The sequence below is a fragment of the Scyliorhinus torazame genome, chromosome 1 (assembly GCF_047496885.1).
Source record: "Scyliorhinus torazame isolate Kashiwa2021f chromosome 1, sScyTor2.1, whole genome shotgun sequence".
In the NCBI taxonomy this organism is placed as follows: domain Eukaryota; kingdom Metazoa; phylum Chordata; class Chondrichthyes; order Carcharhiniformes; family Scyliorhinidae; genus Scyliorhinus; species Scyliorhinus torazame.
This window is the reverse complement of record NC_092707.1, coordinates 364,054,568-364,126,656: the sequence shown is the minus strand read 5'-3', so window position 1 is coordinate 364,126,656 and position 72,089 is coordinate 364,054,568.

Sequence of the window (72,089 nt, the reverse complement as noted above, 5' to 3'; positions counted from 1 at the left end):
GGCTCGCCAGCTGATTTGCCGGTCGAGCAGCACTTAAGTTGCACTTGCTCAGCCAACCCCAGCCAGCTCGCAACAATGGCGCCGAGGAGACCAGCCCCAAGATTCGGGGATGCTGACCTGGGAGGCTTCAGGGCGCTATGGAGGCCAAAAGGGATGTCCTGTCCCCCCAAGGGTGAGCCACAGGGCAGCCAGAGCTGACTGAGATGAGATGGCGGCAGCTGTGAATGCTGGGAGTGTGACCAGTGCAGGAAGAAGGTCAATGACCTACAGCGGGCAGCACGAGTGAGTAGACACCAACGTTACCCCCCCCCCCCCACCCCCCACCCAGACCTCTCTCTCCGCTCCCACCATGGGACATCCACCCCCTCTCCCCCTTCCACCCCCCCGAACCCCTCTTTCACCCCCCCCCCCCCCAACCACTGTGAACCTGGCTAACGATAGTGTCTCCTCAGGAAAGGCTCTCCTACAATCGGCGGGAGAGGGCCCAGACTGGCAACGGGGTGCCGGACATTAGAATCCTCACCTCCTTTGAGGAGCGGGCCCTGTAGGTGACTGTTCTGGCCGAGGACAGGACTGTCACCGACGTGGAGGCTGGCGGATGCTGCAGAGGTGAGGAACCACCAGGCTCCACCCTGTCAAATATGAGTACTGATTGTCTTATTGACCCATTCCTCCCACTGACCACATGTCCACTCTCCCGCAGGTCCTCCAGCCGACGGAGCTGGCCCATCCCTGGCGGCACTCTCTCCTCACTCCAAGGAGAACACCTCAGAAGAGAGCTCCGAGGATGCAATTGTTATAGTCGTGTCACAGCTGTCATCCCCACCCTCCACCAGCGCAGACACACACACCTCGGTGGAAGATGTTAGCGGTGAGGCTTCCGGGGCACAATCTGGTGAGCACCACACTGCTGACGATGAACATCAGGTGGAGGCAGGAACGCCCAGGCGAGACAACAGTTGGAGGTCTGCTGGATCCCTGCACCCAGCTGGGTCCCAGCCTGATTCTGAGCCTGTGCTACAGAGGTACTCAGGGCTGATGGAGACAATAGGGTGCAGCCGGGACATTCAGCCACACAGCCAGAGGCCTCAGCAGTCAGTGGGGGTTATAGCTGGTTGTTGGGATGACAGGGAGGGACAAGGGCTGCCCCTGGAATGGGAACATATGATCCAGGGTTGGCATGGTGGTGCCGCGAACTCTTCCGCCAGGTTCACCTTTTCCAAAAGGAGTACTAATCGGCGCCAACTAGAGCACTCGCAGGGGAGGCCGCTGAATGACGGGACGTAGCTGAATACGGGATCATTCTCGTTAATTGTATGGAAATGGAGCTTAAGTGGTGATAATTGGTTTCTCGCCACGCTACGGCGAGATCCTGATTAAGCCTACAGGAGCGGGCTGGTTGCATCGCAAACGGTTTAGCGCCTGGCGTGGTTCTCCTTTTTGTCCTTTCCCACTATTCACCGACCTCATTACACTTGAGCGAGAGCGCAACGATTCCGGAGAATAGTGCCCTGTGGTTGGATTTGGCAAAGTTTCAGGCTCAGACTGAAAGCTGGAGTGTAACAGACCAGGGGCGGGATTCACCGATCTCCAACGGCAAAATTGCGATTGGCGAGAAACCATTTTTATGTCAAAATCCGGGGTGGTGTCGTTTTTCCATTGCTCCGCCCCCACAAAAACAGCATACTCGAGGAGTACGCCACAAGCTGTCGGGAGCGCCTCAGGACGTCACCTGAGGCCCTCCCCCGATGCACCACCCCTGATGGGCAGACTTCCCGACTGGGTGGGACACACGTCCTCTCTCTTTTCGTAAACCTGGCGTGGCGGGTGCGGACGGTGTCCAGCGGCGCCAAAGTCAGTGGAAGGGGGGGGGGGAGTGCCATTCTGCTGATGGGGGGGCTTCCGCGGGAGCTGGGCGGGCTAGTGGGGGGTGCTCCGACGGTGACAAGGGAGGTTACAGGGAGGCAGTTTTTGCCAGGCCAAGTCTGCGGGCAGCCGGTGCCATATTGTACATCGCAACAGCTGCAAGACGCCGCTGTGCGCATGCGCGACAACGGACCCGGCCATTCTTCGTACGCATCGGCAGATAAAGCCAGGGCGTGGCTCGGCTACTAGCCCCTCACCAGTCCCGGAATTGGTGAGAGTTCGGCGCCGATTTTGCCGTTGTAAAACGCCCGCGAATTCTCCATTTGAGCCGTCATTTAGCCGTTGAAACGAGGAATCCAGCCCGTTTTCCCACCAAATATTGAGACTCTTAGAGAAAAACAAATGAGTGGGCGTGATTACACTGTCACTCTTGACAGGGCAGGGCCTCCGCGAGTTGGCAACTGGCTCCACAGAGATGGGGATGCCATCCTTAAAAGGCACCCTGATCAGCACTGCAGACTAATGACCCCTAACCCCCATCACGGAGGTATCAGGGGCTGTCCCCTGACAATCCTCACTGGCATTTCATCGCACCCTCCCGACAATCCTTGCCAGCACTACCCCGACCCTCCTCAGTGACCGCTCTCCCCCCACCACATATAAATGCAACCTGCCCGCCCCAATTTGGCTCCCACTTGGGCCTGCTCTGGTACTGCCTCCGGCACAGGTTGGCACAGTGCAAACATGGAAGTACCAGCCTGGCAGCACCAACTTAATACTGCGACCCATGCCAGGGGTAGTGCCAAGACACTGCCCGGGCATGTCCCTCTACCACCTCATGTTTAACCTGTGCGACCCAGAGTGATCCCCTCCACTGCGTCTCAACTGGCCAAACATGTTGTAAACCTCGGCAAGGTATAAATATTTAGTGAGGGGGAGGATCATATGGTGGGGCACTTGTTAAGATTGAAATACATGGAAATCTATTAAAATGAGGTTCATGTGTGTTGTGTCTTTGTACTTCACGAAGTAACTCACCAAACACTTTGACTTGTCCAAACCAGAATCTTTTATTGGGTCTTGTGTTGTAAGATAGCAATTTAATACAAAGCACATTATCATGGAGTCTGCTAAATACTCCTCTGGAACTTGCACCTAACACTGACCATTTACATGTATGTCTTAGTACCCTCTCAAATTTCTTCTGAAGATGGCCGGATGTGACTCCCTGAATATTGGAGTCACAGGTCTCATGACCTTAATCTAGAGGCCGCATGGGGTGTCTGTACCGCCACCTGCTGGCTGGAGGTCGTACACCTTTCAACTATGATACAGCCCATAGGCATATCACTACAACGTGCTTTGAGGGCATGAACCGTGTGACATAGCCAGCGAGGGACGGAGAAAATCGGGAAACGCAATCTCTCTGGCGAGAACTGCATTTCCCAATTCTCGCGGGGTTTTCCGCATGCGCCGCCAATCCCGCTCAGAATCGCCCCCTATGTCTTGAGACTAACATGTCAGCTGATGCCAATATTTTCAGTACCCCACCATGCTCCCACCTCCATTCTTGTCAGTGAGGGTGGGTTGGAGGTAGGCAGGGGTGGCGAATATACCTTGGGTGCGATCTAGCGGCCCTTATCGCTGCGGGCACAAATCCCATAATGGCCAAAGCGGGACTTGCACCAGCAAGATCTTAGTTTGAGATCTTCCCTTCAACCCACCCCCCTCCCCCCTCCACCAGTGATGTGATCAAGTTCACACCCAAAAACGGTGTGTACCTGATTTCCAATAATTTGAATAAATTTAATATACTGAACTGGCTGATGCTGTAACGCCATCCCACGATGGTGCCTTTGCCCCTGGCGGCTTCACTAAGTGCCAGAAAATCTGATCTGAAAACTCAGCTGTGTTTCTGGAGAGAAACACCTGGGTTTTCAGTCCGAGCCTGAAAATTCTGGGAAAATTCCTCCCCTTCCCTTTACTTACTCTGGTCAGCTCAAGCTCTGCCTTGTCTATATTTGAACTATTTTGTCCATATTCTTACTCACACTAAGTCCTATTCACACATCACTCCTGCACTTGTTGGCCTCCAGCTGAATAATGCCTGGATTACAGATTTCCTACCCTTGTTTCCAAACCCACCAATGAGCTTGCTCCTCCTGATTTTTGTCATCTCCTCCAGCCCCACAACCGTCCAGGAAATCTGCTCTCCTCCAACTTTGACCTCTTAACCCTCGCTGATTTTAATAGCTGCATATAGGTGGCTGTACCTTTAGCTTCAAGGCCCCAAAGCTTGGAATTCCCATTGCAAAACCTTTGCATTTTTTCCTCCTTTAATTTGTTCCTTAAAAGTTACCTTTTTGATTCAGCTTTTGGCCATTTGCCCTAAAAACGTCTTGTGTGGCCTGGTGTGAAGTATTTACTTTATGATTTGTCCAGTCTCTTCGGGGGCGTAGGTTCAGATCCCTTTGAAATGAAAATGAAAATGAAAAATGAAAATCGCTTATTGTCACAAGTAGGCTTCAATGAAGTTACTGTGAAAAGCCCCTAGTCGCCACATTCTGGCGCCTGTTCGGGGAGGCTGGTACGGGAATTGAACCGTGCTGCTGGCCTGCTTGGTCTGCTTTAAAAGCCAGTGATTTAGCCCAGTGTGCTAAAACCAGCCCCATGCTGCCACCATGTTATGTATTTTGTCTCATGGCCTAATCTATTAACAGGGTTTCCCTCTCCCCATGACTAACTTCTGATCAGACTCCAGTAGGTTACTTCAAAATGACTTTATTAACACGATGTACACATTTTCTTACTATCCTTTTTCAAAGTGTTGGTTCCAGTAAGGAAACCGGTGAGAATCCCACCGACACCAACGGCAGGAAAACTCACTGAATATTGAGCCTCCTTAACAGTTGTTTCCCCCACCTAAAGAATGTTGTGCTCGTGGCTTGCCTCTGATTCGCTCACCCCAGGAAAGCTTAGGCTGAGATTTTCCGGCCATTCAGCCGGTGGGATCTTCCGCTCCTGCCGACTGCAGACCCCAGCAGTGCATTCCGGCATGAGGGATGCATTCAAAGGGAAACCCCATGACAACAGCGGAACCAGAAAGTCCCGCCTCTGGCCAATGGCTGGCCACCCCTCGCCGCCTCACAGCGCCAGGGACCCGGGTTCAATTCCGACCTTAGATGACTGTGTGGAGTTTGTACATTCTCCCTGTGTCTGCATTGGTTTCCTCCGGGTGTTCCAGTTTCCTCCCACAGTTCAAAGATGTACAGGTTTGGTGGATTGCCCATGCTAAATTGCCCTTAGAGTCCAAAAGATTAGGTGGGGTTACTGGGTTACGAGATAGGGTGGGGCATGTGGCTAGATAAGGTGCTTTTTCAGAGAGTCGGTGCAGACTTGATGGGCCAAATGGCCTCCTTCTGTACTGTAGGTATTCTATGATTCTATGACACCCTGCACCTGGGGCATACCTGCTGTGAGGCAAAGCCCATGGCCCTGGTGTCCTGGCTCGCCTAGTCCCGGTCCAAGTTGATGCACATGTGGACCCTCAGAAATAGTGCAATACGATCTCCCTTGTGCACTTGTGTGCCCCAAACTGGGATATGTCACAGTCATCCGTGCAGCCCTGAAATGAGCCACTGGCATTGAAGTTCAAACTTTCAGGGCCACAGGCAATGGATGACCTCCCAGTCCATTTGGTGCCAACTCTTGCATCGCCTGGCACAGGTGGTCCACTGTCCCACACTGGACCTCTGACATCTGGAGGTAGTTTGATGTCGGAATACCCATGATTGGTAGTGTCTCCACCATCTGTGGCCTTGTTCCTGGAAGAGCAATGGGGTCCATCTCGCCCTCCTCTGCAGGCCGCTGTTCCTGGCCGTGTGGTCGATTGCAATCAAAAGAATTGCCAAGTTGACTGGCTCTGTGATTCTCCAGAATCATAAACTGAAAGGAAGAGAACATCAAAGTGAGCATTGAGGAGTCCTGACAGTGCTCTAAACCTCAGCCCTCTCAGGATCTGGGACACCCGCCCATGTGCACTCCCCTCTGTGAGCGCCTTTCCACTGAACCTCACTGTGTCACACAATAACCACAGTTGTCCCTCTCAACTCCATATGATTGAAGAGCTTCCACCCTTGAGAGTCTCAGTGGTCCGTGTGCTTCCCCAAGGGTGAGGATGAGGAAAGTTGAGTGCATTACATGTTCTAACCTCAAGGGGGAACAAGACACTGTTCCCGTCATCCCTTGCATGGTGTGACTGATATGAGACGTCACCATAATATATTGGGGGCCACATCTGTGTCACCTCTCTGTTATGAGCCTTGGAGGTCAATGCTTGGTGCCATGCTTCCAAAGGGATACAAATTTGGTTGCCAAACATTGGCACACTCATGCATTGCAATGCTGACTTAATTGGCACAATTGACTCAACAAGGAAGGGTCAGGGAGCTAATTAGGTAACTGGTTTCCCCTTGTGGCAGACATGGCACATCTGATTTGTGTGAAGACTGCAATTAGCATGTGAACTTCATCCTCAGAGGGCACCCTCATTCCCCCAGCTCACATGGGCTGCAGAAGAAACGAACAGCCAGCCACCCAGGCACTAATTCCTGACAGCCTGGCTTCCATAACCAGAGGCCTTGAACTTCCATACATCTCATGTCCTCTGGCTTCGCAATGCTGCCTGAAGCTGCAAAACACCACTTGTCAGTGTCCCCCACTCTGCCCAGGCAGCCTGACCTCTCGTGGTTCCCCTACCCAGGGACCTCGCAGTCACCCCTCCAGTACTGACCCAATGGATTCACCTGCGTTCCAGCTGCCACTCCAGAGAGCGATCCCTCAGCAAATATATCGCCACAAACCCAGCGAAGAGGACACAGCAAGTGCTCCCTACAAGCCAGACCATTTTAAACCTGGGGCGGGATTCTCCACTCCCGCGCCGAAGTGCCCACGCCGTTGTGAACACCGTCGAGGCCCCTATCCCGACCGATTCAGGTCCCGACAATGGGCTAGGATCGGGGCTGCGTCACCTACACCTTGTCGCCGCGTAAAGGAGGCGCCGCATAGATGACGCGGCCGGCGCCGCATAACATGCGTGGTTGCCGTCCTCTCTGAGTCCGCCCCGCAAGAAGATGGCGGACGGATCTTGCGGGGCTGCGGAAGGAAGGAGGTCCTCCTTCAGAGAGGACGGCCCGACGATCGGAGGGCACCGATCGCGGGCCATGCCACATTTGAGGTACCCCCCGGTGCAGGATCCCCCCTCCCCCCCCGCAGGCCGCCCCCCCAGCTGTTCCCGACGGCAGCGACCAGGTGTCTATATAGACTTCAGTAAGGCCTTTGACAAGGTCCCTCATGGTAGACTAGTACAAAAGGTGACGTCACACGGGATCAGGGGTGAACTGGCAAGGTGGATACAGAACTGGCTAGGCCATAGAAGGCAGAGGGTAGCAATGGAGGGATGCTTTTCTAATTGGAGGGCTGTGACCAGTGGTGTTCCACAGGGATCAGTGCTGGGACCTTTGCTCTTTGTAGTATATATAAATGATTTGGAGGAAAATGTAACTGGTCTGATTAGTAAGTTTGCAGACGACACAAAGGTTGGTGGAATTGCGGATAGCGATGAGGACTGTCTGAGGATACAGCAGGATTTAGATTGTCTGGAGACTTGGGCGGAGAGATGGCAGATGGAGTTTAATCCGGACAAATGTGAGGTAATGCATTTTGGAAGGTCTAATGCAGGTAGGGAATATACAGTGAATGGTAGAACCCTCAAGAGTATTGAAAGTCAAAGAGATCTAGGAGTACAGGTCCACAGGTCATTGAAAGGGGCAACACAGGTGGAGAAGGTAGTCAAGAAGGCATACGGCATGCTTGCCTTCATTGGCCGGGGCATTGAGTATAAGAATTGGCAAGTCATGTTGCAGCTGTATAGAACCTTAGTTAGGCCACACTTGGAGTATAGTGTTCAATTCTGGTCGCCACACTACCAGAAGGATGTGGAGGCTTTAGAGAGGGTGCAGAAGAGATTTACCAGAATGTTGCCTGGTATGGAGGGCATAAGCTATGAGGAGCGGTTGAATAAACTCGGTTTGTTCTCACTGGAACGAAGGAGGTTGAGGGGCGACCTGATAGAGGTCTACAAAATTATGAGGGGCATAGACAGAGTGGATAGTCAGAGGCTTTTCCCCAGGGTAGAGGGGTCAATTACTAGGGGGCATAGGTTTAAGGTGAGAGGGGCAAGGTTTAGAGTAGATGTACGAGGCAAGTTTTTTACGCAGAGGGTAGTGGGTACCTGGAACTCGCTACCGGAGGAGGTAGTGGAAGCAGGGGCGATAGGGACATTTAAGGGGCATCTTGACAAATATATGAATAGGATGGGAATAGAAGGATACGGACCCAGGAAGTGTAGAAGATTGTAGTTTAGTCGGGCAATATGGTCGGCACGGGCTTGGAGGGCCGAAGGGCCTGTTCCTGTGCTGTACATTTCTTTGTTCTTTGTTTGTTTGTGGACGGCGCCGGGGGGAACCCGCCGTTTTGGCCTGGCCGCTCGGCCCATCCGGGCCTGAGAATAACGGGGGTGCCGGAGAATCGTCATTTTGGGTGTCTCCGGCGATTCTCCGGCCTGCGGCCCGCGGAACTCGACGGGCCATTCCCGCTGCTTGGGAGAATCGCGGAAGGGCGTCGGACCGGCGTCCCGGGAAATTTTGGCGGCCCAGGCGATTCTCCCAACCGGCACGGGAGTGGAGAATCTCGCCCCTGGAGTCTCAGGACATGAAGCCGTTTGCATTTGTCCTTTATTTCCTTTTGGTTTGTATTTTTCTATGCTGGTTAAGCTTTGAAATGCAAAACTATTTTTTTTTCAGTATCAATTTTCACTTTCTGGAAACAAAATGGCTGTGCACACCTTTGACAACGCATGCAAACTAAACGCAAGAAACAACTCTGTCTCCAAGATGGTGTCCTGAGCCTCTGAACGCATGCACTTGTTTATTATGAAAGAGACAGCGCTGTAACAGAAACTGGACTGACAAAGGCAGTATCATTTGGTAAAATATTCCCTGTCAATACATGACGTATTTTTAACTCAGGCAGGTTTTTAGTCACCGGAGTTCATATCATAAGAATCTTTTATGATCCTTTCATGATCAAGTACCCTTAACTGCATCCTTAACTGGGAAATTTGGCCAGTTGGATAATGAACTGGCTAACGGCTAGAAGTCAGAGAGTGGTGGTGGATGGCAAATATTCAGCCTGGATCCCAGTTACCAGTGGGGTACCGCAGGGATCAGTTCTGGGTCCTCTGCTGTTTGTGATTTTCATTAATGACTTGGATGAGGGAGTTGAAGGGTGGGTCAGTAAATCTGCAGACAATACGAAGATTGGTGGAGTTGTGGATAGTAAGGAGGGCTGTTGTTGGCTGCAAAGAGACATAGATAGGATGCAGAGCTGGGCTGAAAAGTGGCAGATGGAGTTTAACCCTGAAAATTGTGAGGTTGTCCATTTTGGAAGGACAAATATGAATGCGGAATACAGGGTTAACAGTAGGGTTCTTGGCAATGTGGAGGAGCAGAGAGATCTTGGGTTCTATGTTCATAGATCTTTGAAAGTTGCCACTCAAGTGGATAGAGCTGTGTAGAAGGCCTATGGTGTGCTAGCGTTCATTAGCAGAGGGATTGAATTTAAGAGCCGTGAGGTGATGATGCAGCTGTACAAAACCTTGGCAAGGCCACATTTGGACTACTGTGTGCAGTTCTGGTTGCCTCATTTTAGGAAGGATGTGGAAGCTTTGGAAAAGGTGCAAAGGAGATTTACCAGGATGTTGCCTGGAATGGAGAGTAGGTCTTACGAGGAAAGGTTGAGGGTGCTAGGCCTTTTCTCATTAGAACGGCGAAGGATGAGGGGAGACTTAATAGAGGTTTATGAGATGATCAGGGGAATAGATAGAGTAAACAGTCAGAGCCTTTCTCCCTGGGTAGAACAAACCATTACAAGGGGACATAAATTTAAGGTGGATGGTGGAAGATATAGGGGGATGTCAGATGTAGGTTCTTTACCCAGAAAGTAGCGGGGGCATGGAATGCATTGCCTATGGAAGTAGTTGAGTGGGAAACATTACGGACCTTCAAGCGGCTATTGGATAGGTACATGGATTACGGTAGAATGATGGGGTGTAGATTAATTTGTTCTTAATCTGGGACAAAAGTTCGGCACAACATCGTAGGCCGAAGGGCCTGTTCTGTGCGGTATTTTCTATGTTCTATCTCTGCCCCACTATTGAAGAAAGTAGGTGGATAACCTGAAAATGAAGATGGATCTCTGGGAGAACTCTGAGGCTGGAAGATGGACCTCCTGAGAATTAAGGGAAATCTCCAGGAACTTTCTGCAGGCCACGCTTACCAGAAGTGTTTCGCCCACTGCTGCCGCCGAGAATCGGGCACGGCATTCCATTAGCGGGATGTGATGAGTTTCTTACCGGACTCCAGCAGGTTATCCCAATCCGCCACGGTGGCACCAGCCAAAGATCTCACGGGGCAGCAGGGTGGCACAGTGGTTAGCACTGCTGTCTCAAAGCACCAGGGACATGGGTTTGATTCCGACCGGGACTGACTATGGAGTTTGCACATTCTTCCCAGGTCTGTGTGGGTTTCCTCCAGATGTTCTGGTTCCCCCCCGCAGTCCAAAGATGCGCAGGTTAGGTGGGGTTACAGGGATAGGGCAGGGGATTGGGCCAAGGTATTTCAGACGGTCGGTGCAGACTCGATGGGTGGAATGTCTTCCTTCTGCAATGTCGGGATTCTATGGGACATTTATGCCACCATAAAACTGATTTTTGTGCCTCCTACTGAAATCTGCAATGCCTTTATTAGTACTACAACACTACCTTGGCAAGATTAATCTGGCCCATGGTGAGGTGTTGCAGCCAGTAGCTAGGCTCACTTAGCCCCCTACTAGACTCCCTGTACACACATGACTATGTGGCAAAATTTGGCTCCAACTCCATCTCCAAGTTTGCTGGTGACACGACCGTAGTGGGTCGGATCTTGAACAACGATGAGTCAGAATACAGGAGAGAGATAGAGAACCTAGTGGAGTGGTGTAACGACAACAATCTCTCCGTCAATGCCAGCAAAACTAAAGAGCTGGTCATTGACTTCAGGAAGCAAAGTATCGCACACCCCCTGTCTGCATCAATGGAACCGAGGTGGAGATGGTTAGCAGCTTCAAATTCCTAGGTCTGCACATCACCAACAATCTGTCCTGGTCCACCCATGTTGATGCTACGACCAAGAAAGCACAACAGCACCGAGACTTCCTCAGGAAACTAAGGGAATTTGGCATGTCCATAGAACATACATAGAACATACAGTGCAGAAGGAGGCCATTTGGCCTATCAAGTCTGCACCAACCCACTTAAGCCCTCACTTCCACCCTATCCCCATAACCCAATAACCCCTCCTAACCTTTTTGGACACTAAGGGCAATTTAGCATGGCCAATCCACCTAACCTGCATGTCTTTGAACTGTGGGAGGAAACCGGAGCACCCAGAGGAAACCCACGCAGACACGAGGAGAACTCCGCACAGACAGTGACCCAGCAGGGAATCGAACCTGGGACCCTGGCACTGTGAAGCCACAGTGTTAGCCACTTGTGCTACCGTGCTGCCCAAATTGACTCTTACCAACTTTTACAGATGCACCATAGAAAGCATCCTATCTGGCTGCATCATTTCTTCCATCGGGCAAGAGATACAAAAGTCTGAGAACATGCACTAACAGTTTCAAAAACAGCTTCTTCCCTGCTGTTACCAGACTCCTAAACGACCCTCTTATGGACTGATCTCTTCACACACCTTCTCTACTGGGTAGTACTACACTCCTGTATGCGTCACCCAATGCCTGTGTCTATGTATTTACACAATTTTTTTTCATATATGGAAGGATCGGTCTGGACTGTACGGAGAACAATACTTTTCACTGTACCCCGGTACACGTGACAATAAACAAATCCAACCCAATCCAAAACTCAGTCATTTGTGGTCACCCACTGCTCCATGGCCACCTGAAGTATCCTCAATGAAAGTTCAGTAACCTTTGGCCTCTTAGGTTGGAGGCACTGTGGAGACACTTTGCACTTTGTAGGAGCAGTAGGATAGTTTATGGGACTGTCACATCCACCGGATGTTTCCAATACTTAAGGTCAGAATTTTGCTGGCACATTGTGGACCTCATCATCGGAGCCAGATACGTCACGGAAAATGCTGGCGTTAGTGGAACCACAGGAGCTGTTTTATCAATGGCAGCCAATTAAGAGGCCATCACCAGGACTGCCACTTAGGGTTGGACAGCAGCCTTTCCCCTCAAAACTGTTGGCCCAATCAGCACCTTTGCAGGTAAGTTAACACTCCTACTTCTGTGTCAGGACCACACAGGCAGGCCCCGGAATTGGAGGGGTCCCTACTTCAATGGTGGCAACATTGGGGGAACGGTGTTATTATAATGGTATAGACACCAATCGCTCTTAAGGGATTGGGTCAACACATTGTTCACTCACCTATTAAGACTATGCTCATTAGAAAAGTTACACCTAGGCATAAAACTTGAAGACCTCAGAGCTGTGCATGTGTGCTCTACACAAAACGAAAGTAAAACTAAGACCAGATCATAAACACACTCCCCTTCTCACGATGCCGTGCTGATACATTTGTGAGGCATGTTACAACAGAGGGCGGCCATTGCTGCCAGTGCATCCCTCTCTGGGACATGGAGTGGCCAGAAATGAAAATCTCCTCGGGAAGCCCCTTGGAGGCCACCTCCATTTTCCTGGCAGTCTCCTGACCCAACACTGTAAAATGCTGACAGGCTCATAAAATGAATATTGAGTAGCCTGTGAACTGGATTAATTGGCCACTGACATCTGCTGCTCGTCCCGCCTTTGGGAATATCTTGTGACAGCGTGAAGTCATCGGGGCATCCTTCCTGGTGCCTTCTGCCGCCATTTTGACAGCTCTCCCATCTCCTATCATGTCTCCCGAGGGCTGGTAAAATCCTGGCCTTAAATTAAAATCTGCATCTGCAAACCTTCTCTATTTCATGACAATTTCTCCAATTTTCGCATCCTATTCCCTAGGTGGGCCTTCCAGCCCCTTGCCTATTTGCATGTCTGTAAAATATCTTTCCATTGTCTCACATCTTAGTTTCCTGCTTCCCATCGTGCAGGTCATTTTACCCCAAACTCCTCGCTGTGATCTGTATTAGTTTATTTTTTGATTCTGTGCTTGATTATCTTTAACTTTTAGTTCTGATGAAGGGACCTCCTAAAAACATTAATCTGCACTTTCGGTTCTTTAGAGTCCCCGCATTTGCTGATTGTTCTTTTTTATTTATTCTCACCTTTCCACTGGGTCTTGTGACCCCTGAGGTGACACGTTTTTATGAAGACTGAAAGGATTAATTTTTGCAAAGGCCAAGTGGGGAGTGCGGGCTGGTAGAGGTGGTGGGTGATGAATGGAGGGATAATTATAAACCATTGGCTGCACGCCGTGTATGGACCGTAAAACCAAACGCTTTGGGGAAAATGCCTCTCACAGGTTTTGTTTCACAAAAGCAGTTCCATAATGATTTTCTGAATTTGGTTTCCTGCATTCAAGCTGAGGAGAGACTCAATTCTAACCCTCAGTGGCAGGGATCTCTGTTGTGAAAAAAGGCACGGTAATATTGAATGGGCTTTTAACACATTCAGGCCAGGATTGGTGCACAGTTGAAATAGCTGCACACCAATTTATCACCCTTTTCCGTCTCAGTTCTGCTCCGCTGGCCTAAATTATTCAGGCAGCGTAACGATAAACACAAAATACTGTGGAGGCCGGAAATCCGAAATAAAAACAGGAAACTCTGGAAAAACTCAGCAGGTTCAACAGCATCCGAGGAGAGAGAAACAGTTAACCTTTCGAGTCCGGCTGATTCTTCTTCAGAGCTGATTCAGGCAGCAACCTTATTCATTCATGATAATTGAAGGGGTCCTCTGATGTCCAGAGGATCCTGATGGCATTTAACAGTTTACTGAATGTGCAACTGCTGTGGGCGCCCCACTCAGAAAAGAGTGGGGATGAAGAAGTCCCCCCCCCCCCCCCCACCCCAAGTTAAGTCCTTTAGCAAACTATATTCAACTTCGACAAATGCAATGTTACTCATATGAGCAGGTTTAATGTAATGCTCATAACCACCCAACAAGGAATGGAACTGAAGCCAGTGGAGAAAGAAAACATGGGGCAGGTTTTCCCCAAAAACTGGCAAAGTATCAATTTTGGCAAAACCCTGGTGACGCGATCCAGACCTCAGTTTTTAGTGACCTGGAAGCAGCCAGTCCCAGACCTTAGTCGATAGTGACCACTCACACACATCTCAGAACAGAACTGGCCCAGGCCTATGCCCTCACCCACTTAGACTTGCCATGACTCACCCACCTGGTTCTTCCCTCCTTTATACTCTGGGGGTTCTGACAGGAGGGTTATATGCTCGCTCATCCCAAATGGCCTGGGTCAACTGGACAGTTATGTCCACCTTGGGGCTAATGGATCCTGACTGGCAGGCTTTGGGGTCCTGGCAGAGAAGAGATCCCAGTTCCTCTTGATCCAATGCAACCAAGCTTTAAATCCTGAACCATGAGGATTCTTCCCATTCCTTGACTTTGAGACTGGGTAGCTGACTCTGGTAAGAGTTGAGATAATGCTGGGAAATCTCAGCAGCTCTGGCAGCATCTGTAGGGAGAGAAAAGAGCTAACGTTTTGAGTCCGATGACTCTTTGTCAAAGCTAACAGACAAAGTGGGAAATATTTATACTGTGGAGTGAGAATCATTTCAGATTCCAGCATCCGCAGTAATTTGCTTTTATCTGGTAAGAGTTAACTCTTGACGGCCAATTAGTGTGACGAGCGTGAGCAAGCAGAGGCAAGGGTGCACAAAGGCAAGGGGGCTGGTGTTGCCCTCATCGCCACCCGCTTTGTGGAGGAGGACTAGCTCACTGTCCAACAGTGCACCCCTCCTCACTACCCACCATTTCCATCTTGAAAGAGACCCTAGGTTCTGCACATTCCTCACTCGAAATTTAGCTTGGCGCTGCTGAACAGCCTCTTGGCTCTGTGAGTTTGACCTGCCCAAAGTCAGGCAGCTGCTTCTACCTGTAAATGAGATTCTGGGCAGGATTCTCCATCCTGCTGCGCCTGTTTTCTCCCGACAGCCGTCCAATGGGGTTTTCCATTGTGCGCACCCCTAGGCCGCCGGGAAATCCACTGCAGGCGAAGCGGAGGATCCCGCCGATGGAGACTCCAGCCCTCAGTCTTTAGAACTGGTTCAGGCCTCCCTCTCATGGATACAGCAAAATTGTTGGCCCCACCCCCAGGCTTCCCACTCATAAATTGAAATCCCACTCTACGTACTTAACATATATTGTGAAGTGATCTTATAGAAGATTTGTGTAAAAAGGTTCATCCGCAATATCGTCACTGGCGAGGCCAGCATTTGTCGCCCATCCCTAATTGCCCTTGAGTAGGTGGTGTGTGGTTTGGAGAGGAACTTGCAAGTGGTGGTGTTCCCATGCATCTCCTGCCCTTGTCTTTCTAGGTGGTAGGGGTTTGGAAGGTGCTGTAGAAGGAGCCTTGGTGAGTTGCTGCAGTGTATCTTGTAGATGATACACATTGCTGCCACTGTGCGTTGATGGTGGAGGAAATTAGTGCTGAAAGTGCTGGATGGGGTGCTGATCAAATGGGCAGCTTTGTACTGGATGGTGTCAAGCTTTATGTTGTTGGAGCTGTACTCAACCAGGCAAGTGGATAGTATTCCATCACACTCATGACTCATGCCTTGTAGATGGTGGACAGGCTTTGGGGAATCAGATGCTGAGTTACTTCTGATCTGCTCTTGTAGCCATAATATTTATATGGTTATCCTGTTAATCTTCTGTCAATGCAAACCCCAAGATGGGGGTAGTGGGGGATTCAGTGATTAATGCCATTGAATGTCAAGAGGGAATGGTTAGATTCTCTCTTTTTGGAGATGTTATTGCCTGGCACTTGTGCGGTGTGAAGGTTACTTGCCACTTATCAGCTCAAGCCTGGATATTGTCAATGTCTTGCTGCATATGGGCATAGACTGATGCAGTAACTGAGGAATTGTGAATGGTGTTGAACATTGTGTAATCAGGACGATTAAGTTAAGTGGAACACTGCAGGTTGAGTCACTTGCCATGGCTTTAAACTAGTAAAAAGATTTAGGATTGATATTTAGGATTGATATTAGGAAATTGTTTTCCAAACCAAAAGTGATCAACATGGGGAATAAACTTCTCAGACAGAAGCATGAGGTTTAAACCCAGAATCGTTTGAGAAATAATTAGTGCCACAATATGGTGGCGGGGGGGCTAGTTAGTTCACTTGGCTGTTTGGCCAGCATGTGGTGGATCAGATGAACACCAATAACCTGCCGATCCCCAGTCTGGCTGAGATAAACTTTGGGCCTGGCTCCATGACCTCCTCCTTCAGATGCCATGCCTTAAGAGGGCATTGGTGACCATGGGCTTCCATTGGCTTGGTCCAAGGCATTTGCCATTGCCTTCTGCAGTATGGCTGACCAGGAAACTTTCCTGCTCGTACCACCTGCCACCAGGTATATTAAAAGGATTTACAAACTGATAATCAACATATTTGGCCACGATACGAGCTTACCTTCCTTGGCCATCAAATGCTGAAGTGGGAACTGAACCCAGAGTTTCTTTCCAAGAGATAGGGTCAGTACCACTGCACCACAAGACCGCCCTCTTCCTTGCCTTACCTGTAGAATTATCATTTCAGCACTTAACTGTCAATTGGCAAATAATCACCGAGGTTCTGCCTTCAGACATTGAACTGAAGAGAATATAAAGGTTAGGGAGACATTAGGATCTCACCAGATGTGTGAACTAAGTTGGATTCAATTTGTTTCCTGTATTTGTTAAATATATGTTCCTACTTTCATAGGTTACTTTAAAATATGAATATAGGTTTATCGTATCTGTACCATTTAATATTTTATACACTTTGGGAGGCATATCCTCGCTGCCTCTAGTTGAGAATTGTTTTATTTCCTGTTTGCCCACCCAACAACCCGACCTACCTGGAGATGGAAGAAAGGAAAATCCACGTGGAGGCCCGACTGGGCCTACTTCAAGATCTGACCCCCTGAGCGCCCAGGTAGGGAACAGACCACGGGACCCAGCCCAACCTGCCTCAAGAAGCCCCTGCCCACGATCCAGGACCCTCAAAATGGCAGAGACCCCGTGCGAGGACCCGAACGCGCTGCAAGGTATTCCCGCTCCCGCAGAATGCCGGGACCCATCCGGATCGCAAACATGCCCCACTAGCAATCCCTCTACCTCAACCAGCGCCCGGGACCCTGCCAGACGCAACCCTAGATACGTAAACAGCGTCCTGGTCCCCGCCAGCGCCCTGGACCCCGCCAGACGCAACCATGGTGGATAAGATTGGGGGAGGGGGGAATTTAAATGTGTATTGAGAAAGAAAGAAATGGTAAAAGACAGTGAAAATGAAATGAAAACAAATGGGTCGAGGTGGGGTAGAGCTGATCATCCGAAGTTGTTGAATGCGATGTTCAGGCCGGAAGGCTGTAGCGTGTTTGCGCAACGCAAACTGGAGGAACAACATCTCATCTTCCGGTTAGGCACGCTAAAGCCTTCCGGTCTCAACATCGAATTCAACAACTTCAGATGAATAGCTCTACCCCACCTCGACCCATTTGTTTTCATTTCATTTTAACTGTCTTTTACTATTGCTTTCTTTCTTAATATATATTTAATTTCCCCTCCCCCAATCTTATCCACCTTTCCTTCACCTTTCTCCTCTTTGCTTCCCCCTTCCCTTCCCCCCACATCTACAGTTCATCCTTTGATGTTAGTTTCCCTGCTGTTTGACCTTTCACATCTTTTGTCCTCTCTGGGGACTGCCATTCGCACTCTTTCCCCTTGGTTTCTGTGGCCATTAACACCCCATTTCCTGGGTTTCTGTGGCTATGACTCATCTTTCATTCTCACTCCACAGTATAAATATTTCCCACTTTCTCTGTCTGCTAGCTTTGACAAAGAGTTATCAGACTCAAAACGTTAGGTCTTTTCTCTCCCTACAGATGTTGTCAGTCTTGCTGAGATTTTCCAGCATTTTCTCTTTCGTATGAAGACTAAGACCAACTTGAAAACGAAGCAATGAGGGTGAAGTGAATCTAAAAGCAGTGATGTGGAGATGCCGGCGTTGGACTGGGGTGAGCACAGTAAGAAGTTTTACAACACCAGGTTAAAGTCCAACAGGTTTGTTCCGATGTTTCTAAAAGCAGTGGTTAGCGGAGGTCAAGCTTGTGTTTTAAAAGCCTGCGGATTGTAGAAACAAGGGAAGGTCGAAGGAGCTAAATCTTCGAGCATGAGTTGGGAGAAGAGAACTGCGCAATTAATCTTAATTTCGACTGAACAAGGCTGTTGGAGGAACATCTGTGGAATAGAATATTTGATGTTCAGGAAGACCAAGAGAGAAAGGGTGAGAAATATCACTGAGAGTATTCTCATTTTTTTGTTACTGGGCATTTTAACTTTAAATCCAGGTAACGTGACTGTTTCAAACTGCTTCAGTGAGGAAATAGCTAGGTTTGAATATCTGCAATAGCTTGCAGCAACATTCAAATGTGGTGAGGTATTTTATATTCAATACGTGACTAATTCAATGTGGCAACTGACAAATGTACAGTTCTAGTGTCCTATGGGTGGTGGTAGCGACTGAGATATAGCTGAGTCAGGACAAGAGTAATGGAGAAGTGCCATTGGCTGGGGACATGTAAACAACCTTCTATTCCTTAATCCATAGCGAATATTCCTGTTAACCAGCCAGCCGGCAAAATCCCCATGAAGCACCCTCAAGCATTATTAGCAGGCAGAACAAAAGCACTGTGCATGTATGCATGAAATTTGCACATCAGCCCAGGGATATCGAGCAATTGTGTGATGGATTAAAATGAAAGGCACTCAGCATTTGATGATTTTTATAACAAATGGGAAACATAATTATTTTGTTTGAGTGTGTCCTCTGTGGTTTGCATTTTTCAAAAAACGAATGTGTCAAGGGGGCTGGATGATGTAAGTTAGGGGGTAAGTTAAAAAAATGGGTCAGTTCAGTGGGGACCAGGTCGTGCAGTAATCTTGGAGTTTGAACAGCACGGTGATTTAGCGGCAGAGCCACTTGATGTAACGCAGGTGATTATTGGACTCAGTGATGCAGTCGAGCAAGCGATGTTCTGGATAAGGAATTGAGAAGTGCAATGCATTCAGTGGTATTTGAGGAAAGACATGCCAATGTAATCAATGGCTAGCACATTGCGATTGTGTGCAATCATCGAATGCCACTGACTGTGTGTGTCGGCATTGTCACAACTACCTGGCAATCACTTCACCGGGTCTGGATCATCACTCGAGCAAATGCAGAACAGTGCCATCTGCTGATAGGATACCTGGAATGACCTAGTGCCTGACTGACAATGTCCATCAATTGCTGCCTAAAACCTAGCATCACCTTCCCGCAGGAGCACTCCAACAAAACAATGCTAACATCGAGCAAAAGTGATGGTCACCTTCTTCATCACTGTCTTTTGCAGCACTGTCTTCAAGTCAACAAATGGTGAGGATTAGCTGCTGTGCCACTTACATGTGGACATGTCAACACATTAGATTTCCTTTCATTTTATTTGTGAGCACATCTTCTCAACTTTTTTGCCTTCCGCCATGACACGGGTTGACAAATGGTGGCACGGTGGCACAATAGCTAGCGCTGCTGCCTCACAACGCCAGGGACCGGGGTTCAATTCCAGCCTTGGGTCACTGTGTGGAGTTTGTACATTCTCCCCGTGTCTGCATGGGCTTCCTCCGGGTGCTCCAGTTCCCTCCCAAAGTCCATAAATGTTCAGATTAGGTGGATTGGCCATGCTAAAATTCCCATTAGTGTCCGAAGATGTGTTTAAAAAAAAAAAGTTCTAGGATGTGGGCGCTGCTGGTTCGGCCAGCATTTATTGCTGATCCCTAGTTGTCCTTCAGAAGGTGGTGGTGAGTTGCCTTCTTGAAAGGCTGCAGTCCTTGAGGTGTAGGTACACCCACTCTGCTGTTATAAGGGGAGTTCCAGGATTTTGCCCCAGCGAAAGTGAAGGAACGACGATATATTTCCAAGTCAGGATGGTGAGTGATTTGGAGGGTGCGGTAAACACCACTGGTAACACATTGTATGTATTACGGCACTGCCCGTGTATTACAGGTACCACAGTGAATCCCAGCCTGCTGGCTCGTCCCAGCAGGTGGCCTATAAAAGTGTATGCTCTCCTGTGCTGCTCCCATTCTGGTTCCAGCTACAGGAGGCACAACATCTTGTGCAATAAAGCCTCGATTGTTTCACCATTCTCGTTTCGTGGTAATTGACGGTACATCAATTTATTGCACAAGATTTTAAAAGATGAACGTCTTAATCAAGTCTGATCGCCTGGAGCTGAGCCCTCACGCAGCCAACGCCACGTCCACCTTCGACCACTGGCTAGCCTGCTTTGAAGGCTACCTCAGAGCAGCCACTGAAGAACTCTCAGACCCACAGAAGCTCCAAGTCCTCTACTCACGGGTGAGCCCTCAAGTTTTTCCCCTCATCCGGGATGCGCCCACCTACACAGAAGCGATGACGCTACTAAAGGGACATTACATTAAGTCGGTGAATCAAGTGTACGCCAGGCACCTCCTGGCCACGAGACGACAACTCCCGGGGGCGACTCTGGACAATTTCTTGCAGGCTCTACAGATTCTTGGTAGGAACTGTGACTGCCAGGCAGTTTCGGCAGTCCAACACACCGAACTACTAATCAGAGACGCTCATGTCACGGGCATGAAGTCTACGTACGTTTGCCAGCGACTATTGGAAGGGGGGACGCTCGATCTTGCAGGGACTGTGCAGCTTGCTAATTCCCTCAAAGTGGCCTCCCGTAATCTGGAGGCCTACACCCCCGACTGCGCGGCACCCTCGTGGGCATCATGGGCCCCACCTGCTGCCGACTCAAGTACACCGCAAGCCTGCGCCGTGCGGCAGCCAGCCAACTCCAGAGGGCCCAAATGTTATTTTTGTGGCCAGAGCAAACATCCCAGACAGCGCTGCCCGGCGCGGAGCGCGACCTGCAACGGGTGTGGGAAGAAGGGCCACTTCATTTTCGTTTGCCAGGCTCGGTCGGTCGCCGCTGTTTCCAGGCCCGGCATTGCTCCACCCCCCACGTGTGATCCAGGGGCACCACCATCTTCTCCACCACAGGCCATGTGTGGCCCGTGGGCGCCAACTTCGGCGCCATTTTGGACCGCGCCTCAGGACCCCTGCTCGTCTGGCCGTTCACTGCCCGCTGATACCTCCGCCACCGCTGATCAGCCCAGGACCTCCCAACATCTTCCGCAGCTCGCCTCCATCACCCTTGATAAGTCTCGGCCCCGCAACCTTGCGACCGCTACGACGACGGTAAAGATTAACGGGCACGAGACGACCTGCCTCTTTGACTCCGGGAGCACAGAGAGTTTCATCCACCCTGCTAAGATAAGGCGCTGTTCCCTCCTGGTACTCCCCATCACCAAGAAAATCTCCCTGGCCTCCGGATCCCATTCCGTGCAAATCCAGGGGTTCTGCGTCGCGACCTTCACCATTCAGGGCGTAGGGTACAGCAACTTCAGGCTCTACGTCCTCCCCCATCTCTGCGCGGCCCTGTTACTAGGCCTTGATTTCCAATGCCACCTCCAAAGCCTTACTTTGAAATTCGGAGGACCCCTGCCCCCCTCACCGTCTTTGGCCTCACGCCTCTTAAGGTCGATCCAACTTCACTTTTTGCAAACCTCACCCCGGACTGTAAGCCTGTTGCCACTAGGAGCAGACGGTACAGTGCTCAGGACAGGACCTTCATCAGGTCGGAGGTCCAACGGCTTCTGCGGGAGGGGGTCATTGAGGCCAGCAACAGCCCCTGGAGAGCTCAAGTGGTGGTAGTGAAGACTGGGGAGAAGCACAGGATGGTCATTGACTACAGTCAGACCATCAACTGGTACAGTATTGTGTCTTCTCCACAGTAGACATGAAGTCCGCCTACCACCAGCTCCCCAACCGCCCGGGGGACTGCCAAGGCACTGCGTTCGAAGCAGATGGCCGCCTCTATCATTTCCTTAGAGTTCCCTTCGGCGTCACCAATGGGGTCTCGGTCTTCCAGCGAGAGATGGACCGAATGTACGGGCTGCGGCCACCTTCCCGTACCTGGATAATGTCACCATCTGCGGCCACGACCAGCAGGACCACGACGCAAATTCCTCCATACCGCCAAACTCCTTAACCTCACCTACAATAAGGAGAAATGCGTGTTCCGCACCTACCGCTTAGCCATCCTTGGCTACGTAGTGGAAAATGGAGTCCTAGGGCCCGACCCCGACCGCATGTTCCTGGTACACCCTCTCCCCCACTGCCCCAAGGCCCTGAAACAATGCCTGGGGTGTTTCTCACATTACGCCCAGTGGGTCCCTAATTATGCGGACAAGGCCTGCCCACTCATTCAGTCCACAGTTTTTCCCCTGATGGCTGAGGCCCTCCAGGCCTTCAACCACATCAAAGCAGACATCGCCAAGGCCACGATGCAGGCAGTCGGCGAGACCCTCCCCTTTCAGGTGGAGAGCGATGCATCAGACGTAGCTCTGGTCACCACCCTCAATCAGGCGGGCAGTCCCGTGGCTTTCTTTTCCCGCACCCTCCATGCCTCCTAAATTCGACACTCCTCCATCGAAAGGAGGCCCAAGCCATTGTGGAAGCTGTGCGACATTGGCGGCATTACCTGGCCGGCAGGAGATTCACTTTCCTCACTGACCAACGGTCGGTTGCTTTCATGTTTAACAATACACAGCGCGGCAAGATCAAAAACAACAAGATCTTGAGGTGGAGGATCGAGCTTTCCACCTATAACTATGAGATCTTGTATCACCTGGGGAAGCTCAATGAGCCCCCAGATGCCCTATCCCACGGTACACGTGCCAGCGCACAAGTGGACCGACTCCGGGCTCTCCACAATGACCTCTGCCACCGGGGGTCACCCGGTTCTTCCATTTTGTCAAGGTCTGCAACCTGCCCTACTCCATTGAGGAGGTCAGGACCGTAACCAGAGACTGCCAAGTCTGCGCAGTGTGTAAGCCGCGCTTCTACCGGCCAGATAGAGCGCACCTGGTGAAGGCCTCCCACCCCTTTGAGTGCCTCAGCATGGACTTCAAAGGGCCCCTCCCCTCCACCGACCGCAATGTGTACTTCCTCAACGTAATTGATGAGTACGCCCGGTTCCCATTCGCCATCCCATGCCCCGACATGACTTCTGCCACGGTCATCAAAGCCCTACACAGCATCTTCACCCTGTTCGGTTTCCCCACCTACATCCACAGCGATCGGGGATCCTCCTTCATGAGTGATGAGCTGCGTCAGTTCCTGCTCAGCAAGGGCATCGCCTCAAGCAGGACGACCAGCTACAATCCCCGGGGAAACGGGCAGGTAGAGAGGGAGAATGGGACGGTCTGAAAGGCTGTCCTGCTGGCCCTTTGGTCTAGAAATCTCCTGGTCTCCCGCTGGCAGGAGGTCCTCCCTGACGGGCTCCACTCCATCCGGTCGCTCCTATGCACCGCTACTAATGAGACCCCTCACGAATGTGTGTTTGTCTTCCCGAGGGAGTCCACCTCCGGGATGTCGCTCCCAACATGGCTGACAGTTCCTGGACCCATCCTCCTCCGGAAGCATGTGTGGAGCCATAAATCGGATCCCTTGGTTGAAAAAGTCCACCTCCTCCATGCAAACCCGCAGTACGCCTACATGGCACACCCCGACGGGCGACAGGACACAGTCTCCCTCCGGGACCTGGCACCCGCTGGGTCCCCACCCACAATCCCCCGACCTGATACCGCTCCCCCCCCCTCCCGGTTGCCTCGTTCACCCCTGCGCCACCCACCCTCCCACCAGCGAACCTCACCGCACCCTCCACCCCAGCAGATCCGTCCCCACACTGGATCCACTAAGGGGTGACGAAGGAGAGGACAACGCGCTCCCGGAGTCGCAGGTGACCACAGCGGCGCCCACACCACCACCAGGACTGAGGCGATCGCAGCGGAGGGTCAGAGTCCCGGACAGAGTTAATCTGTAATGTTTTCTTCACCCCCGCCGGACTTTTTTTAAACAGGGGGTGAATGTGGTAAACACCACTGGTAACACATTGCATGTATTACGGTACTGCCACTGTATTACAGGTACCACAGTAAATCCCAGCCTGCTGGCTCCTCCCAGCAGGCGGCGTATAAAAGTGTATGCTCTCCTGCGCTGCTCCCATTCTGGTTCCAGCTGCAGGAGGCACAACATCTTGTGCAATAAAGCTTCAATTGTTTCACCATTCTCGCCTCGTGGTATTTGACGGTACATCAGAGGGGAACCTCCAGATGGTGGGGTTCCCAGATATCTGCCGCTCTTATCCTTCTAGATGGTCGTCGTTGTGGGTTTGGGAGGTGCTGGCTAAGGAACCTTGGTGAGTTACTGCAGTGCATCTTGTAGATGGTACACACGGCTGCCACTGTTCGTTGGTGGTGGAGGGTTTGAATGTTTGTGGAAGAAGGAACAATCAAGCGGGCTGCTTTGTCCTGGATGGTGTCGAGCTTCTTGAGTATTGTTGGAACTGCACTCATCCAGGCAAGTGGAGAGTATTCCATTACACTCCTGACTTGTGCCTGGTAGATGGTGGACTGGCTTTGAGGGGGGTCAGGAGGTGAGTTACTCGCTGGAGGTTTCCTAGTCTTTGACCGCCCTGGTAGCCACAGTATTAATATGTCTAGTCCAGTCTAGTCCAGAGTTTCTGATCAATGGTAAAGCCTAGGATGTTGATTGTGGGGGATTCAGCGTTGGTAATGCCATTGAATGTCTTGGGGCGATGGTTAGATTCTCTCTTGTTGGAGATGGTCATTGCCTGGCACTTGTGTGGTGCGAATTTAACTTGCCACTTGTCAGCCCAAGCCTCGATATTGTCCAGGTCTTGCTGCATTTGGCAGCTTAGGTTCTGGGTTTATTGAGATGGGGCGGGGAAGTGGGCTTGGTTTGAGTGCTCTTTCAGAACGTAGGTGCAGACTCACTGGTCCTTCTGATTCTATGATACTTTCCTATAATACCCCGTGTTCCTTTAAATTTCACCAGTTCTCTCTGCCTGGTGTGCTCCCAGAATATTTGCAAGATTTGTACCTAAACCTAATGAAATTAATATGGAAATACAAAGACAAACAGTTCGTGGGTGAGTGTGTTACTCCGCTTTCAGCAGTTGGGTGTAATATACATGAGCATAAATCTACCTTACCATGTCCAAACAGTGTGAGGGTTTCTATAGCTGAGTCGAGTGGATTGAGAGGACATGCTAAACCTATGGTTTACCATCCACCTTTGTCTATAAGTGTTCACCTGCAGCCAAAATGAAGCTGGTGCTATTTGCAGGCGTAACCATGGTTGACTGGTCCTGACATATTTTTCAGTTTGCTTTCAACAAGAGTTATTTCCAAAACCCCTGTAGTGATCATCTCCAGTGACACTCTCCTCAGAAACCCTGCTCTGGAATGTAAAGAGTATAACTGATTCCAATATTCAACTTGACAATATTGTGCCAACTCCTTGCCAGCAGCCCCTTGCTGCAGCTGAGGCTATAAGGGAGAGAGCTCAGTAGTAAGTAATGGGTAAGGTCAGTAAGTCTTTACAACTTTTATCGTTTTGTGGTTAATAATCTGTAAGGGCTATAATTGGTAGTGACAAGAAAAGAAGAGCCATAGAGAATTGCATTTAATCTAATAGCAAGCATCTTTCAAAGGTTTAATTCAAAGGGGCAAATCATGCTCAAAGCCCTGGTTTGCTCCTCTTGCTCCATGTGGGATGCCGGGAATATTCTCAATGTCCAGGATCAGCATGTGTGCAGGAAATGTCTCCAGCTACAATCTCCTGGAAGCCCAGGTTTCAGAGCTGGAGCAGCGGCTGGGGACACTGTGGAGTATCCACAAAGTGGAGAATGTCGTGGTTAGCACATACAGAGAGGTGGTCACACCACAGGCTCAAACTCCACAGGCAGGAAGGGAATGGGTGACCACCAGGCAGAGCACGAGAGTTAGGCAGGTAGTGGCCATTCCCCTGCAAAACAGATGTACCGCTTTGGATACTATTGAGAGGAATGACCTCTCAGGGAAAGCAGCAAAAGCCAAATTCATTGCATCGCCGTTGTTTCTGCTGCAGAGGGGTGGAGCAAAACATATGCGAATGCAATAGCTATAGGGGGTTCAATTGCAAGGGGAATTGATAGGCGTTTCTGTGGCAGCAAACAAGACTCCAGGATGGTATGTTGTCTCCCTGGTGCTAGGGTCCAGGATGTCTTGGAGCGGTTGTGGTGTTGGGTGTTCTAACACACAGAAGAGCCAACACAGTTGCATATGGTACAACACTTGTTTATTTAAACTTGCTATTTACAACTTGGTCTTTGCACTCTGCACGTGGGGGGCTCCCTGCTTGTGGTGTTTCAACAGCTCTTTCATGCTTCCTTCTCCCCAGACCTACTGACCTCCAGGTGTCGTGCTCGTGCTTTTTATGTGGTTGGTGTTCTTGTCTGTGATTGGTTGTGGTGTTGTGTACTCTGATTTGCCTGTTAGTGTGTCCATCATGATGTGTGTGTTTGAATATCATGACATCCCCCCTTTTTACAAAGATATGTGCCTACGTGGTAATAAATATGATCGTGACGTGAGTGCATCTAAGAGTGTGTGTGTGTCGTGTGCAGCATGTGTCTATGACGGAACTATGTACATGGGGCGATGTCGAGTGCGTCACATGAATCCAGTTGTACCATAACATAACAGAAATGCGAACGAGAGAAGAAGAAAAAAAATTTTGAACAGTTGTCCAGTCAGACGACATCTGGAACGATAAACAACAACAGGTTATCATGTAAAATTGTCCAACTTATTAAACATATGAACTGTATTATAAGTCCATTCTAATGGGTTTGCGACGAATTCGGGTTGACCGCCTTAAGGGTGGATCAAGAACCACCGGCTGCTGTGCAGGCATGGCCATGGGTGGCGATGGAAAGGGCGTGATGTGCGGCAGCTCCACAAAGTCATCCTCGGAAGCCTGTTGAGGATCTGGCGTGTTGTGTGGCTGTGAACGTGGAAGTCGGCGAAGGGCGCGCCGATTGCGGCGACGCACGGAACCATCCGGCATGCGAACCAGGAACGAGCGGGGAGCCACTTGTCGGAGGACTTCGGCCGGTGCTGACCAGCCACCATACGGTTGATGGACGCGTACTTTGTCTCCGGAGGACAGGGGGGGCAGGTCCGTCGCTCGTGTGTCGTACCGACCTTTCTGGCGATCACGCTGCAGTTGCATGTCCCGAAGAACCGCCTCATGGTCTGTTGTCGGTGCCAGGACGGAAGGTACCGTCGTCCTGAGGGAGCGACCCATTAGTAGCTGCGCTGGCGAGAGGCCCGTGGATAACGGGGCCGATCGATAGGCCAGCAAGGCAAGGTTAAAGTCCGATCCGGCATCAGCCGCCTTGCACAGGAGCCGCTTTGCGATGTGGACACCCTTTTCAGCCTTCCCGTTCGATTGTGGATGCAGAGGGCTGGATGTCACATGAGTGAAACCATATGCTGCGGCAAAGGACGACCATTCACGGCTGGCAAAACAAGGTCCATTGTCTGACATGACAGTCCTTGGAATGCCATGGCGAGCAAACGTTTCCTTGCAGGCCCCAATGACTGCGGACGACGTCAGATCATGGAGAGGCATGACTTCCGGGTAGTTTGAGAAGTAGTCTATAATAACAATGTAATCTCTGCCGAGCGCGTGAAATAGGTCAACACCCACCTTCGCCCAGGGGGACGTCACCATCTCGTGTGGTAGAAGTGTTTCCGGAGGTTGCGCCGGCTGAAACCTCTGACAGGTTGTGCAGTTGAGCACCATGTTGGCTATGTCTTCATTAATACCCGGCCAATATACCGCCGCCCGGGCCCTTCGTCTGCATTTTTCGACACCCAAGTGGCCTTCGTGTAGTTGACGAAGAATCATCTGGCGCACACTGTGTGGAATGACGATCCTATGCGATTTCATAAGGACCCCGTCTATATTGGTGAGATCATCTCGCACATTGTAAAACTGGGGGCACTGCCCTTTTAGCCACCCTTCCGTCATGTGGCGCATCACTCGCTGCAGCAGAGGGTCAGTCGCCGTCTCTGCGCGTATGTGGGCCAGACAAGGATCATCAGCTGGCATATTTGCTGCTGTCAGAGTCACGTGTGCCTCAATTTGACGCACGAACCCCTCCGCATCTGGTGGTGTGCTCACTGCTCGGGAAAGAGTGTCCGCCACTATGAGTTCCTTCCCCGGAGTGTAGATCAGTTCAAAATCGTACCTCCTGAGTTTGAGTAAGATGCGCTGGAGGCGAGGAGTCATGTCGTTCAGGTCTTTGTTAATGATGTTGACCAGGGGGCGGTGGTCAGTTTCGACCGTGAATCGTGGCAGGCCATACACATAGTCGTGGAACTTGTCCAGTCCAGTTAACAAGCCCAGGCATTCTTTTTCGATTTGCGCGTAGCGCTGTTCGGTAGGGGTCATGGCTCGTGAGGCATACGCAACCGGGGCCCATGATGACGTGCTGTCTTTTTGCAGGAGTACCGCTCCAATACCAGATTGGCTGGCGTCTGTTGAGATCTTTGTAGGGCGAGTCGCGTCAAAGAAGGCCAGCACTGGTGCCGTGACCAGTTTGTGCTTGAGCTCCTCCCATTCCTGCTGATGCGACTGGTGCCAGTTGAATTCCGTCGATTTTTTTACGAGATGGCGCATGTTTGTTGTATGAGAAGCCAGGTTGGGAATGAACTTCCCAAGGAAGTTGACCATGCCCAGGAATCTTAAGACAGCCTTCTTGTCAGCCGGTCGTGGCATGGCTGTGATGGCGCTAACCTTGTCTGCATCGGGACGGACCCCGGACCTTGAGATGTGGTCCCCGAGGAATTTCAGCTCCGTCTGGCCGAAAGCACACTTCGCACGGTTGAGACGCAGGCCATTTTGCCGTATGCGGGTGAAGACACGTCGAAGACGATGCATGTGTTCCTGCGGAGTGGTGGACCAAATGATGATATCGTCCACATATACACGTACCCCTTCGATGCCTTCCATCATCTGCTCCATAATGCGGTGGAATACTTCAGATGCCGAAATGATGCCGAATGGCATCCGGTTGTAGCAGAATCTGCCAAAAGGGGTGTTGAATGTGCATAGTCTTCGGCTGGCCGGGTCCAGTTGGATCTGCCAGAATCCTTTGGACGCATCCAATTTAGTGAATATGTTGGCTCGCGCCATCTCGCTGGTGAGGTCTTCTCGTTTTGGGATGGGATAGTGTTCCCGCATGATGTTGTTGTTCAGATCTTTTGGATCTATACATATACGGAGCTCGCCAGAGGGCTTCTTTACACAGACCATGGAGCTGACCCATGGCGTGGGCTCCGTGACCTTGGATAGGACCCCTTGGTCCTGAAGAATCTGCAGTTGTGCCTTGAGGCGGTCTTTGAGAGGCGCAGGAACCCTGCGAGGTGCGTGAACGACAGGGATGGCGTCCGGTCTGAGTCGAATCTTGTACGTGTGTGGCAATGTCCCCATGCCTTCAAAAACCTCCTGGTTGTGAGCGAGGAGGGAATGGAGATTCGCGTGGAACTCAGCATCCGGGAAGTCGGATATCTCATCTGGAGAGAGAGACATGATGCGCTGTACCAGGTGAAGGACCTTACACGCTTGTGCGCCCAGTAACGAGTCCTTTGATGAGCCCACAACTTCGAAGGGGAGTGTGGCCGTGTACCTCTTGTGAGTCACCTGTAGCTGGCAAGATCCTACGGACGGGATAACGTTCCCGTTATAGTCAACCATCTTAAGCCGGGATGGTGTGATGAGTGGTTTGACCTTCATGGCCTGGACTGCAGAGTAAGCAATCAGGTTGGCGGATGCGCCGGTGTCCAGACGGAAGGCGACGCGCGATCGGTTGACCGTCAGGGTGGCACACCACTCATCGTCTGGATTGATGGCATTGACCTTATTGACATCAATGACGGCAACTCTGAAGTCATCCTGGTCATCTGCATCACTTAACTGGAAGTCTTGATGCGTGGGCTGGACGGTCCTGACTCGTGTGCGAGGTTGTCGAGGATGCGCCGGATCCATGGGTTGAGCCGCACGACAGCGGGCTGCGTAGTGGCCTATCATGGCACATCTGTTGCACTGTTGGTATTTTGCAGGACATTGCCCTTTTAAGTGTAGACCTCCACACTTGCTGCACGTCATGACGTCACGGCGTTCGTTGCGCCACTGCGCATGCGCAGTGCGATCTTGCGGTGGGCGCGCCTGCGCAGTGCGTCCCTCGTTGTGGCCGTTATTCTTGGCGCGCACCTGCGCGGGAGACCGCGAAAAGCGCGGGAAGCGGCCGCTGTCGTCCGGGCCGTGGGGCGGGAAGAAATCGACGGCCTGGATGCGTTCAACGTCGTGGGCGGCCTGGCTTGCCGATTCGACGGCTGGGGACCCCCTCCGTGCCAACTCGGACGCCTGAAATCGGGCAAAACGGCAGGTCGCATTTTCATGGAGGACACAGGCTTCCACAGCAGACGCTAAGGTGAGGCTCTTTATTTTAAGAAGCTGCTGGCGTAGGCCACTGGAGGCAACGCCAAAAACAATCTGGTCCCTGATCATGGACTCTGTGGTGGTGCCGTAACCGCAGGACTGCGCTAGAATCCGGAGGTGCGTCAAAAAGGGTTGAAAAAGCTCCTCCTTACCTTGCAGGCGTTGCTGAAAGATGTATCTTTCGAAAGTTTCGTTTACTTCAGTTTGAAAGTGCTGGTCCATTTTGAGGATGACCGTGTCATATTTGGCCTGGTTTTCGCCTTCCTCGAACACCAGTGAATTAAAGACATCATTTGGGTGGGGGCCTGCGTAGAAGAGGAGCATTGCAATCTTCGAATCATCCGAGACATTCTGTTTTTCGGTGGCACGGATGTACAGGTCAAATCGCTGCCTGTAGAGCTTCCAGTTGGTGCCTAGGTTCCCCGTGACTTGCATCGGCTGCGGTTTGCCGGTGTGGTCCATGTCCAGAATGGCAGGTTGGTAGGCAGGTATCGATCCACTCCTGTACCATGTGGTGTTGGGTGTTCTAACACACAGAAGAGCCAACACAGTTGCATATGGTACAACACTTGTTTATTTAAACTTGCTATTTACAACTTGGTCTTTGCACTCTGCACGTGGGGGGCTCCCTGCTTGTGGTGTTTCAACAGCTCTTTCATGCTTCCTTCTCCCCAGACCTACTGACCTCCAGGTGTCGTGCTCGTGCTTTTTATGTGGTTGGTGTTCTTGTCTGTGATTGGTTGTGGTGTTGTGTACTCTGATTTGCCTGTTAGTGTGTCCATCATGATGTGTGTGTTTGAATATCATGACAGCGGTTACAGGACATTCTGGCGGGGGAGGGTGAACACCCAGTGGTCGTGGTAGGCATTGGTACCAACGACAGAGGTGAAAAAAGGGATGAGGTCCTAAAAGCAGAATATAGGGAGTTAGGGAGAAAGTTGAGAAGTCAGACCTCAAAGGTAGTTATCTCAGAATTACTACCAGTGCCATGTTCTAGTCAGAGCAGAAATAGTCAGATAAATACGTGGCTGAAGAGATGGTGTGAGGGGGAGGGTTTCAGATTCCGGGGCATTGTGACCGGTTCTGGGGGAGGTATTAGCTGGACGGGTTACACCTGGGCAGGACCAGGACTGATGTCCCAGGGGTGTATTTGCTAGAGTGGGTGGGAGGGTTGAAACTAAAATGGCAGGGAGATGGGGGCCTATGCAAGGAGTCAGAGGAGGAGGAACAAGGACAAAAAGAAAAGACAGAAAGGGGAATAAGAAAAGTGACAGGCAGGTAAACCAAGAACCAGATTCAAACAAGGGCACAGAAAAATATTGGGAGCAAGACTAGTAACGTTAAAAAGACAAGATTAAAGGATGTGTGCCTTAATGTGTGGAGCATTCGCAATAAAGCGGATGAACTAATCGCGCAAATAGACAGAAACGGGTATGATACAATTGGGACTACAGAGACGTGGCTGCAGGGTGACTGGGGATGGGAATTGAACATCCAGGGGTATTCAATATTAGGAAGGTCAGACAAAAAGGAAAAGGCGGTGGAGTGACATTGCTGGTTAAAGAGGAAATGAACGCAATAGTGAGGAAGGATTTTGGCTATGACAATATGGAATCTGTATGGGTAGAGCCCCAATAGTGGGGCAAAAACATTAGTGGACGTCGTATATAGACCCCCAAACTGCAGTGGTGATGTTGGTAATGGCATTAAAGAGGACATTAGAGACACATGCGATAAAGGAACATCTGCAATTATGGGTGATTTTATTCTGCATATAGATTGGGTAAATCAAATTAGCCACAATACCGTAGAGGAAGAATTCCTGGAGTGTATACGGGATGGTTTTCAGGATCAATACATTGAGAAATCAACTAAAGAGCGGGACATTCTAGACTGGGTACTGTGCAATGAGAATGGAATTATTGGCAATCTAGTTGCGCAAAACCCCTTGAGGATGATCGACCAAAATATGATAAGAATTTTTTATCAAGGTGGCGAGGGAAGTGGTTGATTCTGAGACTAGGGGCGGGATTCTCCGCGAACCGGCGGGGGGGGCCCCTCCGGCGCCGAGACGTGGCGTGAACCACTCCGGCATAGGGCCACCCCGAAGGTGCGGAATCCTTCCCACCTTCTGGGACTAGGCCGGCACGGAAGGGCTTGACGCCACGCCAACCAGCGCCGAAGGGCCTCCGCCGGCCGGCGCGAGTTGGCGCATGTGCAGGAGCACCAGCGTGTGCTGGCAGCATGCGCAGGGGGGTTCTTCTCCGCACCGGTCATGGCGGAGGTTCACAGTGGCTGGTGCGGAGGGAAAGAGTGCCCCCACGGCACAGGCCCGCCCGCGGATCGGTGGGCCCCGATCGCGGGCCAGGCCACCGTGGGGGCACCCCCCAGGGCCAGATACCCCTCCCCGAGGACTCTGCAGGCTGCCCGTGGAGCCAGGTCCTGCCAGTAAGGACCTGTTGTGATTCACGCCAGCCGGTCCCGCCGAAAACGGGCGGCCCCGCGGGCCAGAGAATCGCCAGCGACCGCCTACTGGCACGGCGCGATTCCTGCCCCCGCCAAAACCCCGGCGCCGGAGAATTCGGCAGCCGGCGGGGGGTTGGAGAATCCTGCCCTAGGTTCCTGAATCTTGGGCGAAATTCTCCCGAAACGGCTCGATGTCCCCCGACTGGCGCCCAAAACGGTGCCAATCAGACGGGCATCGCGCCGCCCCAAAGGTGCGGAATGCTCCGCATCTTTGGGGGCCGAGCCCCAACATTGAGAGGCTAGGCCGACGCCGGAGGAATTTCCGCCCCGCCAGCTGGCGGAAACGGCCTTTGTTGCCCCGCCAGCTGGCGCGGAAATGACATCTCGGGGCGGTGCATGCGCGGGAGCGTCAGCGGCCGCTGACAGTTTCCCGCGCATGCGCAGTGGAGGGAGTCTCTTCCGCCTCCGCCATGGTGGAGACCGTGGCGGAGGCGGAAGGGAAAGAGTGCCCCCACGGTACAGGCCCGCCCGCGGATCGGTGGGCCCCGATCGCGGGCCAGGCCACCGTGGGGGCACCCCACGGGGCCAGATCGCCCCGCGCACCCCCCCCACGACCCCGGAGCCCGCCCACGCCGCCTTGTCCCGCCGTTGAAAAGGTGGTTTAATCCACGCCGGTGGGACAGCCAATTTATCAGCGGGACTTCGGCCCATCCGGGCCGGAGAATCCAGCGGGGGGGGGCCCGCCAACCGGCGCGGCCCAATTCCCGCCCCCGCTGGGGGGTCGGAGAATGACGCCCCTTAATAGAGGAAACTACAATGGTATGAGGCGTAAGTTGGCTTTGATCGATTGGGGAACGTTACTTAATGGGATAGGCAATAGCAAACATTCAAAGAGCGCAATGGCGAACTGCAACAATTCTTTAATCCTGCCTGGAACAAAAATAAAATGGAAAAGGTGGTCAATCCCTGGCTTACAGGGGAAATTAGAGATAGTACTTGATCCAAGGAAGAAGCATACAAATTCGCTAAGAAAAACAATGGGATTCACCGCCGGCGTGGTAACTGTGGTGTTTTATGACGCCAAAATCGGCACCATGCCGAATAAAACTCCCAGCTCCCACGATATAAATGACTGCAGCGGTCGCACCTTAGAACATGGCGCCGGCCGTGCGATGACCCGACCTATCAAATAGTTCCCCCCATGCCTCGCGGAAGCCACCCCCTGGCCAGCAGCAAGGATCCCGGCCGAATGTGGCGGCGCTGGACACAGTGCGCTGTCGCCATGCCGGGTTCCTGGCCGCTGAGACCACATGTCCCCTGCACGGTCGGGAACTCGGCCCATCGGGCGTGGAGCATCAGGGGAGGGACTTCAGGTGACGCACCAACGCCGTTCCAACAGCATGCGCCACACGACACGATGACGCCATTTCGAAGGGGGCAGAGAATAGAAAACTGGCATCAAACCGGCACCGCCCCCGATTTGGGCGTCAAAAGGGGTTCTCTGCCCGATCGCCGATTATGATATCAGCGTCAGGGAATGGTGAATCCCACCTCATAGATCTGAGGATTCGGAGCAGTTTGGAATTCAGCAAAGAACCAAGGGATTGATTAAGAAAGAGAAAATAGAGTACAGGAGTAAGCTTGCAGGGAACATAAAAACTGACTGTAAAAGTTTCTATAGGTACGTGAAGAGAAAAAGATTGGTGAAGACAAATGTAGGTCCCTTACAGTCAGAAACAGATGAATGTATAATAGGGGACAAAGACATTTCTGAGCAACTAAACACACACTTTGGTTCTGTCTTCACAAATGAGGACACAAATCAGATACCAGAAATGTTGGGGATCCAGGGTTTAGTGTGAGGGAAGAACTGAAGGAGATCTATATTAGTAATGAAATGGTGATGGGGAAATTGACGGGACTGAAGGCTGATAAATCCTCAGGGCCTGATAATCTACATCTAAGAATACTTAAGGAAGTGGCTCTATAAATAGTAGACACATTAGTGGTCTTCTTCCAGGATAAAATAGACTCAGGAACAGTTCCTGCAGATTGGAGGGTAGATAACGTAACTCTACTATTTAAAAAGGGAGATCAAGAGAAAACAGGGATTTATAGCCTGACGTCAGCAGTGGGGAAAATTCTAGAATTCATTATCAAAGATTTGATAGCAGAGCACTTAGGAAATAGTAGCAGTACTGGACAGAGTCAGCATGGATTTATGAAGGGGAAATCATGCTTGACAAATCTACTGGAATTCTTCGAGGATGTAACTAGTAGAGTTGACAAGGGGGAGCCAGTGGATATGGTATATTTGGACATTCAGAAGGCTTTTGACAAAGTCCCGCATAAGAGATTGCTGTGTAAAATGAAAGCTCATGGAATTGGGGATAGTGTATTGAGATAGAAAGAAAACTGGTTGGCAGACAGGAAACAAACAGTGAACATACAATGAATGGGTCTTTTTCAGATTGGCATGCAGTGGCTATTGGGGTACTGCAGGAATCGGTACTAGGATCCCAGCTATTCACAATATATATTAATGATTTAGATGAGGGAACAAAATGTAATATTTCCAAATTTGCAGATGACACCAAGTTGGGTGGGAGGGTGAGCTGTGAGGAGGATGCAGAGATCCTTCAGTGTGATTTGGACAAGTTGAGTGGCAAATAAATGGCAGATGCAGTATAATATGGAGAAATGCGAGGTTATCCACTTTGGTAGCAGCAAATTAGAAGGCAGCCTATTATCTGAATGGCCATAAATTAGGGGAGGGGAATGTGCAACAAGACCTGGGTGACCTTGTACAACAGTCACTGAAGGTAAGCAGGCAGATGCAGCATGTGGTAAAGAAGGCAAATGCTATGTTGGCCTTCATAGCAAGAGGATTCGACTCTAGGAGCAGGGATGTCTTGCTGCAATTATGCAGGGCCTTGATGAGGCCACACCTGGAATATTGTGAGCAGTTTTGGTCTCCTTATCTGAGGAAGGATGTTCTTTCTGTAGAGGGAGTGCAGCGAAGGTTTACCAGACTGATTCCTGGGATGGCGGGACTGACCTATGAGATTGAATCGGTTAGGATTGTATTCGCTGGCATCCAAAAGAATGAGGGCGGATCTCATAGAAATCTATAAAATTCTAACAGGACTAGACACGGTAGATTTTGGAAGGATGTTCCTGATGGTGGGTGAGGCACGATCAATTTGACTGGAAACGAAGTTGAATCCAAACTGAGGCATTATTAGTATCAGATGTGTGGCCTCCCACAGCAGCTGGCGAAATGGCTGCGAGCTGGAGGCCACGCATATTTATAACCCACCTCCTGGGCGGAGCTAGCATGCAGGGGCCACAGGTGAACCTGTAGTGCAGGTTCTACCGTACAACCTCTAATATCAGAACACAGTGGTTTACCACATTCACCCCCTGTTAAAATTGAGTCCGGCGGGGGTGGTGGATAACTATATACAATTAGAAATTTTAATATTTACAGAGCAGTAAAAAAATGTCTCTGGTCATCCGGCGGGCCGGTCAGATGTTCAGCCGGTCCGGTGCTTTAATGGTTCTTTGAGATCGACGAGGCGGTGACGGCGATGTTGGCGCTGTCATGGTTGAAGTTGACTCCGGGAGCGTGCCAAAATCCTCTTCATCAACGGGGGTGGGCAGGGGGAGGACGAACAGTCCTAGGGGGGGTGATGGGGGCGGCGGGGGAGGAGAGGTTGGCGCCGGGGGCAACGGGGGGTGGTGCGGGTGTGGAACCTGCTGGTGCCACGAACGCCACGTAGGCGTACTGGGGGTTTGCGTGGAGCAGGTGCATCCTCTCCACCAACGGATCAGCCTTGTGGAGCCACACATGTTTACGGAGAAGCATGGTTCCCGGAGTTGTAAGCTACGTTGGGAGCGATACCCCAGATGTGGACTTCCTGGGGAAGGCAAAAAGACGTTCATGTGGTGTACTGTTAGTGGCAGTGCAGAGTAATGAGCGAATGGAATGTAGTACAGCAGGGAGGTCCTCTTGCCAGAGGCATGGAGGGTGTGGGAAAAGAATGCCATGGGCCTGCCTGCCTGGTTGATTATCATAGAATTTACAGTGCAGAAGGAGGCCATTCGGCCCATCGAGTCTGCACCGGCTCTTGGAAAGAGCACCCTACCCAAGGTCAACACCTACACCCTATCCCTATAACCCAGTAACCCCACCCAACACTAAGGGCAATTTTTGGACACTAAGGGCAACTTATCATGGCCAATCCACCTAAACTGCACATCTTTGGACTGTGGGAGGAAACCGGAGCACCCGGAGGAAACCCACGCACACACGGGGAGGATGTGCAGACTCAGCACAGACAGTGACCCAAGCCGGAATCGAACCTGGGACCCTGGAGCTGTGAAGCAATTGTGCTATCCACAATGCTACCGTGCTGCCGCGTTGAGGGTGGCTGCAAGGGTGACGTCCGATGCGTCGCTTTCTACTTGGAAAGGAAGTGTTTAGTCTACGATCAATTTGACTGGAGACGAAGTTGAATCCAAACTGAGGCTTTATTAGTATCAGATGTGTGGCCTCCCACAGCAGCTGGTGAAATGGCTGCGAGCTGGAGGCCATGCATATTTATAACCCGCCTCCTGGGCGGAGCTAGCATGCAGGGGCCACAGGTGAACCTGTAGTGCAGGTTCTACCATACAACCTCTAATATCAGAACACAGTGGTTTACCACAGTGGGTGTGTCCAGAATTGGGAGTCACAGTCTGAGTATACAAGGTAGACCATTTAGGACAGAGATGAGGAGAAATTTCCTCACCCAGAGAATGGTCGGCCTGTGACATTTGTTGCCACAGGAAATAGTTGAGGCCAAAACATTGCATGTTTTCAAGAAGCAGTTAGATGTAGCATTTAGGGTGAAGGGGATCAAAGGATATGGGGGGAAAGCGGGATTAGGCAATTGAGTAGGATGATCAGCCATGATCATAATGAATGACGGAGCAGGCCCGAAGGGCCGAATGGCCTCCTCCTGCTCCTGTTTTCTGTTTCCATGTAAGTGATGAATTTATTTTCCAGCAGCTGCTTCTGTTTTATTTCAAAAGTTGAGGTGCTTGGTGCCGAACACATTGGAGACAACAACAGGGGAACTTTGTACAAAAATAGTGTACTTTCCACATACCATGGGAAATCAGATAATCACTCATGGCTGAAAATATAAATAATATACCTTTGAGCTCCCATCCCCGCCCCTTTCCTTCCTCTGCAAATTTCCATTTTCAGCTGTCCTGTTACATGCAGCCACCCATCTAAGTCCATGCATGTTCTCACAGAATCAGACTGTAGATCAGACAGAGGCATTCTCCAGTTGCTTTCCTGGAACTCAAGGTCTGCATTTTACCCCGCTCGGGTGCGAGCCCTCTGCAGGCCCGAAAGCTTCCGCCCACGGTTGGCCCCGGGACGCAATTACATGCGTAATGAGAAGGTGGGGGGGGGGGGGGGGGGGGTGGTGGTGGAATGCGAGAAGAGGGTGGGAGCCAAGAAAAGGGCGGTGGCGGGCTAGTGCTCCTAATGGGCTCCCTCACAGCTGACAGCTGCTGCGGCGCTGTCCCGGGGAACTGCAGACCTTTACAAGTTAAATGTGATGAAATAAACCCAGCAAACTGTGTCTAGGCAGCACGTTCAAACACCTGACAGCAGAACTCAGAAAACCTCAGTCTCCAGAAGCCTTTTAAAATTTTGTTTCAGCCCTGACATTTTGTCCCACCCTGGATCGAGGATAGTAGATGGCAACGTGAAATTGTGTTCAATTGGCTCCTTCATGAGCCTCATTGCCCACCTAGACTTCCAAATCTTGCACGCGACTACCAACTGAAATGCACCCAACATCTTCTCATAGTTCTGGCCCTAGTAACTGGTTGCGCTCTGAAATGATGGAATATGAGTCTGTGTGTATGGATCCACACAAATCAAACCACTACAAATAGTTCACAAATATACAAATTAAGACCAGACGTAGTTAACTCGGCCCTTCGAGCCTGCTCCCCCATCCAATAAGATTCTGGCTGATCTCATTGTAACTTCAACTCCACATTCTCACTGACCCCAGATAAATTTTCACCTCTTTGCTTATCCAGAGTTTATTTAGCTTTGCCCTAAAAATAGTCAAAGATTCTGAGGAAGAGAGTTGCAAAGACTCTCAACCCTCTGAGAGAAAAACACTTCTCCTCATCTCTGTCCCAAATGGATGACCCCTTATTTGTAAACAGTGACCCCCTAGATCTAGATTCTTCCACAATTGCAAATATCCTCTCCTCATCCAGACTGTCAATACCCCTCAGGATCTTATATGTTTCAATCAAGTCATCTTTTTCTCTTCTAAACTCCTACTGGATAAAAGCCTAACCTGTCCAACCTTTCCTCATAAGACAACCTGCCCAATCCAGGTAATAGTTTAACAAAGCAGAAGGTTACAGAAAAATAAAACTAATAGCCCTAATACTTTATATCCCGGGCTACTAATCTGCAGTCCATAGGGCTAAAAATTCTATTTTATATTCGGCTAATCCACTTGCCGCATGAAGGTTTGGAATAGATCTGTCTCCCATTAACAATACCTTGCTTTTTTAAAAACTGGAGATCGAACAAAGGAGAAGAAAATGAATCTCAATCCAACTTTTTTATTCATTCAAGAAGTGTGAAAACCACTGGCTCGGCCAACATTTATTGCCCATCTCTAATTGCCCTTGAGAAGGTGGTGAGCCGCCTTCTTGAACCGCTGCAGTCCATGTAGTGCAGGCACACCCACTGTGCTGTTAGGGAGGAAATTCCTGGATTTTAACCCAGCGGCATTGAAGGAACGGTGATCTATTTCCAAGTTAGGATGGTGAGTGACTTGAAAGGGGAACTTCCAGGTGTTGGGGATCCCAGGTAGCTGCTGTCCTTGTCCTTCTAGATGGTAGGAGTTGTGGGTTTGGGAGGTGTTGCCAAAGAAGCTTAGGTGGGTCCCTGCAGTGCATCTTAAAATGGTACACACTGCTACTACTATGCATCGGTGGTGGAGGGAGTATTGCGTGCCATTTTAACTTGCGTTGCTCTCATGCCCACGTATCTGTCTTTGACCTGCTTCAATGTTCCAGTGATGCCCAGCCCAAGCTGGAGGGGCAGCATCTCATCCTTCGGTTGGACACATTATAGGCGTCCGGACTCAATTTTGAGTTCAGCAACTTTAAATTTTGACCTTTCTCCTCCATATTAAACTCCTTTTTAAAAAATACCCCATACATTTACTGCCTCAATGCAAACCCTCCCCTCACCCCCTCTCACAGCCGGCTATTTGTCTCTTGTTCTTAAAGTTGCTACTTTCTTTTGCAGCTCTGATGCACTAAAAGGACCACTTGAACCCCTTAACACCACTCCTAATTTTAATTTAGTGCCACACGTAACTGAATACATTCTTTTCCAATATTGGGCCAAATCTCCCGCTCTCCAGATCATCAAAGGCTGGACATACGACCAAAGATGCATGTCAGGACCCTATGGAAGTTCTGGCATGCTGACCTACGTGGGATGGCCCGGGAAGTTTGAAATTCCAACGAACAATCCCCTTTTCCTCAGGACCCTGTTCAAATGTCTCCGACTCTGCGTTAGAGTTGGACACTTGGGACATTTCCAATGTACTGACTTGAATAGTTACCCAGGAAATGTTGGACAGATTAAAACCTAGTCTAACACCTGGGTAACTTCAAAACTGACTTTGCATCAATTGTAAAGGGATAAATTGTAGATTTCTTGGCTAATAAGAAATACTGATTCATTTACCTGGCGACCCTTGACTGGGAAACAGTACCTATACAGTACCTATACTGGGAGAGATGAAGACAGAAGGTGATCAGCACACAGATGCGGAAGCTCTTTGAGGCACTATGCCAGTGGGTTAAAAAGGCCTATAATGTAGAAGGCTGTACAAATAGCTTGGAGATACTAAAGAGCTGGGTGTTTTATCAGAGGTAGCCAAACCACGTAGGGGTGCGAATTGATTGGACAGTTGAAAAGCAATTCTGGAGAGTTACACCATCAGGACTGTTGTGACCCAAGGAAGAGAGTGCTTGTATGAGTATACCTTGCTGATGATAATCACATCCATGAAACTCAGAGGTAAAAGCTGCTGCTGGATAGGAGTCCAGACCTATCCTGCATGAATAAGGAACAGTATATTGTGTAGCTCTGTAATGCCATACATGCTGAAGGGAATTCTTATGATTGTGAAAAACGTAACACTTCTGTATGGAAGGAAATTAACATATGAAAGCCTTGTGGCTGGCAGACACAAAGGAGAGAAAGTGATATTTACCTTTTTATTTGAAATAACATTTGTCTATTAAGTTATATTTAATTTATATTGACTCTGATTTGTGTTAAAGTAAAAGTTACAAAAAGTGAAATCTTCTGTTAGTAATTTCTTCACCAGGAGGCCATTCGGTATATTTGGTCTATGGTTTATGGTTTCCCCATTGGGATCATAACACTTTCATGACCTCAAGATGTTGCAAGCTGCCTTGTAGCCAATGAAGTACTTTTAAAAGTACTTAATTGTAATGTAAGGAAAGGAGATAGAATCATAGAATCCCTACAGTACAGAAGGAGGCCATTCGTGATTGAGAATATTTGATGTTCCTGGAGGGAAGCCATTGCTTTCAATTTGTCGTTGCATTGGTCAGCCTCCCAAATGTCACTTTACAGAAACTCACACTCATTCAGAACTCTGTTGCTTGAACGACATCCCGTAATAGGTATCCTCACCCACGGTCATCAACTTGTCCTTTCCTTAATCGACTGTATTCAAATTCTTCACCTTTGTTTACAAACCCATCCAATGCCTAACCCCTCCCCGTGCCTTTGTAAACTTCTCCAGATTTATGCCCAAGGGAACACCTGGCCCTGTACACCCCCAGCCCTCCACTCACTCTTTCACTGGCAGAGCATTCTGAGATTAGACCTCCTCCTGAACTCTCTCATTAAACCACTTTGTCTTTGCTACTCTCTGAATGCCTCAATAAACCTGCTGTTGACCCATGTTTTAGGCCATGCATTTAGTCACTAGGGGAGGCGATGGCACAATCATAGATCATAGATCATAGAATTTACAGTGCAGAAGGAGGCCATTCGGCCCATTGAGTCTACACCGGCCCTTGAAAAGAGCAACCTACTTAAACCCACACCTCCACGCTATCCCCGTAATCCAGTAATCCCACCTAACCTTTTTTGATACTAAAGGCAATTTAGCAGGGCCAATCCACCTAACCTGCACATTTTTGGACTGTGGGGGGAAACTGGAGCACCCGGAGGAAACCCACGCACACACGGGGAGAACGTGCAGACTCTGCACAGACAGTGACCCAAGCCGGGAATCGTACCTGGGACCCTGGAGCTGTGAAGCAACTGTGCTAACCATTGTGCTACCATGATGCCCCATATCATATTGTCACTGGGCTGGTAATCTAGAGGCCCAGGGTAATGTTCAAATCCCAACGTTGTGGCTGATGGAATTTGAATTCATTAAACATCTGGAATTAAATGCCTAATGATGACTATAAGACCATTGTCGATTGCCATAAAAACCCATTCATTAAGGGAAGGACTCTGCCATCCTCGCCTGGTCTAGCCTATATGTGAACCTAAATCCACAGCATTGTGGTTGACCCTTAAATGCCATTCTCAAATGACCTTGCAAGTCACTCAATTCAAGAGCGTTAGGGATAGACAATAAATGCTGGCCCAGCCAGAACCGTCCACATCCCATAAATGAACAAAAAGAAAATGCCTGAATCCATTACTTCTGTATGTCATACACTAGTCATACTACAGATATTGGACTCAAAGTGTTAACTCTGTTTCTGTCTTCATAGATGCTGCCAAACCTGCTGAGTTTTTTCGGCACTTTCCGTTTTTATTTACTATATTAATGCAAGATGTTTGTCTGAACCAGAAATCCATTATTTAGTCATGATCATGGCTGTGAGCACCAAGGGTAGATGTTATAGAGTCAGAGAGTGATACAGCACAGAAAAGGCCCTTGAGCCCTGTTGTCTTGATAATGGAGGCTCATTTGCATGAGTTACAAGAGGAACGGCCAGGGTCCAACTCGATGATGACCTCAACCTGTAAGGACAGGGGCCGCTTATATGGAAAAGGCTATTTCTTGTAACCAGCTCAGGAATAATAAGGTGGAGTTGGATTTCAATCAAACAGAAGAAGCAAAATAAGAACTGCAAAGATGGAAGCCAGATGTTGGAAGAAATACAAACGCAGGGGTAAATTAAGAAAAAGAAAACGCTTGTGTTACGCTGTAAGGTTACTGCCATCCTGATTATTCCAGGAAATGTTGAAACCCCATTTAAATCCCAAAAGACATTCAGTTTTTCTTTCAACATTTAAATACGGGTGTGCAGTCCCTGAAATGAGAAAACCATGCCACCCCCCCTCCACTTCGCTGACCAAGTCTACCTCAGATAACCCAGTCCACAAAGCTCGAGGTTAAGTGAAGGTCTCAGTTATCAGCAACTGCTAATGTGCTATGCAGAGGCTGCAGCAATGAGGAACTCCATTCACAAGTGGCTATGGGGGTTAGCTCACCCAGGAACGCAATATTACAAAAAACTACCTTCTCGCCTTGATGAATACTAAAGAGCTCTTATCATCTTGCGTATGGCAAGGTTCAAGCTGTGCTTAGAGGCTTCGACTGCTTGTAGAGTTTCAAAATCCCTCTTCCTGCTGACAAAAAACATTTGCTTTCAACAAGGTCATAATTATTTATGAATGCTGCAAAGCAGAATAAAAGATAAGGCTGTGATATCAGCATCCGCCACTAAAATGCATCATCATTCCAAATTAATAGGGTAACGGCAGGAGCATAAATGGGATGGTATAGTGGCATTTCTCAGTTCTTTATTCAGAAACCTAAGCAAAGGGTTTGAGCAAAATTGGTACATTACAAGCCATGGCACCGCCAGGGACATAAGTGAACATACTTTTGGAATCTTGAATTGAAGGCTCCAGCAGTATCATAATGGAATACTTTGTTCTACATACACAGCTCTGCAATAAGGATTGGAGTTCAGGAGGCACAGAGATGTGCCATCAAATAAGGAAGCATTGAGTTAAGATGAGAGAGAGTGAGAAGGAGGAGGTGCAGCACAGTATAATGTCTGTTACCCAGATAGGACAGGAAGCAGTTGACGTCTCAACACGTTTGTTGACCTGCTCAATAAACCCACCCAAAAACTGACAAGAAGCCCCTCTGAATTAATATTCCTGTTACCCCCTTCACACCCCCTTTGTTTTACATTAAGGAACAGTCACCTTTTCAGCTCACCTCTATATTGATGACATTCTGACAAGACAGACTAATCAATTGCCAAGAAAACAGACCATACACCAACTTCCCACATGTGAGAAAGTTGAAGAATTAGTTTACAGACTGAAGATTGAATGAACATCTCTTGATGTCCGAATGCTCAACGTATAGTACTTTTCTGAATAGGTTTCCCTTTTCTCCATTCGTACAGGATGTGACATCACTGCTGATCACAGATGAGCGGAGGATGATGAGGGTGTGTAAGTCTCCCTCCTACAGCAAAGCCTGGTCTCCAGCTGTCTCGGATTTTCCTGCTACCCCAACCCCACCCCACCCACCCAAATTAATTTCAGGACCTGGAACGCCAGGACTCTCATGGACAACCCCAACAGCAACAGCCCGGGAACTCGGACGCAACAACATTGACATAACTGCTCTGAATGACACGACTGATAGGAGACGGCCAGCTTAAAGAACAAGGTGGTGGATATACCTTCTTCTGGAAAGACAAACCAGAAGAAAAACGCCGTCTCTACAGGATGGGCTTTGCCATAAAAAACAAACTGTTCGGACATCTCAACGAACCCCTCTGCGGGTTGAGTGAATGATTCATGACCCTACGGCTCACCCTGACCCAGAAAAAGCACATCACAGCCGGCAGTGTCTACGTCCCAATCTTAGATGAAATGGAGAGACAAAAGACGCATTCTATTCGGGCAGCACGGCAGCACAGTGGTTAGCACAGTTGCTTCACAGCTCCAGGGTCCCAGGTTTGATTCCCCGCTGGGTCACTGTCTGTGAGGAGTCTGCATGTTCTCCCCGTGTCTACGTGGGTTTCCTCCGGGTGCTCCGGTTTCCTCCCACAGTCCAAAGATGTGCAGGTTAGGTGGACTGGCCATGATAAATTGCCCATAGTGTCCAAAACAAAAAGGTTAGCTGGTGTTACTGGGATAGGGTGGAGGCGTGGGCTTATGTAGGGTGCTCTTTCCAAGAGCTGGTGAAGACTCAATGGTCTGAATGACCTCCTTCTGCACTGTAATTCTATGATTGTATCCCAGCCTTGATCAATTGCTCTCCTGTATCCCAAAGGGAGACAAGCTGATTCTCCTCAGCGACTTCAATGCTGGAGTCAGGAAGGATGCAAGTCTTTGGAAAGACGTAGGGAAAACAAATGGCAACGGAGTCTTCCTCCTGACAAAATGTTTAGAACATGACCTGGTTATCACAAACGCTCTGTTCTGCCAGAGAGACAAGCAGAAGATCTCATGGCAACAACCCCGCTCCAAACACTGGCAACTAATAGACTATATCATCGTCTGGGCAAGGGACCGCAAAGCCGTCAACATCACCCGCACAATGACCAGAGTTGCCGACTGCTAGACCGACCACCGACTAATCCTCTCCACCATCTCCATCACCCTGCCCCAAACCGACACAGACAAGAGAAACTCTGCTGCAGGAGACTCAACATCGCTGGACTCAAAGATCCCAAGAAGAAAGTCAGTCGGGGCCTCACAGCTAACCTGGCGACGACCAACAAGCCAGAGCCATAGGACGCCCACAACACCTGATCCACCTTAAAAGCCACCATAGTCAGCACTTGTGAGAGACGCTCAGGCTCTCGACTAGGAAACAACAAGACTGGTTCGACAAGAATCATCAGGAGATCCAGAGTCTTCTTCACCACAAGCGCAAAGCGTTCCTGAACTGGCAGCTCCACCAAAACTAGAATGAGAGGAAACAAGCCTAGAGGCAACTGAAGGCCAAAGTGCCACAAAGAATCCACGACTTAAAGAACAGATGGTGCGTGGAAAGAGCGCAGGAGAGTCAGCAACTCGCCGACAACCACAATATGCACAGCTTCTTCAGCACAATCAAAACCCTCTCCATTCCTGGTACCCAGGGACCCACCCCATTGAGAGCCAGAAACGAGTGGCACTCATCAAAAACAGAGAGGCAGTCAATGCCCACTGCAAAGAGCACTTTGAGGACCTCCTCAACCAAGACAAAGCCTTCGAGACAAGCATTCGCGACATCATCCCGCAACACGCTACCCGCCGCCAGCTCAGCACAACCCCAGCTCGCCATGAGGTGGAACAAAACATCCGACAGCTAAAGAACAGCAAGGCCTCTGGGACAGATGGAATCCTTGCAAAATAACTAAAATGTGGCGGAGATGCGCTCGTGACAAGAATCCACAACCTCATCACCCCTGTCTGGAAGGAAGAGGGCATGCGGATGATCTCAGAGATGCCTTAATTGTAACCATTTACAAAAAAGGAGACAGGTCCAACTGTGGAATTGCAGAAGGATTTCCTACTTGCCCCCAATGGAAAGGTCATCGCGAGAATACTCCTCAACCCCATCCTCTCAGTGGCTGAGGAGCTCCTCCCTGAGTCTCAGTGCGGCTTCTGCCCATCAAGAGGATCAATGGACATGATCGTCAGCGCATGACAATTCCAGGAGAAGTGCAGGGAGCAGCATCAATCTCTATTCATGGCCTTCTTCGATCTCCCAAAGGCCTTTGACTCGGTCAACTGTGAGGGATTGTGGAGCATCCTCCTTACGTCATGGGCGACACGGTAGCACAGTGGGTAGCACTGTTGCTTCACAGCGCCAGGGTCCCAGGTTCAATTCCCACTTGTGTCACTGTCTGAGCAGAGTCTGCACGTTCTCCCTGTGTCTGCGTGGGCTTCCTCTGGGTGCTCCGGTTTCCTCCCACAAGTTCCAAAAGATGTGCTTGTGAGGTGAATTGGACATTCTGAATTCTGCCTCAGTGTACCCGAACAGGCGATTACAGTGTGGTGACTAGGGGATTTTCACAGTAACTTCATTGCAGTGTTAATGTAAGCCTACTTATGACAATAATAAAGATTATTATTATTAAATTCAGCTGCCCGCAGAAATTTGTCACTATTCTCTGCCTGCTCCATGATGACATGCAAGTTGTAATCCTCACCAATGGAACCACCACAGACCCAGTACGTGAGCAAACTGGGGTCAAACAGGGCTGTGCCATTGGACCAATGCTGTTTTCCATCTTCCTTGCAGCAACACTCCACATCGTGTTGTGAGAGCCTTTTTCCTCGGATGGTGATGTCTAGCACGAGGGGACATAGCTTTAAATTGAGGGGAGATAGATATAAGACAGATGTCAGAGGTAGGTTCTTTACTCAGAGAATAGTAAGGGCATGGAATGCCCTGCCTGCAACAGTAGTTGGCTCGCCAACACGAAGGACATTCAAATGGTCATTGGATAGACATATGAACGATAAGGGAATAGTGTAGATGGGCTTTAGAGTGGTTTCACAGGTCGGCGCAACATCGAGGGCCGAAGGGCCTGTACTGCGCTGTAATGTTCTATGTTCTATGTCACCCTGAAGCTCCCAGCTGGAGTGGAGCTAACCTACCGACAAGGAGAAAACTGTTCAACCTCCGATGCCTCCAGGCCAGAACCAAGACCACCCAAACTCTGTCATCGAGCAAACCCACCTGTGTGTGTGCACTCAGAGACCGAGCTGCAAACCATCGCCGACACATTCACCGAGGCATATAAGAGATTGGCCCTCAGACTAAACATCCAGAAAACAAAGGTTCTCTACCAGCCCGCTCCTGCCACACAAAACTGTCCCCAACCATTAAGATTATGGTGAACCCTTGGACAATGTGGATAATTTCCCCTCTATCGGGAATCTCCTCTCGGTGTGAGCAGGCGTAAGCGGGAACAGCGGCTCCAATGCGCCAGTGCAGTCTTCGGATGCCTGAGGAATAGAGTATTCGAACACCGAGACCTCAAACCCAGCAGCAAGCTCATGGTCTACAAAGCAGCCGTGGTCCCGGCCCTCCTGCATGCATCAGAAACATGGACAATGTACAGCAGACAACTCAAACCCTTGGAGAGATATCACCAATACTGCCTCTGTAAAATCCTGCAAATCCACTGGCAGGATAGACATACCAATGTGAGTGTCCTTTCCCAGGCCAATATCGTCAGTACTGAGGCACTGGTCATGCTCAAACAGCTGTGATGGGCGGGTCGCATTGCTCGCATGCCCAACACAAGACTCCCAAAACTCCGAGCTCAGAAATGGCAAGCGATCACTAGAAGGTCAGCACGGTAGCACAAATGGCTAGCTGTGGCTTCAAAGCGCCAGGGTCCCAGGTTCGATTCCCCGCTGGGTCACTGTCGGTGCGGAGTCTGCACGTTCTCCCCGTGTCTGCGTGAGTTTCCTCCGGGTGCTCCGGTTTCCTCGCACAGTCCAAAGACGTGCAGGTTAGGTGGATTGGCCATGATAAATTGCCCTTCGTGACCAAAAGGGTTAGGAGGGGTTATTGGGTTACGGGGATAGGGTGGAAGTGAGGGCTTAACTGGGTCGGTGCAGACTCGATGTGTTGAATGGCCTCCTTTTGCACTATATGTTCTATGTATGTTCTATGTTCTGAAACGCTACAAGGACACCCAGAAAGATTCCCTAAATAAATGCAACATCCCTACCGACACGTGGGAATCGCTTGCCTTTGAACACACAAACTGGAGAAAAAGCATCCGCGAATGCGCCAATCACCTCGAGCGTTGCAGGGTGGAGCACGTGGAGGCCAAGCACAAACAGCGGAAGGAGAGCGCAGAATCCAGAATATCCCACCCACCCACCTCTTCAAGCACCACCTGCCAAACTTGTGGCAGAGTCTGCGGAACAAGGACTGGACTATTCAGTCACCGCAGAACACACCTACTGGAGTGGAAGCAAATCATCCTCGATCCTGAGGGACTGCCCAAGAGAGAGAGAGACATCTCATGCCATGGCATATTGCTCTTGAGAAGGTGTTGGTGAACCACCTATTTGAACATACTGAACACTGCTCCTCACTCTTGTACCCATGAGTGGTGCCCCTCAGGCTAGTACTCATTGGCTGGTTCTCATGGGCTGCTGCTCATTTGGGTAGCTTTGAATTGAGTGTGATTTACAGCTCATGGGGTGGGAATCTCTCCGCCCGGGGCGGGAATCTCTCCGCCCGGGGCGGGAATCTCTCCGCCCATGCCGGGTTCGAGAATCGCCGGGCCAGGCGCGAATCGCGCGACACCGCCCCAATGCCAGTCCGCCGATTCTCTTGTGAGCAGAGAATCGCCGCCATTGGCGCCGGCGCTGCATCAGTTGGGGGCCGCTCTATGCGGCCCCACCCGGCAATTATCTGCCCGGGATGGCCTGAGGGGCCGAAAAAAAATCCGAGGCGCGCCGGCGCCGTCCACATGTGGTCTTACCCGGCGGGACCTGGCCGTGCATCCTTTCGGGGGCAGCCTGGTGTGGGGGGAGGGGGGTCTCCGCTGTGGCCTGGCCCACAATTGAGGCCTACCAATCGGCGGGCTGGACTCTTGGGCTGAGGGCCTCTTTTGCTCTGCGCCGGCCCTACACCATGTTGTGTCAGGGCCGGTGCGGAGAACGAAGCCACCGTGCATGCGCAATCGTGCTGGTGGCGGTGTGCATGCCCAGACCCGCAACGCCCATTTGACGCCGGTATCGGCAGCTGGAGAGGCGTGGGTCGCTCCAATGCTGTGCTGGTCTCCCGAATCGCTCAGAATCGCTGCTCCTGGGGGCCTGTTGACGCCATCATAAAACGCGACGGCGTTTACGACGGCGTCAACACTTAGCCTCAGGGTCAAAGAATCCCGCCCAGGGTCTTTTGAGACTAGAAACCTGCTCTGGGCTCCTGCTGGGGTAGTCTGGCCTCTGCCATTTTAACTGTGGGATTGTACAGGCTGGCAGGGGCCTTATGAATATAAATTTTACCTGCAGTTTGCAAGCAGTGATTCTCAGTATCAGACTGCCAGTGAAACCTAACAGTTGGCAAGAACTTTGTCAGAGAGGCCCACTTCATTAAAAATATTTTCTTTCAAGTTTCTTTCGCTGAGAGGAAGAAGTATATATTTCTGGCTCCCACATGGAAACTATGGGCCTCTCCTGCCCCACTATCATCATAATCACCTCCAGCCATTCCATCCCTATATGCCACCCTTCCCATTTAAGAATGCTGGTGACTCCTGCTTTTACCAGAGGCTACAAGAACTGGTCTCCACCAGCGCCTTTAGAATCATGCCAGCGATTGTATCTTTCCTCCATCTCTGACCTTGGGTGCCAGAGTGGCATCATCAGTCACCTTTTCAAGGCATACCCGTTGTCACCCGGCAACTGTTCATCGAGGCGAGCTGGCACTGCCACCAGCCTTTGCAATTGTGAGTGGCGCAGTATGTAGGCATCGTGGGAACTGCCAGGGAAAGTCGCACAAACGTACAGAATCTGGGTCCTGTAGTCGCACATTGAGTGAACATTCATGGAGTAATACCACTTCCTATTGACAAAGGTGCCCGGATGGTCAGCTGGCACTTTCATGGCCACATAGAATCCCTATAGTGCTGAAAGAGGCCATTCAGCCCATTGAGTCTGCACTGACCCTCCAATAGTGCTGCCTAACCCAGGCCCACTACCACGCCCTATCCCCCAACCCCACCTAACCGTTGGACACTAAGTGACAATTTAGCATGGCCAATCCACCTAACCTGCACATCGTTGGACTGTGGGAGGAAACCGGAGCACCCGGAAGAAACACACGCAGACACACGGGGAGAGCATGCCAACTCCATAGTCAGTCACCTAAGGCCAGAATTGAACCTGGGTCGCTGGGGCTGTGGGGCAGCAATGCTGATAACTGTGCCGCTGTACCACCCTGGGTGCAATCAATGACACGCTGGGTGCGAGGGACCCCTGATTCAATCAGCTTGGCTTGCTTAGTCCATCCTGAAATTAATGAAGGTCATTACCCGTCTGAACAGAGAGTCAGTAACCAGCTTGATGCAGCTTTACACATCTGACTAGGAGACTCCATAAAGATCATCACTGAGACTTAAGGGCTACAGTGACCTTGAGAGCCACAAGCTTTGGGTGTCCACCCACATAGTTGGAAGTTATCTCTGGCTCAATCATCACATGTTGAGAGGCGGAGTTTCCTGCAGCACTGGACCTCTGCCATGTCGAGGTGGCTGAATTGTTGCCTGGCAGATAGATAATTGCGTCTTTTGCAGCTGGCCAACTCTCCTGGCCCTTCCTGCTGGCTCTGGACACCCTGGGCGCGATTCTCCACTCCCACGCCGGTTGGGAGAATCGCCTGGGCTGCCGAAATTTCAGGGGACGCCGGTCCGACGCCCTCCCGCGATTCTCCCAAGCGGCAGGAACGGCCCGGTCGAGTTTCGCGGGCCGCAGGCCGGAGACACCGAAAATGGCGATTATCTGGCACCCCCGCGATTCTGAGGCCCGGATGGGCCGAGCGGCCAGGCCAAAACGGCGGGTTCCCCCCGGCGCCGTCCACACCTGGTCGCTACAGTCGTGGGCGGTGCGTGAACGCTGGGGGGGCGGCCTGTGGGGGGGCGAGGGAGGATCCTGCACCAGGGGGTACCTTAAATGTGGGGTGGCCCGCGATCGGTACCCACCGATCGTCGGGCCGTCCTCTCTGAAGGAGGACCTCCTTCCTTCCGCCGCCCCGCAAGAGCCGTCCCCCATCTTCTTGTGGGGCGGATTTGGACAGGACGGCAACCACGCATGCGTGGGTTGGCGCCGGCCAACCCGCGCATGCGCAGATGACGTCCGTTATGCGGCGCCGGCCGCGTCATCTATGCGACGCCGCTTTTACGCGGGCGACAAGGCCACGCGCGGGTAGATGACGCCGCCCCGATACTGGCCCATTGTCAGGGCCTGAATCGGTCGGGACCGGGGCCGTTCCGCGCCGGCGTGAACCTCGACGGCGTTCACGACGGCGCGGCCACTTCGGCGTGGGGGTGGAGAATCCCGTCCCCTGTGCCTGCGGCTCTCCTCTGAAGTAATTCCTGCATCCACCTGGCCTCCTCTCTCCCCAGCCCCTCTCTTTGTCAGAGGAGGAGGTGCACCCTGCTGAGTAAACAATACCCGTCTGCTGATATGCAAATGGAGCCGACCTGTGCACTGTATATGCCAATGGGCTAAAAGTCTCAGAGACCTTATCAGATTAAAATGTCCTGAAAAGTCCAGAGCATATGCAAAAACTTCACAAGAAAGCACAGAAAACAGTCACAAATCTCCAGTTTAACCCCACATCAAACTCTCACCTGCCAACTCAGGCTGCTTTGTTCCTGCCTCCTTTTATCCCACCCTTGGATGACAAATCGGCAAAACCGGATTGGCTCTCTGCCCATCTTGCCTGTGCACTGACCTGAAACCATACAGGCAACATAAAATTCAAGTTAATAGGACTTTTAATCCTTTTAACTAGCTGCTTAATTGTTGGCGGGCACGCATCCGACCGCTCTCGCCAACCGACATGTCGCGCAGGTGTGAGATGATGCCAGGATGCATGCCCAACATCTTCCCATGGGCTTCCGGGTCAGGCGCGTACCTGCACTTTTGATGTAAAATTCTGGCCCATGTCTTATCGGGAAGTGTTAGGAGTGTCAGGTTTTATAAATGGTTATACTTCAAACTGTTTGTCTAATTGCAAGACTAAATGGAACTGAAGGTCTACAGGATTGCAAATTAGCATTTCTACCTGGATTCAAGGCTCATGTGATTCTCATTGCCATTGAAGTATCAGATTACAAGGTTTCTTGAGATATCAGTGGGGCTTTAGTGACCCAAATGAGTCTGCATGAAGCTGATAGATAGAGGGAGAAAGATAGAGAGCAAGTGATAGAGGCAGCTAGTCCTGCACCTGAAGCAGAGGAAATGCTTGATTTGATTTGATTTATTATTGTCACATGTATTAGTGTATTAGTATACAGTGAAAAGTATTGTTTCTTGCATGCTGTACAAACAATGCATACCATACATAGGGAAGGAAAGAGAGACTGCAGAATATGTTACAGTTATAGCAAGGTGTAGCGAAAAGATCAACTTAATACGAGGTAGGTCCATTCAAAAGTCTGATGGCAGCAAGGAAGAAGTTGTTCTTGAGTCGGTTGGTATGTGACCTCAAACTTTGGTATCTTTTTCCTGATGGAAGAAGGTGGAAGAGAGTAGGTCCGGGGTGGGTGGGGTCCTTAATTATGCCGGCTGCCTTTCTGAGGCAATGGGAATTGTAGACAGAGTCAATGGATGGGAGGCTGGTTTGCGTGATGGACTGGGCTACATTCATGACCTTTTGGAGTTTCCTGCCATCTTGGGCAGAGCAGGATCCATACCAAGCTGTGATTCAACCAGAAAGAATGCTTTCTATGCTGCATCTGTAGATGTTGGTGAGAGTCGTAGGTGACATGCCAAATTTCCTTAGTCTTCTGAGAAAGTAGAGTCGATGGTGGGATTTCTTAACTATAGTGTCGGCATGGGAGGACCAGGACAGGTTGTTGGTGATCTGAACACCTAAACACTTGAAGCTCTCGACCCTTTCTACTTCGTTCCCATTGATGTAGACAGGGGCATGTTCTCCGCTATGCTTCCTGAAGTCGATGACAATCTCCTTCGTTTTGTTGACATTGAGGGAGAGATTATTGTCGTTGCACCAGTTCACCAGATGCCCTATCTCACTCCTGTATTCTGACTCGTCGTTGTTTGAAATCCGACCCACAACTGTGGTGTCATCAGCAAATTTGAAAATCGTGTTGGAGGGGAATTTGGCCACACAGTCATAGGTGTATAAGGAGTATAGTAGGGTTTATGATCCTTGCCGATCCTTAGAATACAGGTAGGAGTACATACTCAGCTTGAAGAGGTTTTTGAGGACTGAAAGGAGGCTCGAAGAGTTACCTGGGCGAGCAAGAGGAATCTCCAATGAAGCTCTCACAGTGCAAGTCAGTTCTGGCATTGGAAGATAGCCGGCTGTGAAAGGAAAAAAGAAGCTGGTCATCTTGAGTGCAGAATAACTTTGGTCCTGGGAGAATAAATATCTACTTCAGTGACAGTGTAAGGTCACTCTTTCGTGGGATTTTTGCTTGTCTAAAGGTCACGCAGGAGATCTTTTCTGTACTTTAATGTATAATTTATAACTTTCCTAAGAGTGTTTAGTTAATGTTTGCATTTTGTTAGTTTGTTGCAGTAAATGTCTTAAAACCTGACCTCTTCCATGTCTGTCAGTAGCAATTCAAATATCTTTTTAAAAGATATTGGTCTCCGCAGGGATTGTCGCAGATGTATCTCCTACATGATCATGAGATTTTGGAGTTAAAATTACCCAGCCTCTCTCCACAAAGGTCATATCAAATCCCAAATTCAGACCCCAGCTTAAAATCAGGACCATCGCTTCTCAGGTATCTGCTATTTCCTGGGTGATTTTTAAAAATCCTGCAGACCATAAATGGAATGCAACTCTTCCCACAAAATCGGCGTGAAACCCTCACCAATTCTGGGACCGGTGAGGGGCTTTTACCAGCGGCGAGTGAAACCTCAGCCTCCCGCGGTGAAAACGACCGAGTCCTGGGCCGTGCATGCACACGGCCGACGATCTGCAGTGGTAGCGCCGTACAACATGGCGCTGGCCTTGCATGGACCTAACCCGTCATCTGTGACGCTACAGCACACAACTTGGCCACCCCCCACCAATCCCCCCAGCCCTTGCAGGAGCCCCCCAGGGCAGCGGCACGAATCCCTGCGGAGTGTGGCGGTGCTGGACACAGTCCGCAGCCGTCATGCCGGGCTCTTGCACAGTTGAGAGCACACGTGTCCCACACCGTCGGGAACTCGGCCCATCAGGGGGCAGAGCACCGTGGGTGGGCCGGCCGGTGACGCGCCAACGCCGTTCCAATGGCGTGCGGCATGCTGATGCCATTTCTGAGGGGGCGGAGCATTGCTGACCGGCATCAAACCGGCGCCAGCCCCGATTTTGGGGTCGCAGTCCATTCTCCGCCCGATCGCCGAACACGATTTAGGTGTCAGGCAATGGAGAATCCCGCCCCCCCATCTTTTGACTTTAGTCACAAAATGCTCACTTGCGTCAGATGGGAATTTCTTTTTTTTATATAAATTTACAGTACCCAATTCATTTTTTCCAATTAAGGGACAATTTAGCGTGGCCAATCCACCTAACCTGCACATCTTTGGGTTGTGGGGGCGAAACCCACGCAGGCACGGGGAGAATGTGCAAACTCCACACGGAACAGTGACCCAGAGCCGGGATCAAACCTGGGACCTCGGCGCCGTGAGTCTGCAGGGCTAACCCACTGCGCCACCGTGCTGTCCGTCAGATGGGAATTTCTAACAGCTCCCTGGCCCAGACTAAATTTGGTTTGAGCCATTAGTAGGAACTGATTTTACATGGTTTGGGGCTCCAGTACGTCACATCTGCACTTGGAAATTAGGCAGGGTGCAATGGACTTTAATATCAGACTTGGCACAGAAGGGACTCGATGGGCTGAATGGCCTCCTTCTGCACTGTGAATTCTATGAAATCTATGAAATTGATAAAAGAAATGTGTGAAGCAAATTTTTTAATGATAAAATTGAGGCAGGGCACATTCAGACATTGCACAACGTGGTGATAGGAAACATTCACAAACCTCTTTTCAGTCAAGTTCCTGTTGCCGAGTCATCTTGATACACACCAGCTCAGAGCTTTGTTTAGACAACAGCCCTTAGCAACCAATCGTTTTCTTTCCAACATAATGGATATCTATAATGCTTAATATGTACTCTGACAGTTATGATGCAATATTCCTGGTAAACAGCTGGCAATTAGAAATTCAGTAAATGCACAATGATTACACCATTCTGACCAGGAGCAACAGCAGGGCCTACTAGGACAGAGCCTGAGGCCTGGATGAGTAAGGATAACAGGCCAAACTCACAAAGTGGCCACAGAGGTATTTCTCCAATCCCTCTTGAGGCAAAGCCCGGCATTCCCCCTCGCAAGCAAATCTTCAGCCCAACGTTCACGTCCTCTTCAGGGGCAGCTGACATTGTAAGAAGATTTGAGAATTTCAAAGTGTTCTTTATCTGTAACGAAAGCAATAGGAATCTCTGCTGCTGCCGCTGTCATTTTTTCTAATATATGCCAGAATATGAAAGATGTACACAGGTGTTTAGCACAGGGCTAAATCGCTGGCTTTGAAAGCAGACCAAGGCAGGCCAGCAGCACGGTTCCATTCCCGTAACAGCCTCCCCGAACAGGCGGCGGAATGTGGCGACTAGGGGCTTTTCACAGTAACTTCATTTGAAGCCTACTTGTGACAATAAGCGATTTTCATTTAGGGGCTGGTTTAGCACACTGGGCTAAACAGCTGGCTTGTAATGCAGAACAAGGCAGCAGCGCGGGTTCAATTCCTGTACCGGCCTCCTCGAACAGGCGCCGGGATGTGGCGACTAGGGGCTTTTCACAGTAACTTCATTGAAACCTACTTGTGATAATAAGCAATTATTTTTAGGGGCTGGTTTAGCTCAGGGATAAATCGCTGGCTTTTAAAGCAGGCCAGCAGCACGGTTCAATTCCCGTACCAGCCTCCCTGAACAGGCGCCGGAATGTGGCGACTAGGGGCTTTTCACAGTAACTTCATTTGAAGCCTACTTGTGACAATAAGCGATTTTCATTTCATTTTTTCATTTCATTCATTTAAACTGCTACTAATCGACAAGGAAAACAAAACACTCAACATTTTGCAATGACACAGCATCTAGGGCAGCACGGTTGCACAAAGACTAAAGTTGGGTACAACTGTGGCTTTATTACAGTCAGATGCGTGGCCTCCTGCTGCAGCTGGCGAAATGGCAGGGCACTGGAGGTCATGCATATTTATACAGTTCTCCGTGGGCAGAGCCAGCCGGCAGGAGCTACCGGCGAACCTGTAGTGCAGGTCCTACCTTACATCTCCTATTACAGTGGTTCACCACATTCACCCCCTATTAAAAATGAGTTCGGCGGGGTGACGTGAAACTATATACAATTAGTGCAATTATGTACAGTGGTAGGGAAAGAAAAGTCCATGTTGACGGTCCGGAGTCCGTCAAAGGTCAGCCGGTCCAGTGCTTTGGTGCTTCGTTGGGAGCGGCGTAACGGTGGCGGCGAAGTCGGTGCTGGCGGTGGTGGAGGTGGCACTGATGGCAGTGGTGGCGGTGCTGATGCTGGCCAGTCATCGGAGAACTCCGGGAGCGTGTAGAAGTCCTCTTCGTCCTCTTGTGCGGAAAAGGGGGGGGGATGCTCTGGTGGGGTCAGTATCGGCGGCGCGGTGGGAGGTGGGGGGGGGGGCGCATTGGTGGGGGGGGGGGCGGGGGTGTTGGGGTGGAACCTGATGGTGCCAGGTCCCTGAGTGAGACAGTATCTTGGTGGCCATCAGGGAACTCAACGTAGGCATATTGAGGGTTGGCGTGGAGCAGGTGAACCCTGTCCACCAAGAGGTCTGCCTTGTGGAGTCGGATGTGCCTACGGAGAAGGACCGGTCCTGGAGCAGCGAGCCAAGTTGGGAGCGACATCCCGGATGTGGACTTCCTGGGGGAGGTAAAAACACGTTCATGGGGTGTGTTATTAGTGGCGGTGCACAATAGTGACCGGGTGGAGTGTAGAGCGTCAGGGAGGACTTCCTGCCAGCGAGAGGCTGAGAGGTTCCTCGACCGTAGGGCCAGCTGGACGGCCCTCCAAACCGTCCCATTCTCCTGTTCTACTTGCCCGTTCCCCCGGGGGTTGTAGCTGGTTGTCCTCCTGGAGGCTATACCCCTGCTGAGCAAGAACCGACGCAGCTCATCGCTCATGAATGAAGATCCCCTGTCACTGTGGATGTAGGCGGGGAAACCGAACAGAGCGAAGATGGTGCTGAGGGCCTTGATGACGGTGGCAGACGTCATATCGGGGCATGGGATGGCGAAGGGGAATCTGGAGTACTCATCGACCACACTGAGAATGTATGTGTTACGGTCGGTGGAGAGTAGGGGCCCTTTGAAATCCACGCTGAGGCGTTCAAAGGGGCGGGAAGCCTTCATCAGGCATGCACGGTCTGGCCGGTAGAAGTGCGGCTTGCACTCCACACAGACCTGGCAGTCCCTGGTGACTGTCCTTACTTCCTCAATGGAGTAGGGCAGATTGCGGGTTTTGACCAGATGGTACAATCGAGTGACCCCTGGGTGACAAAGGCTGTCGTGTAGGGCCCGGAGTTGGTCCACTTGTGCGCTGGCACATGTACCTCGGGATAGGGCATCTGGGGGATCGTTGAGTTTACCGGGGCGATACAAGATCTCGTAATTATAGGTGGAAAGCTCGATTCTCCACCGCAAGATTTTATCAATTTTGATCTTGCCCCGCTGTGTGTTATTGAACATGATGGCTACCGACCGTTGGTCCCTAAGGAGAGTGAATCTCTTACCGGCCAGGTAATGCCTCCAATGCCGCACAGCTTCAACGATAGCTTGGGCCTCCTTTTCGACGGATGAGTGTCGAATTTCAGAGGCATGAAGGGTGCGGGAAAAGAATGCCACGGGTCTTCCTGCCTGGTTTAGAGTGGCAGCAAGGGCGATGTCTGAAGCGTTGCTTTCTACTTGGAAAGGCAGTGACTTGTCCACTGCGCGCATCCCGGCCTTGGCGATGTCTGCTCTGATGCGGGCGAAAGCGTGTTGTGCCTCAGCCGCAAGGGGGAATTGGGTGGACTGGATGAGTGGGCGGGCCTTGACCGCATAGTTTGGGACCCACTGAGCGTAGTAGGAAAAGAACCCCAGGCAGCGTTTGAGGGCCTTGGGGTAGTGGGGGAGGGGAAGTTCCATGAGGGGGCACATGCGGTCGGGGTCAGGCCCGAGAAGTCCATTTTGGACTATAAAGCCAAGAATGGCTAACCGGGTCGTGCTGAACACAACTTCTCTTTGTTGTAGGTCAGGTTGAGAAGCGTGGCAGTGCAGAGGAATTTATCAAGGTTGGAATTGTGGTCCTGTTGGTCATAGCCGCAGATGGTGACATTATCTAAGTATGCAAACCGTACAGGTCGACCATTCGGTCCATCTCTTTGGAAGACCGAGACCCCATTTGTGACACCGAAAGGGACCCTAAGGAAGTGGTAGAGGCGACCGACCGCCTCGAATGCAATGTATGGCCGGTAGAACTTCAAGATGGGGAACTGGTGGTAGGCAGATTTCAGGTCAATTGTTGAGAAGACCCGGTACGGCGCAATCTGATTGACCATATCAGATATGCGTGGGACGGGGTACGCGTCGAGCTGCGTGTACCGATTGATGGTCTGGCTGGAGTCCACGACCATCCTGTGTTTCTCCCCAGTTGTAACTACTACCACTTGGGCTCTCCAGGGCTGTTGCTGGCCTCGATAATACCCTCCTTAAGCAGCCGCTGGACTTCCGACCTGATGAAGGTCTTGTCCTGGATGCTGTACCGTCTGCTCCTAGTGGCAACGGGCTTGCAATCCGCAGTTAGATTGGCAAAAAGGGAGGGGGGATCGACCTTGAGGGTCGCGAGGCTGCAAACGGTAAGGGGAGGTAAGGGCCCGCCGAATTTGAGGGTGAGGCTCTGGAGGTTGCACTGGAAGTCCAGGGCCAACAGGAGTGCAGCGCAGAGATTAGGAAGGACATAGAGGCGGAAGTTACTAAATTCTACGACCTGGACCGTGAGGGTGACTGTACAAAAGCCTCGGATCGGGACGGAGTGGGATCCGGATGCTCGGGAGATCCTTTGATTGGCAGGGTGGACCACAAGGGAGCAGCGCCTTACAGTATCTGGGTGAATGAAGCTTTCGGTGCTCCCGGAGTCCAGCAGGCACGAGGTCATCGACGCGATGGCCAGGTTGAGCGGGCGAGATTGGTCCAGCCTCATCGAAGCGAGCTGTGGGTAGCCATCGGATGCTTCGGGTTGCGAGCGTGTGCGGTTCCGATGTCGGGATGTCCGGGGACCCTGTGGGGAACAAGATGGCGGCGCCCATTGCGGGGACGGGACAAGAAGGCGGCCGCCCATGGGGCGCACGTGGCCGAAGGGGGACAAGATGGCGGCACCCATTGTGCGTCTGGCGTGGGGGAGGGGGCGATAATGGGTGCGATCGCAGCGACTGCGCAGGCCTGGCACACAGCCGCGAAGTGGCCCTTTTTACTGCAGGCTTTACAAACGGCAGTGCGGGCCGGGCAGTGTTGGCGGGGGTGCTTCTGCTGACCACAGAAGTAACAGCGGGACCCCCGGGGTGCGCAGTTCGGCTTGCGGCGCAGGCATATTGCGAAGGCAGGGCCCCGGCTGAGGAGGTCGGCGGCGGGGTCCAGAAGGGGTACGAAGGGGCAGAAGGGTGGGCAGCGCGGCGGGAGAGGTCTGATTGTACGTTACGGGAAGCGACCGTCATGGAGAGCGCCAAGGTTTTCGTCTCCGCCAGTTCGAGTGTGGCCCCTTCCAGCAATCGTTCTCGGATGCGGTCCGACGCAATCCCCGTCACGAAGGCATCGCGGATGAGGAGATTTGCGTGTTCGGCGGCCGTGACGGCCTGACAGTCACAGTCCCGGACGAGTGGAATTAGTCTTCGATGGACTCACCTGGTAGTTGCGAGCGGGTGGCAAGTACATGCCTGGCGAAGAGCGTGTTCGCCTTCTGCGCGTAGTGTTCTTTGAGGAGTGCCATTGCTTTTGTGTAAGTCGTGGCGTCTTGGATCAACGGGAACACGCTGGAGCTCAGTCTGGAGTACAGGACGTTTATCTTCTGAGCCTCCGTTGGCGCAGGGTCCGCCGCGTTGATGTAAGCCTCGAAACATGCTAGCCAGTGAGTAAAGTCTTTCCTGGTGTCGGGCGGGTGCGGATCCAGCTGCAGGCGATCGGGCTAAATTCGGCTGTCCATTCTGTGGAAAATCTGACTAATAAATTGATGCACGATCAATTGCACAAAGACTAAAGTTGGGTACAACTGTGGCTTTATTACAGTCAGATGCGTGGCCTCCTGCTGCAGCTGGCAAAATGGCAGAGCACTGGAGGTCATGCATATTTATACAGTTCTCCGTGGGCGGAGCCAGCCGGCAGGAGCTACCGGCGAACCTGTAGTGCAGGTCCTACCTTACATTTCTTATTACAGTGGTTCATCACACACGGTAAAACACGTGGTCAGCACTGTGGCTTCACAGCGCCAGGGTCCCAGGTTCGATTCCCGGCTTGGGTCACTGTCTGTGCGGAGTCTGCACGCTCTCCCCGTGTCTGCGTGGGTTTCCTCTGGGTGCTCCGGTTTCCTCCCACAGTCTAAAGACGTGCAGGTTAGGTTGATTGGCCATTCTAAATTGCCCTTAGTGTCCAAAAAGGTTAGGTAGGGATTACGGGGATAGGGTGGAAGTGAGGGCTTAAGTGGGTTGGTGCAGTCTCGATGGGCCGAATGGCCTCCTTCTGCACTGTACGTTCTTTGTTCTATGTTATATGATCCAGACACTGAATGCTGCTGCTCTTCTGCTGTGCGAGGCATTTCAAACTCTGCCCAAACTGGTCCTCACCCAGCATTGGCATTCGTGTACTGGATGGTGACTGGTGGCAGGAAGGCTATCTGGAATTCTCCTCTCCTACAGTGAAAAATGTAGAACTCAACATCCCTATGTGCAGTCCATTACACCTGTCTGTGTTAACTTTCCTCTGCTTGCCTCTGACATTTTTCCTGATCAACTGTCATTTTGCAAGTCCCTGGCTGCCTCCTCCGATTCAATCAACATCATCTGAGAATTTGAGCTTCTGAATCTGTGCTCGGTCGTGTAAGTTCGAAGCAGGATGGGGTCCCCAAGATCAATCCCTGACAATGTCCACCCAGCACTTTCCCCAACTCTGCCACCACTCCTCCAGAAAGTACCCACTGCCTCACAGCCAATTCCTCCTCTCTCTTTAGGTTTTCTGCTGAATCCAAATGATTACAAGCCAGAGTAGCAGCCTTTCTTGCCAACTGTTCACTGCTTTGATATTAGGTTTAGCGGGTTGCTAGGACAACCAGTACTGAGTACAGGTTTTCTGCAGCAAGCAGCGAATTTCAAGTAAACCTGCTGGTGCTGGGCCGACCTAGAAAAACAACCCTTTCTGACAATAGCGAATGCAGCATGCTTCCAGTTGCTATGAAAACAGGAAATGCTGGAAAAACCCAGCCGGTCTGCCAGCATCTGTGGAGAGAGAAACAGAGTTAACATTTCAAGTCTGTATGACTCTTGCGAGCTGAAGAGAGGCAGGAATGTGATGGATTTTTTGCTGCTTAAGAGGAGGTGGAGCCGGTGGAAGAAACTAAGTCAGGGACAGGTGGGAGCTCTGGAGAGATTTGACTAAAATGGCATGGACACAATAATAATATATTATTGTCACAAGTACGGTTACTGTGAAAAACCCCTAGTCGCCACATTCCGGCGCCTGTTCGATACGCTGGTACGGGAATTGAACCCGGGCTGCTGGCCTTGTTCTGCATCACAACCAGCTGTCTCGCCCACTGAGCTAAACCAGCCCAACACAAAGGGAGTGTTAATGGTAGTGTTAAAGACTAAAGAAGGTGCTAATAGTGGTAAAAGGTGAGGTAGCTGAAAGTGTTAATAGCAGAACAGAGGTCAGCGCTCTGCGAACGTTCAGAGGGAGAGGCCGTGGTCTGAAGTTGTTGAACTCAATGTTACGTCCAGATGTCAGTCAAGTGCCTCGTCAGAAGAGCTGGTCCTGTTCCTTCAATTTGTGTTGGACTTCACTGGAACATTGCAGTAGGCCAAGGACGGACATGTGGGCGCGGGAGCAAGATGCTGCATTGAAATGGCAAGCGGCGGGAAGGTCGGGGTTGTGACTGTGGACTGAGTGAAGGCGTTCCGCAAAGTGGTCACCCATTCCTTGTGTAGCATCCTTCACACCCATCAAATTTCTCCCTCTCTTCAGCTCTTAAGAAGAGTCGTCGAGATTTGCAACATCAATTCTGCTTCTCTCTCCTCAGGTGCTTCTAGACCCGTCAAGTTTCGCCAGCATTTTCTATTGTTGTTTCAGATTTCCAGCATCGGCAGTATTTTGCTTTTATTTTAGTTTACAGTTGCCGATGGCTGCCTCGCGTATTGGGTGTCTGTTCCTCCAGCACCAACAAATCCTGATCTCAACACAAGAGTTGCCATAAAGCTCCAAACCTTCGGGACACCATTTTGTGATGCTTCTACAATCCGCGGAGGAAGTCATTTCACAAAAAAGTCAGAGGTTGGGGTCACTTGACAAAAAGCCCTTAACTTCCAGTGAATTACTTTTTAAAGCACAGTCATTGTTACACAGTCAAACACAACAACCAATTATAGCCCTGGATGATGCTTCGATCTACCCTGTGGGCCATATCTCGACCTTGCAGCCCTATTTCACCCTGAAGGTCCTGTCCTGCCTTGTTCCAGCTGCTGTATAAAAATGGCTCTTCCCCAAAACCTTTGTTTCCCCCAAGTTTACCTCAGAGGTCACATGATTCTGGCAAGCCACAGTACACAAGAGGCACAGTGGACAAAGTTATTTCTCCAAAACATACCCCTATTCATAAAAGAAAAAAAGAATGTTTCATGCACCAATATCTGCGGTCCCAAGTTACCCGCATCCACAGTCTATAAGGAAAGTAATTGGCCGGGATTTACCGGCCGTTCCCTCCGGCGGGATCTTCCGGTCCCACTGACAGCGAACTCCCGCCGTGGGTTTCCCGGTGAGGGGGGTCAGTCTGACGAGAAACCCCGTTGATAATGGCAGGGCCAGAAGATTCCGCCACTAGCCAATGGCTGGCCGACTCCCCCCTCTCAAAACATTCCGTGGGGAACGCGGAAAATCCGGCCCATTACACGTGAATAGAAAATTGTTCCTTCCAGTCCCGGCTCGTCCAACCATCTCGCTCATTGGCCACATTGGCATATTTTTCATTCTCAGAAAGCCGCTAAGCTAATCTCAGAAAGAGAAGAATCAGAATCAAAATTATCTGAATTTCAGAAACAAAATTGAGGTTTTAAGGAAAGCAGGAATTGCTGAGCAAAAGTACAGCAGTATCAGCAAAACATTGTTACGCTAAAATAAATAATAAAAACTACCAGCGTTTGAAAGGGTGAGTGAGTGTGAGTGAGTGAGTGTGAGTGAGTGAGTGGTCATGTGTTGGTGTATGGCGGTAAAAGTGAGCGAAAAACCGAAGACTGGAGGTAAAGCAGACTCTCTCTCACTCCCACCCACACACCAACCCACACTCACACCCACCCACACTCGCTCATTCACTCCCACCCACACTCATTCACACACACACCCACACTCACACCCACCCACACTCGCTAACTCACTCCCACCCACACTCGCTCACTCACTCCCACCCACACTCATTCACATACCCACCCACACTCATTCACACACCCACCCACACTCATTCACACACCCACCCACAATCACACCCACCCAAACTTGCTCACTCACTCTCACCCACACTCACTCCCACCCTCACTCTCACCCACACTCACACCCACCCACACTGTCTCACTCACTCCCACCCAAACACTCCCACTCATTCACACTCACTGCCGCCCAGACTCGCTCGCTCACCTCCACCCAAACACACCCCCACTTGCTCACTCACTCCCACCCACACACACTCGCTCACTCACTCCCACCCACACACACTCACTCGCTCACCTCCACCCACACAACCCCCCACTTGCTCATTCACTCCCACACACACACACTCGCTCACTCACTCCCACCCACACACACTCACTCACTCACTCCCACCCACACACACTCGCTCACTCACTCCCACCCACACACACTCGCTCACTCACTCCCACCCACACACACTCGCTCACTCACTCCCATCCACACACACTCACTCCCACACACACACTCGCTCACTCACTCCCACCCACACACACTCGCTCACTCACTCCCACCCACACACACTCGCTCACTCACTCCCACCCACACACACTCACTCACTCCCACCAACACACACCCGCACTTGCTTATTCACTCCCACCCACACACACTCACTCACTCCCACCCACACACACTCACTCACTCACTCCCCCCCACACACACCCGCACTTGCTGATTCACTCCCACCCACACACACTCACTCACTCACTCCCACCCACACACACCCGCACTTGCTGATTCACTCCCACCCACATACACTCACTCACTCCCACCCACACACACTCACTCACTCCCACCCACACACACTCACTCACTCCCACCCACACACACACCCACTTGCTCACTCACTCCCACCCACACACACTCACTCACTCCCACCCACACTCACTCACTCACTCCCACCCACACACACTCGCTCACTCACTCCCACCCGCACTCACTCACTCCCACCAACACACACACCCACTTGCTCACTCACTCCCACCCACACACACTCACTCACTCCCACCCACAAACACTCACTCACTCCCACCCACACACACCTGCACTTGCTGATTCACTCCCACCCACACACACTCACTCACTCCCACCCACACACACTCACTCACTCCCACCCACACACACTCACTCACTCACTCCCACCCACACACACTCACTCGCTCCCACCCACACACACCCGCACTTGCTGATTCACTCCCACCCACACACACTCGCTCACTCCCTCCCACCCACACACACTCGCTCACTCACTCCCACACACACACACTTGCTCACTCACTCCCACCCACACACACTCGCTCACTCCCACCCACATACACTCGCTCACTCCCACCCACACACACTCGCTCACTCACTCCCACCCACACACACTCGCTCACTCCCTCCCACCCACACACACTCGCTCACTCACTCCCACACACACACACTTGCTCACTCACTCCCACCCACACACACGCACTCACTCACTCCCACCCCCACACACTCGCTCACTCACTCCCACCCACACACACTCACTCACTCACTCACCCACACACACTCACTCACTCACTCCCACCCACACACACTCGCTCACTCACTCCCACCCACACACACCCGCACTTGCTGATTCACTCCCACCCACACACACTCGCTCACTCCCTCCCACCCACACATACTCGCTCACTCACTCCCACCCACACACACTCACTCCCACCCACACACACTCGCTCACTCCCTCCCACCCACACATACTCGCTCACTCACTCCCACCCACACACACTCACTCCCACCCACACACACTCGCTCACTCCCTCCCACCCACACATACTCGCTCACTCACTCCCACACACACTTGCACACTCACTCCCACCCACACACACTCGCTCACTCACTCCCACCCACACACACTCGCTCACTCACTCCCACCCACACACACTCGCTCACTCACTCCCACCCACACACACTCACTCACTCACCCACACACACTCACTCACTCACTGCCACCCACACACACTCACTCACTCCCACCCACACACACTCACTCACTCACTCCCACCCACACACACTCGCTCACTCACTCCCACCCACACACACTCACTCACTCACTCCCACCCACACACACTTGCTCACTCACTCCCACCCACACACACTCACTCACTCACTCCCACCCACACACACTTGCTCACTCACTCCCACCCACACACACTCACTCACACCCACACACACTCACTCACTCACTCCCACCCACACACACTCACTCACTCACTCCCACACACTCGCTCACTCACTCCCACCAACACCCGCACTTGCTGATTCACTCCCACCCACACACACTCGCTCACTCCCTCCCACCCACACACACTCGCTCACTCACTCCCACACACACACTTGCTCACTCACTCCCACTCACACACACTCGCTCACTCACTCCCACCCACACACACTCGCTCACTCACTCCCACCCACACACACTCACTCACTCACCCACCCACACCCGCACTTGCTGATTCACTCCCACCCACACACACTCGCTCACTCCCTCCCACCCACACACACTCGCTCACTCACTCCCACACACACACTTGCTCACTCACTCCCACTCACACACACTCGCTCACTCACTCCCACCCACACACACTCGCTCACTCACTCCCACCCACCCACACTCACTCACTCACTGCCACACACACTCACTCACTCACTCCCACCCACACACACTCACTCACTCACTCCCACCCACACACACTCGCTCACTCACTCCCACCCACACACACTCACTCACCCACACACATTCACTCACTCACTCCCACCCACACACACTTGCTCACTCACTCACTCCCACACACTCGCTCACTCACTCCCACCCACACACACTCACTCACTCCCACCCACACACACTCACTCACTCACTCCCACCTGATGTGTTGGGTGCTCGGGATCCGTGGAACACATACAGGCCACCAACACTTAAAATAGTGCAACTCTATTTTATTAAGTCAGAAACTGTTGAACATACTTTCACTGTGGGTTAACATGATATTAGATTGCACTAATGACCTATGCCTTGTCCTAACCAGTCAATGCACTCAGCACATGGTGAAGATCTGTCCTGCAAGCTGTAAGCTCTGTCCTACTAGGAGGCTGCATCTCGAATGAGCGGGAACTCTGATGCCCCCTGACTTTATAGTGCGTGTGCTCTAACTGGTGATTGACTGTGTGTGTTGGTTGGTCTTGCTGTGTGTCCACCAGTGTGTGTATGTCTGCACCATGATATACTGGTGTATATTATGACATCCCCCCTTTTATAAAAGAATGTATGTGTGTGGCAATAAATAATGTATGGTGAGACTGTTCCAAACTACGCGTGGGATGCGAAGACATATTAACAGGACTACGTACATGAGAACTAAGCTATTTACATGGGAAGCTGCCTGGTGCAGAGAAACAGTATGCAACGAGAGTAACGAGATCAACACTATATACAAACCAGGGAAACAATCAAACAAAGCAACGAAACAATTTAGAAAGTCTACAAATCCGCAAAGTTCATAAATTAAGTCTCTGAGGTGGGCGACGAATTCTGGTTGACCGCCTCAAGGGTGGGTCGAGAGCCGCCGGTTCAGGAGCGGGCTGGACTGCGTCAGCGTCAGGGGGATGCAGAGTGACAGGGATTTCTGCATAGTCCGTGGCAGGGTCAGCAGGAGGGCGAGGCGACAGTGGAGGATCGTGTAGCGAACGTGGAACGAGACGAAGGGCGCGTCGATTGCGGCGCCGACTGGAGCCATCCGGTAGACGAACCAAGAACGAGCGGGGGGCCACCTGCCGAAGGACAACAGCGGCTGCAGACCAGCCACCATCCGGAAGATGGATGCGGACGTTGTCATCCGGAGCCAGAGCAGGGAGATCAGCTGCACGGGAGTCCTGAGCCGCCTTGTGCTGTGCACGAGACAGCTGCATCCGGCGAAGGACCGGAACGTGGTCGAGGTCTGGGACATGAATGGACGGCACCGCCGTCCTCAGGGTGCGACCCATAAGCAACTGGGCTGGCGACAGGCCAGTGAACAGTGGGGCGGAGCAATAGGCCAGCAAGGCGAGGTAGAAGTCGGACCCAGCATCGGCAGCCTTGCAGAGGAGCCATTTGACTATATGTACTCCCTTCTCTGCTTTGCCATTGGATTGGGGGTACAGGGGACTGGATGTCACATGGGCAAAATTGTACCACCTGGCAAAGGGGGACCATTCTTGGCTGGCGAAGCAGGGGCCATTGTCCGACATAACTGTGAGTGGGATGCCGTGTCGAGAAAAGGTTTCTTTACATGCACGAATGACGGCAGACGAGATGATGTCGTGCAACCGTATTACCTCTGGGTAATTCGAAAAGTAGTCCACGATCAGGACATCGTCTCTACCCAGCGCGTGGAACAGGTCGATGCCCACCTTGGTCCATGGTGACGTGACCAACTCATGGGGCTGCAGGGTCTCACGTGGTTGGGCCGGCTGGAAGCGCTGACAAGTGGGCAGTTGAGCACTGTGTTGGCTATGTCCTCATTAATGTCGGGCCAGTACACTGCCTCTCGGGCCCGTCGGCGGCACTTTTCCACGCCAAGGTGGCCCTCGTGTAGTTGTTCCAGGACAAGCTGGCGCATGCTATGCGGGATGAAAATGCGGTCCATTTTTAGAAGAACCCCGGCTACTACCGCCAGATCATCTCTGACATTATAGAACTGAGGGCATTGGCCCTTGAGCCACCCGTCTGTTAGGTGGTGCATGACACGCTGTAGCAAAAGGTCAGCCGCTGTCTTGCGGCGAATTTGGTCGAGGCGTTCATCCGTGGCAGGTAGATTGGAGGCCGCGAATGCCACATGGGCGTCAACCTGGCAGACAAATCCCGCTGGGTCACATGGTGTGTTGACTGCCCTGGAGAGAGCGTCAGCAATGATGAGGTCCTTGCCTGGGGTGTATACAAGCTGGATGTCGTATCGCCGGAGCTTGAGAAGAATACGCTGGAGGCGAGGCGTCATGTCGTTCAAGTCTTTCTGTATTATATTGACCAGCGGGCGATGGTCGGTCTCGATGGTGAATTGAGGAAGTCCGTAGACATAATCGTGAAACTTAACCACACCGGTCAGAAGGCCCAGGCACTCCTTTTCTATCTGCGCGTAGCGCTGCTCTGTGGGGGTTAAGGCACGTGACGCATATGCAACGGGGGCCCATGATGAGGCCTCATCACGTTGAAGGAGCACTGCCGCAATGCCGGATTGACTGGCATCGGTCAAAATTTTGGTCTCCTTTGCTGGATCAAAGAAAGCTAAGTCAGTTTTGTTTTGAGTTCTCTCCATTCGCGCTCATGGGCAGGGAGCCATTGGAAGTCTGTCGTCTTCCTGACCAGGTTCCTGAGAGCCGTGGTATGAGAGGCGAGGTTAGGGATAAATTTCCCTAAAAAATTGACCATGCCCAGAAATCGGAGGACCGCCTTCTTGTCCTCTGGAGTTTTCATAGCTGTGAAAGCAGCTGCCTTGTCTGCATCCGGCTGCACACCCAATTGGGAGATGTGGTCCCTGAGGAACTTGAGTTCCACCTGACCAAAAGAGCATTTGGCCCTGTTGAGGCGGAGGCCATGCTCATGTATACGTCTGAACACACACTGGAGGCGACTAACATGCTCCTGCGGGGTGGTGGACCAAATGATTATGTCGTCGACATAGACGCGAACACCTTCAATCCTTCCATCATTTGTTCCATAAACCTGTGGAACACTTCTGAAGCAGATATGATCCCAAACGGCATCCTGTTGTAACAATATCTGCCAAAGGGGGTGTTAAATGTGCAGAGTTTCCTGCTGGATTTGTCAAGCTGGATTTGCCAGAATCCTTTTGAGGCGTTGAGTTTGGTGAAGAGCTTGGCGCGAGCCATCTCACATGTGAGCTCTTCGCGCTTGGGAATTGGATAATGCTCCCTCATGATATTGCGATTTAGATCCTTGGGATCGATACAAATTCTCAATTCGCCAGAAGGCTTTTTTACACATACCATGGAACTGACCCAGTCGGTCGGTTCCGTGACTTTGCAAATCACTCCTTGGTTCTGGAGGTCCTGCAGCTGCTGCTTGAGGCGGTCCTTAAGGGGTGCTGGGACCCTGCGAGGTGCGTGCACCACAGGGGTGGCATTCTGTTTTAATAAGATCTTGTAGGTGTATGGGAGCGTGCCCATGCCCTCGGAAACGTTGTGGTACTGGTTGATAATGGCGTCGAGCTGCGCCCTGAAGTCGGTATCCTGAAAGGCAGACGCGTCAGCAGGAGAGAGAGAGTGAACTCTCTGAACTAGGTTCAACAGCTTGCATGCCTGCGCGCCAAGCAGGGAGGCTTTCGAGGAGCCCATGATTTCAAAGGGAAGGATGGCTTTGCGTGACCTGTGCATCACTTCAAGTTGGCACGAGCTGCTAGCAGGAATGGCATTGCCATTGTAATCTAACAGCTGGCAGACTGATGGCAGGATGGCTGGTTTGACACAAAGGCTTTGGAGGTCAGACCGCGCAATGAGATTGGCGGAGGCACCAGTGTCCAGGCGGAATCGTATTTGGGACCAGTTTACCGTCAGGGTGGCACACCACTCATCGTCTGGATCGATGCTGTATACAGAGAGAGGTTGGATTCTTTGCTTCGGGGACACCCTGTTTTTTGTAACGATACCGACTCGAAAAGGCGCCTTCGGGTCCTCGGTGTCAATGTTGGGTAGTAGGTCCGCATCGGACTCGGTGACCGTGGGTTGAGTGGCCCGGACATTCCTGTGAGGCTGGCTGGAGCGATATGAGTTGGCAGGCTGAGCTGGTCTGCATAAAGCAGCATAGTGGCCAAGTTTGCCACATCTCAGGCATCGTCGGGATTTGGCAGGGCATTGCCGCTTTAAGTGGGTGGAGTCACAGTTGCCGCACGTCGTAGCGTCAGTACGTTCGCTGTGCCATCGCGCATGTGCGGTGCGGCCATACGTGGTGCGCGCCTGCGCATTACGTTCGTCGACTTCGCCGCCCCCTCGTTTGGTGCGCAAAAGCGCGGGAGTCCGCGAATAGCGCGCAAAATGGCCGCCCTCATTCAGGCTGAGGCCTTGGAGTTGCTCGATTGCTTGGACCCGTTTTGCCTCGTGGGGACCTTGCCGCGCCGTTTCAGCCGCTTGGATGTGGGAATACCGACACGTGGCCTTTTCGTGTAGCACGCAGGTCTCGATGGCGGTCGCTAGGGTGGGCTGGTTTACCTTGAGGAGCTGCTGGCGTAGGGGGTCCGACTGAACACCGAAAACGATCTGGTCGCGTATCATGGAGTCGGTGGTGGGCCCGTAGCTACAGGACTGTGCAAGGGTGCGGTGGTGGGTGAGAAAGGACTGAAAAGGTTCATCCTTACCTGGCAAACACCGTTGGAATA